Below are 72,089 nucleotides of genomic sequence, written 5' to 3' on the forward strand. Positions count from 1 at the left end.
CATTTAGGCACATTCCTATGTTCGTTTCCTTAGTGTAGACTGCAGTGTGGAAACCTCCGCTCTTTTCCATGACTGTTACATCTAGAAAGGGCAGCTTCCCATCCTTTTCCATCTCGTAAGTGAAACGCAGCACGGAACTCTGCTCAAATACCTCCTTCAGCTCCTGCAGATGTCTGACATCAGGTACCTGTGTAAAAATGTCGTCAGCATACCTGCAGTATATGGCCGGTTTCAAGTTCATGTCGACTAAGACTTTTCGCTCGATGGTACCCATGTAGAAGTTTGCAAACAGGACACCTAGGGGAGAACCCATGGCGACCCCATCTACTTGCTTATACATGTGCCCATCCGGGCTCAAGAAGGGTGCCTCTTTAGTACAAGCTTGGAGTAGTTTCCTCAGAATATTTTCTGGTATGTCAAGAGGAGTACAGGCTGGATCACGACACACTCTGTCGGCTATCATCCCGATTGTCTCGTCCACAGGTACGTTGGTAAACAGCGATTCTACGTCCAACGAGGCTCTTATCCTTGTGGCCCGTGTGCCCCGCAGTAAGTCAACAAATTCCTTTGGAGACTTCAGGCTGAAGGCGCAGGGAACATAAGGAGTCAGCAGGCCGTTGAGTCGCTTCGCCAGTCTGTAGGTGGGTGTAGGTATCTCGCTAATGATTGGCCGAAGTGGGTTTCCAGGCTTGTGTGTCTTGACATTTCCATACGCATATCCACACCTATACCCCCTATTAGACTATTTTACAGGAACTTCTTTTCCACAGCTCATAAAACGGAGGAAAGGGTCCTGAAAGATATTGTTAATAGAAACGTTATCCCTACAGATAAAAATCAGAGGATACAACTGACGATTTACTATAAAACCAGAAAAACGGCCAGCCTACTCATGAGAAACTCTCCAGACACAAAACAGAACGCTTTAAAAGAGACTAACGTCGTCTATGCCTTCAAATGCCCTCTTGGGGACTGTAAGCTCCAAAAAAAACAGTATATAGGCAAGACAACAACATCTCTTTCTAGGCGTTTAACGATGCATAAGCAACAGGGCTCCATTAAGGAACATATAATCTCTTCCCACAACCAAACCATCGCCAGAGAAATCCTAGTAAACAACACAGAAATCATCGATAGATACAGCGATAGCAGGCGGCATGACGTTTGCGAGGCACTACACATCAAGAAGTCAACACCAGCAATCAACAGCCAATTAATGCACAACTATATTCTACCCACCTCAAGACTCCGCTCCAATATAGAAGCATCAAGAAATATGGACCAATAGGCTTTCTACAAACACTTCTATTAAATACCCATTGTTTCGTGTTCTGTCTTGTGTTGATGAAATTAATACCCTATTAATGCCACCTCTTGTTCTGTCTTGTGTTGATGAAATTAATACCCTATTAATGCCACCTCACCCCATCCACCTCACTAAAATGTAGATATAAAATCGGAGATGCGTAAGTTCTATTCAGTTGTGTATTTGTAAACTAAAGTCTTTGAAAATGTAATAAGTTTTACGAAACGCGCTCGTGTCGCGTCAGACCAGAAATAAAAATGAATTTTGGAGAATTGATTTTTGAGTTACCTCCAACAGTGAAAAGAAATGTACGAAAGATTAAGAAAATTCGTGTTAGAATTATTAATCTTACTTTTTCGGTCATATTTAATAATATATATATATATATATATATATATATATATATATATATATATATATATATATATATATATATATATATATATATATATATATATATATATATATATAGCGGAGTGACACTCTCATTAGCTGGGTGACGCTGTCCTCAGGTGAGTGATGCTGTTTTTCAGCTGAGTGACTTTCCTCAAACGAGTGACGGTGTCTTCAATTGTATTGCTGAATATTAGTACACATTATATATATATATATATATATGTGTGTGTCGTACGTAATAGCCAGAACGCACTTCTCAGCCTACTATGCAAGGCCCGATTTGCCTAATAAGCCAAGTTTTCATGAATTAATTGTTTTTCGACTACCTAACCTACCTAACCTAACCTAATCTAACTTTTTCGGCTACCTAACCTAACCTATAAAGATAGGTTAAGTTAGGTTAGGTGGGGTTGGTTAGGTTCGGTCATATATATACGTTAGTTTTAACTCCAATAAAAAAATTAACCTCATACATAATGAAATGGGTAGCTTTATCATTTCATAAGAAAAAAAATTGAGAAAATATATCAATTCAGGAAAACTTGGCTTATTAGGCAAATCGGGCCTTGTATAGTAGGCTGAGAAGTGCGTTCTGGCTACTAGGTACGACATATATATATATATATATATATATATATATATATATATATATATATATATATATATATATATATATATATATAATGTGTACTAATATTCAGCAATACAATTGAAGACACCGTCACTCGTTTGAGGAAAGTCACTCAGCTGAAAAACAGCATCACTCACCTGAGGACAGCGTCACCCAGCTAATGAAAGTGTCACTCCGCTGAGGTCACCGTCCCCCAGCTCAGAAAAGCATCACACAGCTGAAGAGAACGTCATTCAGCTGCGGATAATAGAACCAGCCTACAACCAGCTGGAGAGTGATGTCAGTCCCCAGGGTTTCTCCTCAGGTTTCATTGACGGGTATACATCTCAAGCGTGTCCATCTGTCTCTTTTTCAAGCTTGTCCTTCAAGCTTGCCCAATCAAACGTTCTCTATTGAGCTTCGTCACTCAACTCTTATTATCCATGAGGCTTCTCCCCCTAGAGGTTCATTTTCAGGCTTCCCCTCGAGAGGTTTACCCTCATGCTTCCCCCTAGAGGTTTACCCTCAGGCTTCCCCCCTAGAGGTTTACCCTCAGGCTTCCCCCCTAGAGGTTTACTCTCACGCTTCCCCTCCTCAGTCATCCTCTCCTCAGGCTCACTGTCCTCAGGCTTTCCCTCCTCAGGCTTTCCCCTCCTCAGGCTTCCTCCTCCTCAGGCTTCCCCCTCCTCAGGCTTTCCCGTCCTCAGGCTTCCCCTCCTCAGACTTTCCCTTCAGGTTCCTCATCAAATTGGTCATCATCATCGTCGGCCTCCTGCACGCAGAGTGGGCTGCGTTCCTCCTGGCAACTCTGGTCGGTCATGTAGTAGTAGTGTTCGTAGGTCAAGGCGGAGCACCTGAGGACATCCCAAGGAACACCGTCAACCTTTTCTTCTTACACAAACAATTGGATCATATAAACAAAAGCATAAATTCCATCCAAGAAACTCTGAACATAAAAAAAACGCACGAAAGAACACAATAAAACAGGAAACTGCAGGAGTGATTATAGGTCCATGCAAGGCAGCTTCCAGAGTTCCCACGAAAAATATATGAGTGTATAGGGATTGTCAGTGGAAGTGGAGGGGGGCGAGGGGGGAGGGAAAGGATCTGGGTCACAAATGGACCCGACCATTAATACGAGTCCATAGGACCATGTACGTCTGGTCATCATAGAGAACCAGGTACGTCTGGTCATTACAGAGGACCAGGTACGTTTGGTCATCACAGAGGACCAGGTATATCTGGTCATCACAGAGGACCAGGTACGTCTGGTCATCACAGGGGACCAGGTATATCTGGTCATCACAGAGGACCAGGTATATCTGGTCATCACAGAGGACCAGGTACGTCTGGTCATCACAGAGGACCAGGTATATCTTGTCATCACAGTGGACCAGGTATATCTGGTCATCACAGAGGACCAGATACATCTGGTCATCACAGAGGACCAGGTACGTTTGGTCATCACAGAAGACCAGGTACGTCTGGTCATCACAGAGGACCAGGTACGTCTTGTCATTACAGAGGACCAGGTACGTCTGGTCATCACCGAAGACCAGGTACCTCTGGTAATCACAGAAGACCAGGTACGTCTAGTCATCAGCCCATCCTACCTGGAAGATCACTTAGTTCTACCTGGCTGACCAGTCTCGAGTTGTCACAAGGTCATTAAACTGATGTACTAAATTGCCAGAACCTAACCCAACCCAGGATCCACGAATGGTGAAAGTAACAGCCCGTCAATATAGCGAGCCGCTATGGTTTACAGTACATCTTATTTTGACTTTGGAGATTTATGCGTCGTCCAGGTTGAGAGGCCAGGTTGAGCACACATTAGGTCCATCAGCAGAAATTCCAAAATAGGTGCGTAAAGCAGTAGATCTAATAAATAATGATTAACTCATACTTTTGAATAGAATATTTTATGGATATTTATTGCCAATTTCTATTTACTAATTAATGTTAATAAAAAATTACAAATGTGTTTGCTCTTCATTGTTATAACTGGTTACAAATATTGTGAACATATTTGTTAAGATTTTATGTAAATATTTTTTTTTAATTTTTAACTAAAATTACATTTTATTTTATTGTTTTATAAGAAAGTTGACAATAATTCATTTCCAAAGAATAACATTAATTCTTGATGTCGCCTAATTGAATGTAAATATTAAATCACCACTTCCATAATAATGCTTGGCGAATATCTAGCCAAGCAACATTTTATAAATGCTGTTTCGTTTTATAAGCACGTCATATTAAAAATTTATCAATAAACCCCATTGTTCCACAGAACCCCTGCATGAGAGTCACTGTTATAGACAGTAAACCAAGTGGGTACACAAGCTTACCATTCCTATCGTCTGCACAATTGAACTAGAAAAAAAGTGAATCATTACCATCCCTCCTGACGATTGGCGGGCGCCTGGGTGTAGGAGAAGCAGGGGGCATCTGGTAGGGCAGCGGAGGGACTGCTGAAGGGGTCAGTGTGGGGCGGGGGGCGCGGCACACACGAGATGCTGTGCCTGCAACAGTAACACAAGTATATACTACGGTTAATCCCTCTCCAAACAGGTACTGGCACACAACAAACTCTCTCCAAGCAGGTACTGGCAAACGGTACACGTACTAACCTCACAGATCAGAAGGGTGACTCTAGGGGCACTAACCTCACAGATCAGTAGGGAGACCTTAGGGGCACTAACCTCACAGATCATTAGGGAGACCTTAGGGGCACTAACCTCACAGATCATTAGGGAGACCTTAGGGGCACTAACCTCACAGATCAGTAGGGAGACTTTAGGGGCACTAACCTCACAGATCAGTAGGGAGACCTTAGTGGCACTAGCCTCACAGATCAGTAGGGAGACCTTAAGGACACTAATCTCACAGATCAGTAGGAAGACCTTAGGGGCACTAGCCTTACAGATCACTAGGGAGACCTTAGGATCACTAACCTCACAGCCCAGTAGGAAGACCTTAGGGGCGCTAACCTCACAGCCCAGTAGGGAGACCTTAGGAGCACTAACCTCACAGCCCAGTAGAAAGACCTTAGGGACACTAACCTCACAGCCCAGTAGGAAGAACTTAGGGGCACTAACCTCACAGCCCAGTAGGGAGACCTTAGGAGCACTAACCTCACAGCCCAGTAGGGAGACCTTAGGGACACTAACCTCACAGCCCAGTAGGGAGTCCCTAAAGGTATGACAGATTCGTCCACGGTCCACGACCAAGCGTTGGTATCCAAGTCGAACCGGCCACCGACCCAGTAATCAGTCGTCAGCCCTGCAACACCATATACCAGCAATACTTATCGTGTATCGCTCTGTCATAAATGTGCAGTGATCTTTGTAATCTTCACTGAGCACAATGCACGGAATTGTGTTCCGTACTATGCTCCGAAAAAAAATCGCCAAAGAATGTGTTATGTTTACCATATTTCTCTGGGTTTGAGAATATGGTCAAGGCTTTTTGATATACGTGTATTGTTTAGCTACGAAAATACTGTTGGTAAACTATTAGTTAGAAACAACCCTCGTAGTGATAATTGTATCATTTATAAAATACCTTGTAAAGACTGTAATAGGTTCTATGTAGGGCAATCATCTAATGATTTGAAATGGGGAATTTCGCAACACAAATACTTTGTAAGACATGATCAATTGCCTAATGCTTTGTTTGTTCATTTGTCAGGAAATACTCACCAAATTGATTGGGAGATGGCTTCTTCAATAACAATTTTAAAATCACTTATAACAGGAACATAATTGAATCTGCTTTAATACAGATTACAAAAGAAAGTAATTTGAACATTAGCAGTGGTTTATATAACTTAGATCCATTTTTGATAGATCAATTAAAGGGCGATTTGAGTAGGATCATTGATACACATTTGTCTCACCAATTCATTGAAAATATTTACTATCTTATGCTATTATTATCCATGTGTGGGCCTATTGGTAAATAAAAATGGGAGCTGCATCGTATGGGCCAGTAGACCTTCTGCAGTTCTTATGCGGCTCATACTTGTATCCACCTAATTCCCATTCCTTTTTCATTGTACCTCACCTCACTTTACCTCTCTCTCCTGCCTATATATGTCCAATACTTGACCTGTAAATCATTCCTTCTGAAGATGTAATAATATACGAAAGTACTTAAGGAAATTCCTGCTTCAATTCTTCCTCTGTGGTCTGACACTGTCACATTTTTCATCACGTGTTAATTTTCGTGATTTACACACACACACATTATATATATTATATATAAATATATATATATATATATATATATATATATATATATATATATATATATATATATATATATATATATATATATATATATATATATATATATATATATATATATATATATATATATATGCAGAATAACCACATATGAAAAATAGAAAATGCTTAACGCGTTTTCGGCTAATTCGCCTTCATCAGAGCAAAGTAGAATCATTCTACTTTGCTCTGATGAAGGCGAATTAGCCGAAAACGCGTTAAGCAGTTTCTATTTTTCATATGTGGTTATTCTGCATACTTGGATCAGTGTTTTTGTGATCATTGTTGCATATATATATATATATATATATATATATATATATATATATATATATATATATATATATATATATATATATATATAAATATATATATATATATATATAAATATATATATATATATATATAAATATATATATATATATATATATATATACATATATATATATATATATATATATATATATATATATATATGTATATTTTGGTAGCAGTCTTTCCTGTAGACATATATTATTAAATATGACCGAAAAAGTAAGATTAATAATTCTAACACGAATTTTCTCTATCTTTCTTACGTTTCTTTTCACTGTTGATGGTAATTCAAAGATCAATTCTCCAAAATTCATTTTAATTTCTAGTCTGACGCGACACTTGAGCGCGTTTCGTAAAACTTATTCAAAGACTTTAGTTTACAAACACACAACTGAAACTGAATAGAGCTTGCACATCTTCGAGTTTATATCTACATTTGGGTGAGGTGGATGAGGTGAAAACAAACTTTCAACAATGGGTATTGAATGGGTATTAAATTCAAACACAAGACAGAAAACGAAACAATGGGTATTGAATGGAAGTAATTGTAGAAAGCCTATTGTCCATATTTCTTGATGCTTCTATATTGGAGCGGAGTCTTGAAGTGGGTAGAATATAGTTGTGCATTAATTGGCTGTTGATTGCTGGTGTTGACTTCTTGATGTGTAGTGCCTCGCAGACATCAAGCCGCCTGCTATTGCTGTATCTATCGATGATTTCTGTGTTGTTTGCTAAGATTTCTCTGGTGATGGTTTGTTTGTGGGAAGAAATTATATGTTCCTTAATGGAGCCTTGTTGCTTATGCATCGTTAAACGCCTGGAAAGAGATGTTGTTGTGTTGCCTATATACTGTTTTTTTTGAGGCTTACAATCCCCAAGAGGGCATTTGAAGGCATAGACGACGTTGGTCTCTTTCAAAGCGTTCTGCTTTGTGTCTGGAGAGTTTCTCATGAGTAGGCTGGCCGTTTTTCTGGTTTTATAGTAAATCGTCAGTTGTATCTTCTGATTTTTGTCTGTAGGGATAACGTTTCTACTGACAATATCTTTCAGGACCCTTTCCTCCGTTTTATGGGCTGTGGAAAAGAAGTTCCTGTAAAATCGTCTAATAGGGGGTATAGGTGTTGTGTTAGTTGTCGCTTCAGAGGTTGCATGGCGTTTCACTTTCCTTCTTATGATGTCTTCCACGAAACCATTGGAGAAGCCGTTGTTGACTAGGACCTGCCTTACCCTACAGAGTTCTTCGTCGACTTGCTTCCATTCTGAGATGTGGCTGAGGGCACGGTCGACATAAGCGTTAACAACACTCCTCTTGTACCTGTCCGGGCAGTCACTGTTGGCTTTCAGGCACATTCCTATGTTTGTTTCCTTAGTGTAGACTGCAGTGTGGAAAACTCCACTGCTTTCCATGACTGTTACATCTAGAAAGGGCAGCTTCCCATCCTTCTCCATCTCGTAAGTGAAACGCAACACAGAATTCTGCTCAAATGCCTCCTTCAGCTCCTGCAGATGTCTGACATCAGGTACCTGTGTAAAAATGTCGTCAACATACCTGCAGTATATGGCCGGTTTCAAGTTCATGTCGACTAGGACTTTTTGCTCGATGGTACCCATGTAGAAGTTTGCAAACAGGACACCTAGGGGAGAACCCATGGCGACCCCATCTACTTGCTTAGACATGTATCCATTCGGGCTCAAGAAGGGTGCCTCTTTAGTACAAGCTTGGAGTAGTTTCCTTAGACTGTTTTCTGGTATGTCAAGAGGAGTACAGGCCGGATCGCAAGTCAACAAATTCCTTTGGAGACTTCAGGCTGTAGGCGCAAGGGACATAAGGAGTCAGCAAGCCGTTGAGTCGTTTTGCCAGTCTGTATGTGGGTGTGGGTATCTGGCTGATGATTGGCCGAAGTGGGTTTCCAGGCTTGTGTGTCTTGACATTTCCATACGCATATCCAGGTTTATATTCCCCAATAATCTTTGGTAGGTGGAGTCCAGATTTCTTGGCGTTCACAGTTTCGATCAATTTGTTGACCTTTGCTTTCAGTTCGGCTGTAGTGTCCTTCGTTACCCTTAGGAATTTAGTTTGGTCAGAGAGTATGAGGTTCATTTTCGCCAGATATTCGTCTTTTTTAAGAATGACGTATATTGGCAACTTGTTGCCTCTCCTGACAATTATCTCCTTGTTCTCACGAAGGCTCTTAGCTGCCGCTTTGAGCTCGGGGGACAGTATGGTGCTTCTGTAGTTGCCTCGATTCTTTCCTCCTTCCGCAATAAGTTCTGCTTGTAAGGTATCTTTGGTGGTGACCTTTTTTTGTGCTTCGAGGTCGAATATGTCGTCCAATAGAATCTCCAACTCCACTTTCAGGGCCATCTCACTCAGTCTGGACACGTGACAGTTTATACCCAGATTTAGGAGAGTGACTTGGTCCTCAGTGAGGTTGATTCCTGCAAGGTTCAGGAAGCCATCTCTTGGTCGTGGAATTGCCATAGGTCCTCCATATAACGTTGTTAGTTTCTTGATTATCTTTGTTTCAGTGCTGAGGTGATGTCGGTCTGTGAGGATGTCGAGGTGTTGTTCAATGCGAGTACGGAGACTTTCGTCGATGTTGCTGTTTCTCCATTCGTTTGTAGCATGTTACGGCCCTCTCGGGACGCAACAGGGTTCTTACTCTGATGTAGTTAGAGGAAGATATATATCCGGCCCCAAGCCAGTAGAGGCTATCAAGGGATGCGATCCGTGACGCAAGTAACTTAAAGGGAGTAGGGAAAGAAAGGTAAGAACTTAATATAATATAATTTTCACCATCACCATTTGAATATATAGAAATAAAACGTACACAAGGGGGAGGGGTATTAACACTTTACAAAGGGGATCAACACTGTAGTCTTCTGCTGGAGACTATGGATCCTTGAAGCTAGGTGCTGAGTCCGCGGTGCTTTCTTCGTGGCCTCAAGACGTGTCCTCTGAGAACGCCGAGTCTACCCTGGCCACAGGTCAGCCACAACACAGGTCCACTGGGGGCACCGTCGTGGAGGCCGTCAACCACACGTCCAGCAGGTCTGCTGGCAGGTACTGAGCCACCAAGGCTGGTACGGCCACTCCACGAACGATAAAAGGGGTACGCCCTAGACAGGAGTCTCGTGTGATATCACCAATCACCCTCCTGTCCTCAATACCCCAGTGGATTATCGTCTCCAACCGTCGGTCCCGGGTAAATCCTTCCACTGCCACTCCACTGGCAGGCTTAACACACCACAGTGTTCTTCCGGGGGGACGACGTCACGACAGCTACAGCAAACTTCACTGTATGGAGACTGGCTGCCTCGGGTAGACTGACTCCACCTTCAACACAGTGGTCCCAGGTCGGCTCTGTAAGCAGACACGTCATTAATAACCGGGACACTAATACACCACACTCACAGGCTCAGATACAAACGCCCGACATATCCAGTCCATAGATGGCGCTGCCGTCGGAGCACCACCTCACCAGAGGTCAGGAGCGGCGGTGTTGAGTGCTGAACCAGACTGGAAACTGGTCCTCGAGGCCAGTACACGCTGTCCTCACTAGGTGTCGTCGTTCGTTTGGCGGGGGTTTCGGGAGCTGACCCACAGATGGCGTGTTTGTCACTGCTCCAGGCTCGGACGCTGAATCCGGGTTCGTAACACCTCCCCACCAAAAAGAATTTGGTTTGGGGTTCTATAAAAAAACACAAACCAAATTAGCAGGGCGACACAACTCCAAATGGACTTACTTATCCTATGAACTGGAGTGATGAGGCTGTCTCGTCCACAGAACTTTTCTACCGAGAAACTCTGGCACAAAGGGAGCTTGAAAATGGCAGGCGATGACCTGCCTGACTTAATCTTCCACACCTCCTCTGCGATGTCAAGCAGGGGCTTCATCTCACCTCTCTCGAGTACGGATTGGTTTCGACACGATCTGGGGTAACTCGACACTTCCCTATGTCGTGGCACCGATGATGGCTGTCCACAGACGGCATTTCTGGTGACGGTCCGATGGTCCTTCAGGGAGGCAGGAACCTGGAATACAGGGGTCTGATAATTCAGAGTGATAGCGACAATGGGCAAGTCAGTACTTACTATACACTCTTCTACTAGGCCCACACCTAGTTCCAACAGGGCTGCTTGCTCACCGAAGATGGCATTCGCTCTGCCCCCGTCAGGTCGACCAACGTTCCGTATAACGCTGTGTTGAGGCTCAGCAGTCACGCGGGGGGTGTCAACCTGTCGGAAACAGTCACTCATATTATCACATATCGTCCCTCCTGTATCATCTATTACCTCCCAGGTCCCTTCTTCAACTGCAACACTTGCAGTACAACTCTCCAATCCCTGGGACCTCTTCGCGATGTTCATGGGAGCCATCATTCGTCGGGTCGCCCACCGGTCCTCACCGAGAGCACTAACGAGAACACATAAGAGAATCAAACAAAGTATCGCTAAGAAACATGAGGCCAATTGAGGGATAAGCTTCCCGAGCCAGTCATGTCCATAGCCGGCCACATCCACACGCCTGGCTCGGACCGAAGAGGGCACTAGACCTTTTGAACACACCGCACCTACCTCTGACGTCTGGGGAATCTCTGGCTGGTTCACTACATGCTGTAACTTGCCATACCGCAAGCACACATCCGCTTTCGCTCCAGACTCGTTGGTATCCGTGGGTGCCCACACACAAGGCCTCTCTTCTTGCTCAGGTACCTCTGCCTTCTTAACTTCATGTTCCTCGTTGAGAGAATCAGGAGACACTGCTAGAATAACTGTCGATCTGCGGGGGAGAGGACAAATTAGACATGTTCAAATCCGTGTCTGTCTTTACCTGGACATTACCATTGCCTGTTACCTCAGACCGTGCTGTTCCGGTAGACTCGTCCGCAACCTTGGGAAGATTGATGCTCCAATCTGTCACCAAGTCGTTGGCTAGTACCACGTCAATCCCAGCCACAGGGAGGGTATCGACTACTGCCAACACACATGTGCCGCTGAAATAAGGCGTGTCAAGATGTACTGGCACTAAGGGGGCGATGTACTGCGTCCTAGGAAACCCAACCAGGATCACCTCTGGTCTCCCATCCACACTTACTCCCTCGGGTAACGAGCTCTTCACGATCAGGGACTGGGCTGCTCCACTATCTCTGAGCACTACAACTGATCTTCCAGTATGATCACTCGTTACATACCCGGTTGAAGTGTGAGGGGCCAACAAACTTGGTCCTTCCTGCGTCGTCGTAGACTGGTTTCCTACTGGTGATGTAACACAGCTCACCAACATCACCTCCCTTCGTGCGCTGCCACCTCTTCTACCTCGGCACCTAGCAGCTATGTGCCCTTTCTGCCCACAAGTCCAGCACACCATATTCCTCCTCGGGCTCCGGTGCGTCGGACTGCTAGGACTTTTTCTTCGGGGGCTACTTGGGGGCGTCTTCTTAGCACTTTGTGGGACGGGTCTTTCTTCTTCGTCGAGAGGTCTGTCAAACCGGCGCTGGTAATTCCTCGGGACATACTTAGCAGACGGCCTATGAGTCAGGATATACTCTTCAGCCATGGTGGCTGCTGCACTCAAGGTCTCCACCTGCTGCTCTTCTAAGTATGTCTTGAGGTCTCCAGACAAACAATCCTTGAAGTCTTCGAGCAGAATCAGCTGTTCGAGGTCTTCCTTGGTCTCCACCTTCCGAGAGGCACACCATTCTTGAAAAAGTCGCTCCTTGATCGTGGCGAACTCTGTGAAAGTGTGCTCTGAGGTCTTCTTCAGGTTTCTGAACTTTTGCCTATATGCCTCAGGTACCAATTGGTACGCCATGAGCACCACTTTCTTCACCTTGTCGTAGTCGCTGGAGTCGTCAAGGGACAACGTAGAGTAGGCGATTTGGGCCTTCCCAGTCAAGACTGACTGTATCATGATTGCCCAATTCTCCCTTGGCCACTCCAAAGAGGCAGCGACTTTCTCGAAGGCTGCAAAGAATTTTGACACTTCCTTCTCATGGAATTTGGGGACCATTTTGATGTTGCGTACCGGATCGAAGCTACTGGTGTCCGTTGTTTGCCTCCGACCACCACCTAATCGCAAAACTTCTAGTTCATGTTGTCTCTCTCTTTCCTCTTTGTCCTGTCGTTCTTGCCTGTCTCGTTCTTCTCTCTCTCTTTCTCGTTCTTCCCTCTCTCGTCTGTCTTCTCTTTCTCGCTCTTCTCTTTCTCGTTTCTCTTCTCTTTCTCGCTCTTCTCTTTCTCTGTCTCGTTCTTCTCGTTCTCGTTTCTCTTCTCTTTCTCGCTCTTCTTTCTCTCGTTCCTCTTCTCTTTCTCTCTCTGCTTTCCTTTCTTCTAATTCTAAACGTCTCATCTCTAATTCTTTATCTTGTCTCTCTCGTTTCTCTTCTCTTTCTAATTCTAAACGCCTCATCGCCAATTCTTTTTCTTTCATCTCCATTTCTTTATCTTTTAATTCTCGTTCCATTTCTAACTTCTTCCATTCAATTTCCCGATTAATTTCCAGGGCACGCATCTTGACTGTTAGGAAGCTGATATTAAGCTCACCTGCATCACTGTCAACGTCACTGCCCTTATCTTCCTTTTCCGTGGAAGCTATGTCTGCACTTTCCTTTGTACTAGGAGTCTCGCCTTCCTGTTTCTCTTCTGCCTTCAGGTGCCGGTGTACCTTGGACAAGATCTCCACACGGGAATCACTGGCACGGATCTTGATCTCCAGGTAGGCGCTCACTAGTACAAGCTCTGGTTTACTCAGATATTTTAATCTGGCAAGACAATCTTCTCTGTTCAGAAAAGCCTGAACCTCGTCCAGATCATCGATGGTAGCTTTGTCTGCCATTGTCACAGATGGAACACTTAACGAGCACTTAACACACCGTTTACACGTTAGCACTTAACGCACCGAGCACTGTTCTACGTCAATATTGCACTTTATCGCACCAAACACTGCACTTGCCAATATTGCACGTAATCACTTCGGGCACCGCACTACCCAATATTGCACTGAGTCCAAGCGAACACTTCGCTCTACAATATTGCACTAAATCACTGAGCACCGCACTAGTCAATATTGCACTTAATCGCTTAATCACAGCGAGCACCGCACTGCACAATATCGCGCTTAGTCACTGAGCACCGCACAGGACGTATAACGTCACAATCGTCACACAGGGGGAATTATATACAGGGATTACGCCACTTCACCACCCCTGTCAAACATACTTAACAAGGGGACGGATCCCGCTGGGGATGCCAATTATGTTACGGCCCTCTCGGGACGCAACAGGGTTCTTACTCTGATGTAGTTAGAGGAAGATATATATCCGGCCCCAAGCCAGTAGAGGCTATCAAGGGATACGATCCGTGACGCAAGTAACTTAAAGGGAGTAGGGAAAGAAAGGTAAGAACTTAATATAATATAATTTTCACCATCACCATTTGAATATATAGAAATAAAACGTACACAAGGGGGAGGGGTATTAACACTTTACAAAGGGGATCAACACTGTAGTCTTCTGCTGGAGACTATGGATCCTTGAAGCTAGGTGCTGAGTCCGCGGTGCTTTCTTCGTGGCCTCAAGACGTGTCCTCTGAGAACGCCGAGTCTACCCTGGCCACAGGTCAGCCACAACACAGGTCCACTGGGGGCACCGTCGTGGAGGCCGTCAACCACACGTCCAGCAGGTCTGCTGGCAGGTACTGAGCCACCAAGGCTGGTACGGCCACTCCACGAACGATAAAAGGGGTACGCCCTAGACAGGAGTCTCGTGTGATATCACCAATCACCCTCCTGTCCTCAATACCCCAGTGGATTATCGTCTCCAACCGTCGGTCCCGGGTAAATCCTTCCACTGCCACTCCACTGGCAGGCTTAACACACCACAGTGTTCTTCCGGGGGGACGACGTCACGACAGCTACAGCAAACTTCACTGTATGGAGACTGGCTGCCTCGGGTAGACTGACTCCACCTTCAACACAGTGGTCCCAGGTCGGCTCTGTAAGCAGACACGTCATTAATAACCGGGACACTAATACACCACACTCACAGGCTCAGATACAAACGCCCGACATATCCAGTCCATAGATGGCGCTGCCGTCGGAGCACCACCTCACCAGAGGTCAGGAGCGGCGGTGTTGAGTGCTGAACCAGACTGGAAACTGGTCCTCGAGGCCAGTACACGCTGTCCTCACTAGGTGTCGTCGTTCGTTTGGCGGGGGTTTCGGGAGCTGACCCACAGATGGCGTGTTTGTCACTGCTCCAGGCTCGGACGCTGAATCCGGGTTCGTAACACCATAGGTCCTCCATATAACGTTGTTAGTTTCTTGATTATCTTTGTTTCAGTGCTGAGGTGATGTCGGTCTGTGAGGATGTCGAGGTGTTGTTCAATGCGAGTACGGAGACTTTCGTCGATGTTGCTGTTTCTCCATTCGTTTGTAGCATGAAGTAGTTGCGCTTTGTTGTCTTTGATTTCATTTTCTGCCTTGTATATCTGATCACGAATCAGATCTTGGCGATATTTTATCGTGAAGGCTTGATTCCTTGCTGCTGGGTCGCGCGTTTTAATATTAGTATATTTTGGTAGCAGTCTTTCCTGTAGACATATATTATTAAATATGACCGAAAAAGTAAGATTAATAATTCTAACACGAATTTTCTCTATCTTTTTTACGTTTCTTTTCACTGTTGATGGTAATTCAAAGATCAATTCTCCAAAATTCATTTTAATTTCTAGTCTGACGCGACACTTGAGCGCGTTTCGTAAAACTTATTACATTTTCAAAGACTTTAGTTTACAAACACACAACTGAAACTGAATAGAGCTTGCACATCTTCGAGTTTATATCTACATTTGGGTGAAGTACATAGAAGCATCAAGAAATATGGACCAATAGGCTTTCTACAATTACTTCCATTCAATACCCATTGTTTCGTGTTCTGTCTTGTGTTTGAATTTAATACCCATTCAATACCCATTGTTGAAAGTTTGTTTTCACCTCATCCACCTCACCCAGAGAATGTATATGTGTTTAGGCGCCTTGAATGGACAAACAGGCCATCTGCAGTAGTCTATTCTTTTAACTATATAACTGGGAAAGAATATGGGAACAAGGAGATGGGATGGGATGAAGGAGCAGTGCCTAACTACCTCCACCATTTATCAAATAATAAGTTTGCTCTGTACAATTAAATACCATTTACTTAATACTTCTCATATTCAGTACAGTTTTGTAAAAAAAATTAATAAAATTATCATTCACTATTCTACATGCATGACATGTTTTTCAACATTGAATTTGAACGTAAATCTTCAGGAGAACTTATACGAGCTGTGAACTAGTTAAGAATAATTTTGTAATGACAAAACGTAACTAGAGACAACACTCAATAGAGTTCCTCATGTACAGCACAAGATGTCCGAAATCTGAAAAGCTATCAAACTTCACCAAGTCCCCATAGATGGACCGGCAGAACTGTCTCGCTTCTGGCCACGGCACCTGTGATGGAGAGGACACCATTGACATGGACACCTGTGGTGGTGGTGAGGAAGTGGACACTAGTAACCAGGACACCTGTGGTGGTGATGAGGGATTCGACACTAGTAACCAATCGCACCTGTCGTGGTGATAAAGGAGTGAACACTAACGATATCCACACCTATTGTGGTGCTGAGTAAGAGGACATTACTAGCCTATACATCGGCGAAGGTAATGGGGGGAAAAGATATTACTGAACTGAACATCTTTGCTGGTGGTTGTGAAGGGGGGGGGGCAGTGGACAGTAATGACAGGGAACACTTGCGGTGGTGGTAGAGGGAGGGGAGTGGACAATGCATGCGTTCTGAATCTTCACAGAATTGTGAATATCATTAGATAGTTTATGCTCTAATTTATAATATAAAATATTTTAATACAGCGAAGCAAAATAGCTATGTAAACTCCATTAGGTTAAATATGTTGCTTAAGTTATTAATTATAATTAAAAAGGCTGAGAGCGGGTCATCTCCAACCCTAAACACTAACGATAAGTGACCTTTGACTGACCTTAGCCGGGGAGAAGAGGGCCAGGCAGAGCTGGCCGACCCGGGTGTACAACATCGGACAGTCCCGCTTCTGGTTCTTCAGCGAGGTGTTGACGGCCGTCGTGAGCACTGCCACAATCCCACTGGCTGGAGGCAGGAAGGTTGTGTTATGGTGGTCATCGGGGAGGGTCCCATGTTGCTGAGGGGCAGGAAGGTTAAGTTATGGTGGTCATGGTGGAGGGGCCCATGTTGCTGGGGGCAGGAAGGTTGTGTTATGGTGGTCATGGGGGAGGGTCCCATGTTGCTGGGGGGCGGGAATGTTGTGTTATGGTGGTCATGGAGGAGGGCCCCATGTTGCTGGGGGACAGGAAGGTTGTGTTATGGTGGTCATGGTGGAGGGCCCATGTTGCTGGGGGGCAGGAAGGTTGTGTTATGGTGGTCATGGGGGAGGGCCCATGTTGCTGGGGGGCAGGAAGGTTGTGTTATGGTGGTCATGGTGGAGGGCCCCATTTTGCTGGGGGGCAGGAAGGTTGTGTTATGGTGGTCATGGTGGAGGGCCCATGTTGCTGGGGGCAGGAAGGTTGTGTTATGGTGGTCATGGTGGAGGGCCCATGTTGCTGGGGGCAGGAAGGTTGTGTTATGGTGGTCATGGTGGAGGGCCCATGTTGCTGGGGGCAGGATGGTTGTGTTATGGTGGTCATGGTGGAGGGCCCCATGTTGCTGGGGGACAGGAAGGTTGTGTTATGGTAGTCATGGTGGACGGCCCCATGTTGCTGGGGGCAGGAAGGTTGTGTTATGGTGGTCATGGTGGAGGGCCCCATGTTGCTGGGGGCAGGAAGGTTGTGTTATGGTGGTCATGCTGGAGGGCCCCATGTTGCTGGGGCAGGAAGGTTGTGTTATGGTGGTCATGGGGGAGGGCCCCATGTTGCTGGGGGCAGGAAGGTTGTGTTAAGATGGGCAACGAATTATGTAACGGTTAGTTATCCTGCACCACAAACACCTTTCACTAACAACAATCGTGGGTTAGTATCCTGCACCACAAACATCACTAACAACAATCGTGGGTTAGTATCCTGCACCACAAACATCACTAACAATAATCGTGGGTTAGTATTCTGCGCCACAATCATCACTAACAACTCACTCATGTTCATCCCCTCTGGTGGTTTCTTCGGCAGGTTCAGCTTACCCGCTCTCACCATCTGTAAAGGTACAAGGTGTGTGAAGCATTGTGCTGCACTGTGTAATTACCTAAGTGTAATTACCTAAATGTAGTTACAGGATGAGAACTACGCTCGTGGTGTCCCGTCTTCCCACGTGTGTGTGTGAGTGTGTGTACTCACTTTGTTGTGCTTGTGGGGGTTGAGCTCTGGCTCTCTGGTCCCGCCTCTCAACAGTTAATCAACTAGATTACAGATTCCTGAGCCTACTGGGCTCTATCAGATCTTTCTTTCTATTTGACTCTTGCAGGATTTCACCTCTCAGATGATACCTTGTGTTCAGCCTCCTGCTCCTTTCGCCTAATTTCATTACCTTACACTTTCCTGAGTTGAACTTTAGCAGCCATTTTCTAGACCATTCCTCCGGTTTGTCCAGGTCATCCTGTAGCCTCTATCTTCATCCGTCTTGATTCTTTTCATATTTTTTGCATCATCAGCAAACATTGATAGGAACGAGTCTATACCCACCGGAAGATCGTTTACATATATTAGAAACAGGATGGGTCCAAGTACTGAGCCCTGTGGAACACCGCTGGTGACATCTCGCCACTCTGATGTCTCCCCCCTCACCGTTACTAGCTGATTCCTGTTGCATAACTACTCCCTTATCCACTGGAGCACCTTCCCTTTTACTCCTGCCTCTTGCTCCAATTTTTTTAACAGCCTTTTATGGGGTACTGTGTCAAAGGCTTTCTGGCAGTCCAGGAAAATGCAATCGGCCCACCCTTCTCTTTCCTGTCTAATATTTGTTGCCTGGTCATAGAATTCTATTAAACCTGTGAGGCACGATTTACCATCCCTGAACCCATGTTGGTGGTGGTGCGTTACAAAGTTATTTCCCTCCAGATGCTCTACGAGCCTTTTCCTCACGATTTTCTCCATCACCTTGCATGGTATACAAGTTAGGGAAACTGGCCTGTAGTTCAGTGCCTTTGGTCTCTTATCACCTTATCCCATTTCCATAACTTTACATTTGTTTGTGTTGAACTCCAGTTGCCATTTCTCTGACCATCTCTGCAACCTGTTCAGGTCCTCTTGGAGGATCCTACAATCCTCATTTGACACAACTCTTCTCATTAAATTTGCATCATCCGCGAACATCGACATGTAGGATTCAACTCCTGAAAGCATGTTATTTACGTAAACTAGAAATTCAATTGATCCCAGCACCGATCCTTGAGGTACTCCACTCGTTATAGTTCGCCAGTCCTGCTTCTCGCCCCTTACCATTACTCTCTGGCTCCTTCCTGTTAGGTAGTTCGTTACCCATAGCCTGTGTGGTACTGTGTCAAAGGCCTTTTGGCAATCTAGAAAAATCTGTGTGTGTGTACTAACACATTTTTGTGAGTACACAAATTTGTGCTTGCGGGGGTTGAGATTTGGCTCTTTTGGTCCCGCCTCTCAACCGTCAATCAACTGGTGTACAGATTCCTGAGCCTACTGGGATCTATCGTATCTACATTTAAAACTGTGTATGGAGTCAGCCTCCACCACATCTCTGCCTAATGTATTCCACCTGTTAACTACCCTGACACTGAACAAAAATTTCTAACGTTCCTGTGGCTCATTTGGGTACTCAGTTTCCACCTGTGTCCCCTTGTTCGCGTACCACCAGTGTTGAATAGTTTATCCTTGTCTACCCTGTCAATTTCCCTGAGGATTTTGTAGGTAGTGATCATGTCTCCTCTTACTGTTCTGTCTTCCAGTGTCGTAAGGTGCCATTCCCGCAGCCTTTCCTCGTAACTCATGCCTTTTAGTTCTGGGACTAGTCTAGTGGCATACCTCTGAACTTTTTCCAGCTTCATCTTGTGCTTGACAAGGTACGGGCTCCATGCTGGGGCCGCATACTCTAGGATTGATCTTACATATGTGGTATACAAGGCTCTGAATGATTCCTTACACAGGTTCCTGAAGGCTGTTCTGATGTTAGCCAGCCTCGCATATGCCGCTGGCGTAATTCTTTTTATGTGGGCTTCAGGAGACGGGTTTGGTGTGATATCAACTCCTAGATCTTTCTCTCTATCTGTTTCATGAAGTACTTCATCTCCTATTCTGTATCTGTGTCTGGCCTCCTATTTCCATCGCCTAGTTTCATTACTTTGCATTTACTCGGGTTGAAATTTAGCATCCATGTGTTGAACCATTCATTCAGTCTCTGAATGAATGGTCCTCTCTTTCTTGCCTGATTTTTGTTGCCTGGTCGTAGAATTCAATTAACCATGTGAGGCAGGACTTGCCATCTCTGAACCCATGTTGATGCTGTGTTACAAAGTTCATTCACTCCAGATGTTCCACTAGCTTTCTTCGCACAATCTTCTCTATCAGCTTGCATGGTATGCAGGTTAGGGACACTGGCCTGTAGTTCAGTGCCTCCTGTCTATCCCCTTTCTTGTATATCGGGACCATATGAGCTGCTTTCCAAATTTCTGGCAGTTCCCCTGTTGCCGGTGATTTGTCATACACTATGGAGAGTGGCAGGCACAGTGCTTCTGCTCTTTCCTTTAGTATCCAAGGGGAGATCCCATCTGGGCCTATAGCCTTTGTCACATCCAACTCTAGTAAAAGTAAGAATGTAATTATCAAAAGAAGGCACCAAACCAGGAAGGCTATAACTCTAGTAAAAGCTTCCTTACTTCCCCACTGGTAATCTCAAACTCTTCTAGTGGTTCCTGGTTAACTATTCCCTCTCTTATCTTTGGAATTTCTCCTTGCTCTAAGATGAAGACCTCCTGGAATTTCTTATTCAGTTCCTCACACACTTCCATTTCGTTTGTTGTGAATCCTTGTGCCCCTAACCTTAATTTCATTACCTGTTCTTTTAATGTTGTTTTTCTCCTGATGTGGCTGTGCACCAATTTAGGTTGAGTCTTTGCCTTGCTTGCGATGTCATTTTCGTATTGTCTTTCTGCTTCTCTTCTCATCCTGACATATTCATTCTTGGCACTCTGGTATCTTTCTCTGCTCTCAATTGTAATGTTATTCCTATAATTTCTCCATGCCCTTTTACTTTGCTGCTTAGCTAGCATACATCTCTGAATAAACCATGGGTTTCTCATCTTCATTTCATTGTTTTCCTTTTGGACTGGGACAAACTTGTTTGTTGCTTTCTTGCACTTCTGCGTGATGTAGTCTATCATGTCTTGGGCCATCTTTCCCCTGAGATCTGTTTCCCATATTTTATCTGTTAGGAATTTTCTTATCTCCTCATAGTTTCCCTTTTGGAATGCGAGCCTTTTGTTTTCAGTACCCCTCCTCGAGTTCAATAACCCTTCTTCAACCAGATACTCAAACACCAGTGCACTGTGGTCGCTCATTCCTACTGGGGCTTTGAAACCGATTTCCCTTATGTTGGAGTCGTTCAGAGTGAAGACTAGGTCGAGTCTTGCTAATTCATCGTTTCCTCTCATCCTAGTGGGTTCCCTGACATACTGGCTTAGAAAGTTTCTTGTCGCCACCACCATTAGTTTGAGTCTCCATGCATCCTCTCCTCCATGTGTTTCCTTGTTCTCCCAGTCTATGCTTCTGTGATTGAAGTCCCTCATGATGAGCAGATGAGATCTATTTCTACTGGCAGCAGAGGCTGCCCTCTCAATTATAGTGTTAATTGCCATGTTGTTGTTGTTGTCATACTCTTGACTTGGTCTTCTCTCATTTGGTGGAGGGTTATATATCACTGCTACTACTACTTTTGGTCCTTTCCGTTCATTCACTAAAACTCCATTCCTTTTTCATTAGTAAGGCCACTCCACCTCCTCCCCTTCCTTCCCTCTCTTTCCTTATTACAGTGTAGTCCTGGGGAAACACCACATTCATTATTATTCCTGAGAATTTTATTTCTGTGAGTCCGATTACAACTGGGTTCACTTCTTGTACTCTTTCCCTTAGTTCACTTGCCTTGCTTGTGATCCCATCTATGTTCAAGTACATAACCCTGAAACTGACTCTCTTCTGTCCTTTCTCAGATCCTATTGCTTCCCCTGAAGCAGGGAAACAGGAAGGGACCGGGATGGGAGGGCCTGTGAAGGGGAACCTAGGGAATCTGGGGTGTGCGTGGGCTCAACTCATTCCTGGTTCTCTGGTATCTCTCTCTGCTTTCTGGTGTTCTGTTAATTCGGAAGTTACTCCGCGCCCTTTTGTTCAGTACCTTTGCTTCTATACATGCCTTGTTAAACCATGGATTCTCCTTTTGCTTCTCGGATTTTTCCCTTTGGGCCGGGATGTATCTGCTTACTGCCTCCTGACACTTTTGGGTGATATAGTCAATCATATCACGTACAGACTTAGCTCTGAGGTCTGTGTCCCAAGGTATTTCCCTTAGGAAGCTTCTCATCTCCTCATAATTTCCCTTTCGGTATGCCAGCCTTTTGTTTCCTAGTTCTTTTTTGGGGGAGATAATTCCTAGCTCTACCACACACTACTGTGTGTGTGTGTGTGTGTGTGTGTGTGTGTGTGTGTGTGTTTTCGCGCGCACGCACGTGTGATTGCGTGAATGGTGAGAATGAGTAGACATGGCGTATTATAAAATATTGAAGTAATGTGGTGGGAATGAATTCTGGTCTCTGAGTTCCAAGACACACTCACGGTGGAAGAACAGGCTAACGATCCCTACTACATACACACAACACCTTCAGTGTAATGACAGTATTATGCGTAGAATGAAGAGAATCTGGTAATATGTATAATATAACTTGGGCTAACTAGCGAGGAGGTACCGGCTATGTAATGTAAAAACAAACACGATAAAATTCATAGAACGAAACCTTAACTGAACAAAATTCTCACTAAATACAATACACACTGAATATAAATCTCACTGAATACAATGCAAACAGTGAATAGAAACACCACTAAGTATATACACCTCACTGATTACAAACTTCACTAAATGAAAGACTCACTGAGTAAAAACTTTGCTGAATGAAAAACTCACTGGAAATATAACTCACTGAATGAAAACCTTTAATAAATCTCATTGAGTGGAAATCTGAGAGTAAAATCTCTAAATGAATCCTTTTTTAATATTTAGTAAGAACATATGAGCATAAGAACGAAGGTAATTGCAAAAGGCCAATTCGCCCATACGACGCCGCTCCTGTTTATATCCACCCAATATCATTCATATATATGTCTTACCTAAGCTTGAAACAATCAAGGGATCCTACTTCTATTATGTTACGCGGTAATTGGTTCTACAAATCAACAACCCTGTTACCGAACCAGAATGAATACACCGCCATAAACCTCTGACTAAATACCTTAATGAAATATTTACCGAAAGGAAACTGTGTAAACTTCACTAATGTTGACATTGGCCTAATTGAATCTTAATGTGTGTTTGAATGCATATTTAAATATGCTGGTATTTAAATCCATGAAATTACAAGGTGAGGTGATATGATAAAATGCTATGCCCAAGATTACAATCCGAGTGCCGGCGGGGAAATACTGTAATTTCGACATTTTTAAATAATTGTAACATACTTAAAGTTTTTAGTTTGATTATAAATTGAATTAAACATGCAAACGATATATAACCTGAAATTTGTCAGAATAGTATTTCTCACATTATATATATATATATATATATATATATATATATGTCGTACCTAGTAGCCAGAACGCACTTCTCAGCCTACTATGCAAGGCCCGATTTGCCTAATAAGCCAAGTTTTCCTGAAAAAATATATTTTCTCTAATTTGTTTCTTATGAAATCATAAAGCTACCCATTTCATTATGTATGAAGTCAATTTTTTTTTTATTGGAGTTAAAATTAACGTAGAAATCAGACCGAACCTAACCAACCCTACCTAACCTAACCTAACCTATCTTTATAGGTTAGCTAAGGTTAGGTAGCCGAAAATGTTAGGTTAGGTTAGGTTAGGTAGGTTAGGTAGTCGAAAAAGCATTAGTTCTTGAAAACTTGGCTTATTAGGCAAATCGGGCCTTGCATATTAGGCTGAGAAGTGCGTTCTGGCTACTAGGTACGACATATGTCTATATATATATATATATATATATATATATATATATAAATATATATATATATATATATATATATATATATATATATATATATATATATATATATATATATATATATATACGTGATTAAGAATGAGTATATGTATATATGAATATATACGTGATTAAGATTAAGATTAAACACGTGATTAAGAATGTGACAATGTCAGACCACGGATATATATATATATATATATATATATATATATATATATATATATATATATATATATATATATATATATATATATATATATATATATATATACATACATATATATATATATATATATATATATATATATATATATATATATATATATATATATATATATATATATATATATATATATATATATACGTGATTAAGAATGAGTATATATATATATGAATATATACGTGATTAAGATTAAGATTAAACACGTGATTAAGAATGTGACAATGTCAGACCACGGAGGAGGATGAAACGGGAGTTTCCTTAGGTGCTTTCGTATATTAAATACATCTTCCTTCTGAAGATGTATTTAATATACGAAAGTGCTTGGGGAGGTTCCTGTTTTATTTTTCCTCCGTGGTCTGACATTGTCATATATATATATATATATATATATATATATATATATATATATATATATATATATATATATATATATATATATATATATATGCGAACAAGCCTGAATGGTCCCCAGGACTATATGCGAATGAAAACTCACACCCCAGAAGTGACTCGAACCCATACTCAGGCTTGTTCGCATTTGTGTTCCTCACGTGTGCCCCAAAGAATGAGGTGATTTGGTGAAATGCTATGCCCAAGATTACCATCCGAGTTGCCGTCGGGGAAGTGGCTCAAATAGCCTCGGCTATCACTTCCTTTTGACGGCCGTGATGGTCAAGCGGATTAAGGCGCCCTGTAGTTACCAGTTGCGTTGCTTCTGGGAGTATGGGTTCGAGTCACTTCTGGGGTGTGAGTTTTCATTCATATATATATATATATATATATATATGTATATATATATATATATATATATATATATATATATATATATATATATATATATATATATATATATATATATATATATACAATCACCCTCCTCCTCATTCTTGCCACAGTTGCTAGTGATGACCACGAAAGACCTCTAATGGAATAATACAGTAATTGGGCCCAATTACAGGTATATATATATATATATATATATATATATATATATATATATATATATATATATATATATATATATATGTGTGTGTATATCACGAAAATAAACACGTGATTAAAAATGTGACAATGTCAGACCACGGAGGAAAAAATGAAACAGGAATTTCCTTAAGTACTTTCGTATATTAAATACATCTTCAGAAGGAGTGAATGAGTGACTTCACTCCTTCTGAAGATGTATTTAATATACGAAAGTACTTAAGGAAATTCCTGTTTCATTTTTTCCTCCGTGGTCTGACATTGTTATATATATATACATATATATATATATATATATATATATATATATATATATATATATATATATATATATATATATATATATATATATTTATATATATATATATATATATATATATATATATGTCGTATATATATATATATATATATATATATATATATATATATATATATATATATATATATATATATATATATATATATATATATATACATATGTCGTACCTAGTAGCCAGAACGCACTTCTCTGCCTACTATGCAAGGCCCAATTTGCCTAATAAGCCAAGTTTTCATGAATTAATGTTTTTTCGACTACCTAACCTACCTAACCTAACCTAACCTAACTTTTTCGGCTACCTAACCTATAAAGATAGGTTAGGTTAGGTTAGGTAGGGTTGGTTAGGTTCGGTCATATATCTACGTTAATTTTAACTCCAATAAAAAAAATTGACCTCATACGTAATGAAATGGGTAGCTTTATTATTTCATAAGCAAAAAATTAGAGAAAATATATTAATTCAGGAAAACTTGGCTTATTAGGCAAATCGGGCCTTGCATAGTAGACCAAGAAGTGCATTCTGGCTACTAGGTACGACACATATATATATATATATATATATATATATATATATATATATATATATATATATATATATATATATATATATATATATATATATATATATGTCGTACCTAGTAGCCAGAACGCACTTCTCAGCCTACTATGCAAGGCTCGTTTTGCCTAATAGGCCGAGTTTTCCTGAATTAATATATTTTCTCTAATTTTTTTCTTTTGAAATGATAAAGCTACCCATTTCATTATGTATGAGGTCAATTTTTTTTTATTGGAGTTAAAAATAACGTAGTTATATGACCAAACCTAACCAACCCTACCTAACCAACCCTACCCTAATGAAATGGGTAGCTTTATCATTTCAAAAGAAAAAAATTAGAGAAAATATATTAATTCAGGAAAACTCGGCCTATTAGGCAAAACGAGCCTTGCATAGTAGGCTGAGAAGTGCGTTCTGGCTACTAGGTACGACATATATATATATATATATATATATATATATATATATATATATATATATATATATATATATATATATATATATATATATATATATGTCGTACCTAGTAGCCAGAACTCACTTCTCAGCCTACTATGCGAGGCCCAATTTGCCTAATAAGCCAAGTTTTACTGAATTAATATATTTTCTCTAATTTTTTTCTTATGAAATGATAAAGCTACCCATTTCATTATGTATGAGGTCAATTTTTTTTATTGGAGTTAAAATTAACGTAGATATATGACCGAACCTAACCAACCCTACCTAACCTAACCTAACCTATCTTTATAGGTTAGGTTAGGTTAGGTAGCCGAAAACGTTAGGTTAGGTTAGGTTAGGTAGGTTAGGTTGTCGAAAAAACATTAATTCATGAAAACTAGGCTTATTAGGCAAATCAGGCCTTGCATAGTAGGCTGAGAAGTGAGTTCTGGCTACTAGGTACGACATATATATATATATATATATATATATATATATATATATATATATATATATATATATATATATATATATATATATATATATATATATATATGTGTGTGTCGTACCTAGTAGCCAGAATGCACTTCTTGGTCTACTATGCAAGGCCCGATTTGCCTAATAGGCCAAGTTTTCCTGAATTAATATATTTTCTCTAATTTTTTGCTTATGAAATAATAAAGCTACCCATTTCATTACGTATGAGGTCAATTTTTTTTATTGGAGTTAAAATTAACGTAGATATATAACCGAACCTAACCAACCCTACCTAACCTAACCTAACCTATCTTTATAGGTTAGGTAGCCGAAAAAGTTAGGTTAGGTTAGGTACCTAACCTAACCTAACCTATCTTTATATTTTAGGTTAGGTTAGGTAGCCGAAAAAGTTAGGTTAGGTTAGGTTAGGTAGGTTAGGTAGTCGAAAAACAATTATTTCATGAAAACTTGGCTTATTAGGCAAATCGGGCCTTGCATAGTAGGCTGAGAAGTGCATTCTGGCTACTAGGTACGACATATATATATATATATATATATATATATATATATATATATATATATATATATATATATATATATATATATATATGTATATATATATATATATATATATATATATATATATATATATATATATATATATATATATATATATATATATATATATATATATATATATATATATATATATATACATATATATATATATATATATATATATATATATATATATATATATATATATATATATATATATATATATATGTCGTACCTAGTAGCCAGAACGCATTTTTCAGCCTACTATGCAAGGGCCGATTTGCCTAATAAGCCAAGTTTTCATGAAATAATTGTTTTTCGATTACCTAACCTACCTAACCTAACCTAAGCTAACTTTTACAGCTACCCAACCTAACCTAACCTATAACGACAGGTTAGGTAGGGTTGGTTTGGTTCAGTCAAATATCTACGTTAATTTTAACTTCAAAAAAAAAAATTGACCACATACATAATGAAATGGGTAGCTTTATCATTTCATAAGAAAAAAAATAGAGAAAATAAATTAATTCATGAAAACTTGGCTTATTAGGCAAATCAGGCCTTGCGTAGTAGGCAGAGAAGGCGTTCTGGCTACTAGGTACGACATATATATATATATATATATATATATATATATATATATATATATATATATATATATATATATATATATATATATATATATATATATATAAATATATATATATATATATATATATATATATATATATATATATATATAAATATATATATATATAAATATATATATATTTTTTTTTTTTTTTTTTTTTTTTTTCTAAGTAAAAAAGAGTACCACCTCTAGCTGGAAGAAGGGGGACCCATAGCCTCGGAGGAAACCACGCATAACGCATTAGAGGGAATGTTTAGATCCCCTCCAATACAGTTTCTGTGTGCTTTTCTCCTACCACCCCCTTCCTTGAATATTTTTTGTGCTTTATTATGCATTTGATGGTTACAAGATATACATGGGTTGATACAAAAATAATAATGCAAAAAGGTGCTTAAAGGTTATGGATCTCTTGAAGAACACAACAATGGGAAACATTGATGAATGTCACAGACGGGTTCGATCATTGTTGCAAGTCAAACACTTCTTCGAATTCCTCTGAAGTTGGACTAGTGCCCAAGACGCAACAGGCATTTCCCCTCTGAATCGCAACACTGAGGCGCTGGAACAAGAAACTTTTTGCTCTCTGGTCTTTTGTAGCGCTGATCAATTTGTCCCCCAATTCCTTCAGGAACTTCAATGCACATTTTCCCCACGAACCGAGGGTCTCCGAGCCGATCGGAACAAAGCTGTAGCAGTGTGCTAGACCTCTGTATTTAATAATTTTCTGCGATTCCCTGAAAGAAGCAGCACCACCGCTTTCACGTGTGCTGTAGTGGAGGTAGGTACTGGCCAGTGTGGCAGCGCATGTGTAGTCCCATACCACTTGCTTACCATCCTTCCAAGGTAGCAAGGTGACCCCATCAGGGCGCTTCTGAGGGTCGTTAGGTCTGGATAAGTGTGGTTCTCTTTGTGCCGGGCAGCGGGCTGTGGCGAGGCTCCTCTTGATGATGTCGTTGACTTCTTCATGTCTTGCAATTTTACCCTGTGATTTACGACATATCAGACCATGACGACCATATTGGTCTGCCATCGCAGTTCCGCAGATGCACCTATGTTCGGTGAGGATGGGGGCGGCAAGGCGAAGGGCAACTCCAATGCGGAGAGCGTCATGACTGAGGCGAGTTCCCAGGGCTGCATTGGGCACAGCAAATAAAAAATCCCCGGCGTGGGGTGCTGTTACCGCTAGGAGGCGGGCTTTGTTTTCAGCATCAGCGTTGTCAATCATTGCTGTGACAGTCTTTTCCATTATGGGGCCATCCCAGTGGGCCTGCTTGTGGTCTTTTGGGACTTGTGGTCGGGGTTGAGGGTGTGCAATGGTGTCCCATTGTCTGGCTGCTTCGATGAACGTTTGATCATGAGTTCCCGCTGTCTCTCTCATACGCTCTGGTAGGATCTGCCCTACCAATTCGTTGGCTGCTGTACATGAGGACAAGAATGCTGGAAGTGCTACCTCAGTTGCCTTTCGTATGCCTATCCCTCCAAATCTCACTGGTAGTGTTGCTTGGTCCCACTGACTGTCATCTAAATCTAGGTTGAGCGCCTTCCTGAATATTGACCTGAGGAGCTCATCATATTGATTTAGAAGTGGGTTGCCAAAAGTTGGTGCACACCTTAAGAAGTATGTTAGCCTGGGCAGGGTAAGGCACTTTGTGAGAAGGTAGAGGGCATCGTGGGAGTCCAAGTCCCCAATTCTCTCTTCCATCCTCTTTAGGTCTCTAAACTTTTCGTCAAGGACTGCAGCAATGGCATTGTGGCCCAGAGGTGCTCCGAGTAGTGTGCTGTCGGTAGGTTTAACGACTGAGGCTTCTGGTAGAACTGATTTCACTGCTCTAATGATTACTTCACTAGATGCAATAATTTCGCACTTGGAGGGGCTAAGAACGAGACCCATGGACTCCCCCCGTGTCTTCACCAGCTGTAAGTCTTCTAGCAGGGAATCTTGTGTGCCTGCCAGAGTGCCATCATCCAGGAACCAGATGTTGAGCTCGCTGGACAGTCTGGTTGTAATTTCTCGAACCGCTATGCAAAAGAGGAACGGTGCAAGTGGGTCACCCTGTTGAATTCCCTCTGCTGAGGTGACTTCATGTTTGCCAAACAGGAGGGTTGAGTCTTTGCTGTAGCCTGCTGACACAAACGGGAGAATGCTTGGGCAATGTTCCTGGACTGCAGTGAGGATTGCTTCCCTTTTGACCGAGTTGAAAGCGTTTTTAAAATCTAATTTTACTACTGCCTGGTCTTCAGTAAGAGAGCTAATGTAGGCTCGTGCAGCATGAGCCGCTGCTTCACAGCCTTGGGGGACTCCAAACCCCAGCTGGTTGGGTTGCAGCATGGTGGCTGCTTCCGTTCGGATACTTCTGACAGCAGCCCTTGCAACTAGGCGGCGAAGGGTATTACCAACGGCAATGGGTCTGATTCCTCCCCCCTTCTTTTTGAGGGCACATAGAGATGCACCAAAGAAGAATGGTTTGATTTCATCAGGGATTAACCCGGCGAGGCAGTTGTTGACAAACGTTGTGATTTCTGTCAGGAGCGCTTCTGCAGCTGGGCCAAGAACAGGGTTCACCATTTCCTTCACATGTTGAGGTCTTACCCCTGTGTAGCCTCCTGAGGAGCCCGGGGGAAATGAAACGATAGCTTTATAAACCTCTGACTCCCGGAGGACGTGTATAATACATGTATAATAGTACATGTATAATACATGTATACATACATGTATACATACATGTATACATACATGTATACATACATGTATAATACATGTATAATAGTACATGTATAATATATATATATATATATATATATATATATATATATATATATAAATATATATATATATATATATATATATATATATATATATATATATATATATATATATATATATATATATATATATATATATATATATAAAATGAAAAAAAATGAAAAAAAATGGAAAAAATGAAACAGGAATTTCCTTAAGTACTTTCGTATATTAAATACATCTTCAGAAGGAGTGAAGGAGTGACTTCACTCCTTCTGAAGATGTATTTAATATACGAAAGTACTTAAGGAAATTCCTGTTTCATTTTTTCCTCCGTGGTCTGCCATTGTCATATATATATATATATATATATATATATATATATATATATATATATATATATGTATATATATATATATATATATATATATATATATATATATATATATATGTATATAACTGAAAACTCACACCCCAGAAGTGACTCGAACCCCTACTCCCAGAAGCAACGCAACTGGTATGTACAAGACGCCTTAATCCACTTGACCATCACGACCGGACATAATGAGGTGATAGCCGAGGCTATTTGAACCACCCCACCGCCGGCACTCGGATAGTAATCTTGGGCATAGCATTTTACCAAATCACCTCATTCTTTTGGGGCACACGTGAGGAACACTAATGCGAACAAGCCTGAATGGTCCCCAGGACAATATGCAACTGAAAACTCACACCCCAGAAGTGACTCGAACCCATACTCCCAGAAGCAACGCAACTGGTATGTACAAGACGCCTTAATCCACTTGACCATCACTACCGGACATAATGAGGTGATAGCCGAGGCTATTTGAACCACCCCACCGCCGGCACTTGGATAGTTATCTTATGTCTTGTACATACCAGTTGCGTTGCTTCTGGGAGTATGGGTTCGAGTCACTTCTGGGGTGTGAGTTTTCAGTTGCATATTGTTCAGGGGACCATTCTGGCTTGTTCGCATTTGTGTTCCTCACGTGTGCCCCTAAGAATGAGGTGATTTGGTAAAATGCTATGCCCAAGATAACTATCCGAGTGCCGGCGGTGGGGTGGTTCAAATAGCCTCGGCTATCACCTCATTATGTCCGGTCGTGATGGTCAAGTGGATTAAGGCGTCTTGTACATACCAGTTGCGTTGCTTCTGGGAGTATGGGTTCGAGTCACTTCTGGGGTGTGAGTTTTCAGTTATATATATATATATATATATATATATATATATATATATATATATATATATATATATATATATATATATATATATATATATATATATACATATATATATATATATGGTCGTACCTAGTAGCCAGAACGGTAGCTTAAAAAGTTAGGTTAGGTTAGGTTAGGTAGTCGAAAAAACATTAATTCATGGAAACTTGGCTTATTAGGCAAATCGGGCCTTGCATAGTAGGCTGAGAAGTGCATTCTGGCTACTAGGTACGACATATATATATATATATATATATATATATATATATATATATATATATATATATATATATATATATATATATATATATATATATATATATATATATATATATATATATATATATATATATATATATATATAGTGAAAAATTAAATAATTCATATTTCATATAAATTTAGAACACTCGTTATAGATTGATGTAAACCCAAATTGACCCAAGAATTATAACCCTCATTAAATTAATCTCACTCTTATAGGAACACAAGATACTGAGCCAGCACTCACCTCACACATACGAGGATTTAACAGGCGGCGACAGTCTGCACTGGTACATGCATCAGGTATGCTGCGACAGTTGAAGCCACAGTGCATAAGTCCGACGCCGCCACAATTTTGGTTCCTTCTCGTCCAGGTCTATAACGCACATACACAAGAGGTCATTATTATAACTTATCACAACAGCTGATAGTTGAGGGGAGCTGTTCAAGCAACTTTAATGAATCCAAATCCCCGCCACCTATACCCAAGTACCCCCCCCCCCAGTGTCCTTGTTAGTGCATACCCAGGCATGCCAGTACCCTTGTTAATGCATACCCAGGTATGCCAGTGTCCTTGTTAGTGCATACCCAGGTATGCCAGTGTCCTTGTTAGTGCATACCCAGGTATGCCAGTGTCCTTGTTAGTGCATACCCAGGTATGCCAGTATCCCTGTTAGTGCATACCCAGGTATGCCAGTGTCCTTGTTAGTGCATACCCAGGTATGCCAGTGTCCTTCTTAGTGCATACCCGGGTATGCCAGTGCCCTTGTTAGTGCATGCCCAGGTATGCCAGTGCCCTTGTTAGTGCATGCCCAGGTATGCCAGTGTTCTTGTTAGTGCATACCCAGTTAAGCCAGTGCTCTTGTTAGTGCATGCCCAGGTATGCCAGTGCCCTTGTTAGTGCATGCCCAGGTATGCCAGTGTTCTTGTTAGTGCATACCCAGGTATGCCAGTGTTCTTGTTAGTGCATACACAGGTATGCCAGTGTTCTTGTTAGTGCATACCCAGGTATGCCAGTGTTCTTGTTAGTGCATACCCAGGTATGCCAGTGTTCTTGTTAGTGCATACCCAGGTATGCCAGTGTTCTTAATAGTGCATGCCCAGGTATGCCAGTGTTCTTGTTAGTGCATACCCAGGTACGCCAGTGTCCTTGTTAGGCATACCTAGGTATGCCAGTGTCCTTGTTAGTGCATACCAAGTACGCAAGTAGTCTTGTTAATGTATAATAAGGTACACCAGAGCCCTTGTTAATGTATACCCACATACACTATTGCACTTGATATTACATACTTAAGTACACCAGTGCCCTTTTTGTAAACATATACCCAGTTCACATGTATCCTTCTCAACACAAACTCACGATCTTACCTAGTATTCACCTAGTTGTATTTGCGGGGGATGAGGCAAGGCTCTTAGGCTCTCATACACCTCATTCACCACGGTTCATACACCTTCGTTAAAGTGCGCACACACACACACACACACACACACACACACACACACACACACACACACACACACACACACACACACACACACACACACACACACTCACACACACACACACACACACACACACACACACACACACACACACCCACACACACACACAAACGGGGCCTCGTAGCCTGGTGGATAGCGCGCAGGACTCGTAATTCTGTGGCGCGGGTTCGATTCCCGCACGAGGCAGAAACAAATGGGCAAAGTTTCTTTCACCCTAAGTGCCCCTGTTACCTAGCAGTAAATAGGTACCTGGGAGTTAGTCAGCTGTCACGGGCTGCTTCCTGGTGTGTGTGTGTGTGTGTGTGGTGTGGAGAAAAAAAAATAGTAGTTAGTAAACAGTTGATTGACAGTTGAGAGGCGGGCCGAAAGAGCAAAGCTCAACCCCCGCAAAAACACAACTAGTAAACACAACTAGTAAACACACATACACACACACAGACACACACACACACACACGCACACAGGGTGCAAAAGCACTAAGTGTGCCACTCTCTATGGTGTATAACAGGTCACTGGAAACAGGAGACCTATCGGAAAGCTGGAAGACAGCTAATGTAGTCCCAATATCAAAAAGGGTGACAGGCCAGAGGTTCTGAACTACAGGCCAGTTTCCCTAACATGTATACCATACAAGGTGATGGAGAAGGTCGTGAGGAATAGACTCGTAGAGCATCTGGAGAAAAATAGCTTTGTAGCACACCACCACCAGCAAGGGTTCAGAGATGGTAAATCGTGCCTTACGGGTTTAACAGAAATCTATGACAAACATTAGGCAAGAAAAAGAAGGGTGGGCAGACTGTATTTTGTTAGACTGTCAGAAAGCCTTTGACATAGTATCCCATACGAGAATGTTAGAAAAATGGGAGAAACAGGCAGGAATAACATGTAAGGTGTATCATTGAATAAGATAGTATCTAATCAACATAAAACCACTGAGGTTTTTCTAGGAACCTGAAGTCCCTGGAAGACAGAAGACTTAGGGGGAGACATGATCACCACCTACAAAATTCTCAGAGGAATTGACAGGGTGGACAAAGACAAACTATTTAGCATCAATGGAACACAAAGGGGCACAGATGGAAACTGAGTACTTAAAAGAGCCACAGAGACATTAGAAACAATTTTGTCAGTGTCAGGGTAGTTAACAGATGGCAGTGATGTGGTGGAGGCAGACTCCATGCACAGATTCAAATGTAAATATGATAGAGCCCAAGAAGCTAAGGAACCTGGACACCAGTTGATTGACAATTGAGAGGCGGGAACAAAGCCGAAGCTTAACCCCTGCAATCACAACAAGGTGAGTACCTCTCAACACTTTATCAACTGGTGTAAAACTTCAAGAGTCTATTGGGTTCTGTCATATCTACATATAAAACTGAGTATGGAGTCTGCCTCCTAGTCTCCATATCACTCCCTAGTTCATCCCATTTATTAATTACTATGACACTAAAACAATTCTTTAAAATGTTTCTGTGGCTCATCTGAGTACTTAGTTTCCATGTGTGTCCCCTTGTTCGTGTTCTACTCCTGCTAAATAATCTGTCCTTTTCTGCCCTGTCTATTATTCTAAACTCTAAAGATTTTGTGTGTGGTAATAATGTCTCGCCTGTTTCTTCTATCTTCCAGCGAGGTAAAGTTTGACACCTGTAGTCTTTCCTCGAATCGGATACCTCTCAACTCTGGGACTAGTCTGCTGACAAACCTTTTTGTGTGGCATAAACATAAAGGTCTTCATTTTGTGTTGAACAAGATAAGGACTCCAAGCTGATGTTCCATATTCCAGAACTGGTCTGACATTAACGATATAAAAGATTCTGAACGACTCTTTGTTCAGATTCCTAAAGGTAGTTTTTATTTTGGCCAACCTTCCGTATGCAGCCGATGCTATTCTTTTGATGTATATTTTATATGTATTCTTCTGATGGCAGGTTGGGTAATATCAGCCACCAAGTTTTTTCTTTGTCCGATTACAATAGGATTTCCTCTCCCGTGTTGATCATATTTAAAATCTTATTATATATCCCCTTTGTTGTGCCCTTTTATCTGGTTATATATGAATGATATCACCCCCCCCCCTCACTCTGGCCATCCACTTGGGCTGGACGGTAGAAAGGCAGTCTCGTTTCATGCAGGTCGGCGTTCAATCGCCGACCGTTGAGCACCATTCATTTCCCCCGTCCCATCCCAAATCGTTATCCTGACCACTTCCCAGTGCTATATAATCGTAATGGCTTGGCGCTTTTCCCTGATAATTCCCTCCCCTCCCTCACTTGTTACATATCATAGGAAGTGGCCAGCACAAGACTTCTTCTCATTCTCTTAGTATCCATGGTGAGATCATGTATGGTCCCACAGCCTTAGTCGGGTCCTGCTCCAACAGGTAATTTTTTCCTTCATATCTAGTTATCTCAAAGTCTTTAAGTGTTGCTTGGTTTGGCTCCATCCCCCTTAACTCAGGTACTTCTCCTTGTTCTATTATGAAGGCCTCCTGGAACCTCTGGTTGAACTCTTCACACACTTCTGTGAATGTTAGTGAATTGGTGAATTGTTAGTGAATTGGTCTTCCCTATACTCACTTGCTCGTCCCTTAGCTGTTGTTTTCTTTATGATGTGGTTATGAAGTAACTTGGGTTGGTTCTTTGCTTTGGCTCCAGTTTCCTTTTAAACGGCTTTTTTGCTTCCATTTTTACTCTGAGGTTCTCATTCTCATTCTTGACTCTCTGGTACTCCTTTTTGTTGTTCTCTTGTTCTTGTAGTTTTTCCAAGCCTTCGTGCTTATGCGCCTTGCTTTCTTACGTTTAAGATTAAACAGTGGACTTGCCCTCTGTCTTTCATTGTTCTCCCTCTGGAGAGTGACAAATTTTCCATCTGCCTTCCAGCATTTATCGTTGAAGATGTCCATCGTTTCCTGTGGAGACTTCCTCCCTGAGTTCTATTTCCCATTATTAGGAGCTATTAGGAGGACGGGTTCTTTACCTAAAGTCAAAACCTGTCGTACAAGAAAACGGGAGCGGCTCGCGAAATTGACATACTGTCCCGTTTTCTATTCGACGGTCCTCTGGAGTAGTAGGGAGGAAGAGCCAGCGGCCCTTTTTTTTTTTTTGGAGAGAGGACCCCTGTGGACTGTAAGAGCCAGCGGCCCTTTTTTTTTTCTGGGAAAAAAAGTGCCTGTGCGCCCCAAGGGTTTCAGGTAAATTTAGAATATCCCCTGTGCGCCCCAAGGGTTTCAGGTAAATTTAGAAAATCGTGTATAGCGCTTGGGGGTTTTCAGGTAAATTTTGTCAGTCGCAGATTTTAGAAGTAAGGATTTCTTATGAGAAAAATAATTTCCGAGACTTAGAAGTTTGTTAAAGCCTTATGGGAGAAATTCAAATAACGTGTGTAGCACTTTAGGGCTTCCAGGAGAACTCTACGGACATATTTTACATGTTTTCAACTTACAAAATCGTCTATGTAAGCCTTAGTTATTCATATAAATTTAGAAAATCACCTGTGTAAGTCAGGGTTTTCAAGTCTCGTACATCACACCCCCCTCCCTCCCCCCTTACCTCGCAATCTGTCGCGTCGCCTTTATTTACTTTGCGCCCAGCCAGCCAGTCGGCTCTTAATCTTATCTTATCTTATCCGTAATATCTGGACCGTCCCTCCTCTCTCTCTCTCTCTCTCCTTTCATTCAGTTCAGTTCAACTATTTTCCAACATCGTATGTTTTCTCCTTTTCATTAAGCAAGTCAGTTTTACACAAATAAATCATGTTAGTAAGCAAGTTCTAGCTCACGTTCCCCCACCTTAGTCCCCTGTCATATAATGAATACTATCATTCCAATCCCTCTAAAATTTAAAAATAATCATATTTCAAACGTAGTTCAATACAGTAATTTAGTTACCAAGCTCCAGCGCTTGTCCTCCGCCTTAGCTCTCTCTCGTATCTTCGTTAGTATCAGACCAATTTCCCTGAAATTTTCACCCTCTGTATTTCAGGCACCATAAATAAGATCAAAACAGTTACCAAGCTCCAGCGCTTGTCCTCCGCCTTTGCTCTCTCTCGTATCTTCGTTAGTATCAGACCAATTTCCCTGAAATTTTCACCCTCTGTATTTCAGACACCATAAATAAGATCAAGTCAGTTACTGAGCTCCAGCGCTTGTCCTCCGCCTTAGCTCTCTCTCGTATCTTCGTTAGTAACAGTCCAATTTCCCTGAAATTTTTACCCTCTGTATTTCAGGTTCCGTAAATAAGATCAAAACAGTTACCAAGCTCCAGCGCTTGTCCTCCGCCTTAGCTCTCTCTCGTATCTTCGTTAGTAACAGTCCAATTTCCCTGAAATTTTTACCCTCTGTATTTCAGGTTCCGTAAATAAGATCAAAACAGTTATCAAGCTCCAGCGCTTGTCCCCCACCTTAGTTCGTTTATACAAGATCGTTAGTAACAGTCCAATTTCCCTGAAATTTTTACCCTCTGTATTTCAGACACCGTAAATAAAATCAAGTCAGTTATCGAGCTCCAGCTCTCGTCTCCGCCTTAGTTCTCCTTCATATCTTTGTAAATAACCCATCATTTTCCCTAAAATTAAAAGCAGACATACTTCAAAGTTAGTAAATAAGATCATGGCAGTTACTGAGCTCCAGCTCTCGTCCCCCGCCCTCTTCCACCCTCAAGTCTTTGTAAATAAACCATCAATTTCCCCGAAATTTTTTACCCTCTGTATTTCAGACATAGTAAATATGAAGTAAACAATTATAAAACTCTAGCTCTTGTCCTTTGTCCAAGCTCACTTTTGTAAATTCATTACTCTCAGTCCAAATCACCCAACTACATTTTCAGACATAGTAAATAAAAACCAGTTCAGTTATCAAGTTACAACTCTTGTTCCCCAGCTTAGTTCATTTGTGCAAGTTCTTTATTTTCCAACTAAATCACCCTGAGATTTAAGATCACCTTATTTTCTAACGTAGTAAAATTAATCTGGACATTAGCCTTAGATCATCAGACATAAATATATTCGATCAAGTCCGTCTCCAGCTTATCTCTTATCCGAGTATACACATAACCCCAACCTGTTTAATTATCTTTCACCCCCTCCCACCTTCCTCCATCTCATCCAAGTCTCATAAATTTAAATGTAGCTGTTAATTTGCGTTCTTTCCCGTTCATAGCATATTCTCTGTAAGTTCAGATCTGTACTTAGTCTTACATATTCTCTACTTCTTTCCCATTTTATACATGACTTAAACAACTATTACCGTCTCCTCTATCTTATTTAAACATAAGTCATATGTAAATATACCCGACTCTTTCCATCCATTACAAGTCCTAGCTTGTTCACCACCCAACTCACTACGCTATTTCTACTCTACATGTTATAGCATGTTTTCCGCTCATCTTGGTACCAACCCTTACAATCTCTCTCTCATTCCTTTACATGTCTCAGCATGTCTCAGCATGTTCGCCTCGCATCTTACTACGCTGTCTACTTTACATGTTGTAGCGTGTATTACTGTGTCCCATATCTTATTTAAACATGAGTCATATGTAAATATACCCGACTCCTTCCATCCATTACAAGTCCTAGCTTGTTCACCGCCCAACTCACTACACTGTCTACTTTACACGTTGTAGCATGTTTTCCGCACATCTTGATACCATCCCTTACAATCTCTCAATCCTTTACACATCCCAACTTTCAACCCTTTCTTACAATTTTCCTCCATCCCTCCGCTACATGTTCTTACCCGTTCATTACAGTCCACTACATATTCTCTAATCATCTCTGTACTAATTCTCAAAACTAGTTGTTTCTGTCATTTTAGTAAGTAAGTAAGTAGATCATCGTTACTAACAACAACAACAACAACAACAGTAACATTACTAATTCACAGTAAGTTACTACTGAGCATTTAGCAGTTATCCATTTTCAAATAAGGTCAATATAAATCATTCTAAGACATCTTCGTACAATTAAAGATACTTGCCTGTGCACTAAGTCATTACTTACAGTAGCATCTTAAGGCATTGTTTTCGTAACTCAGTTTTATTAAACATACACCTTCATTAGTCAAAGGAAAACTTTTCAAGACATTGTATTCAATATTCCCGTTAAACTTACTACATCATGTCATTATTCGGTTTCATAATTAAGTACTTGTTTCAGTCCTCCAATGTAATAAGCAAATTATTCTATTAAGGATAAAGAAATCTTATTTAGAAGAGACATTAAGTTTATTACAACATTTAACGCATACAAGTGTTTTTAGTAGTTTTACAAGTGTTCAAGAAAATCATATACAGTTATTCTTAGTAGTTATACAGGTATTCATAAGTGTTCAAGAAGCAAACATATACAGTTATTCTTAGTAGTTATACAAGTGTTCAAGAAAATCATATACAAGTGTTCAAGAAGCAATTGGATTTATTATATATAAAATATTTCCTCTACAAATTGGACAGCATTTCAGAGCTAAAAGACAACCACTGCATGTCACCATATGTTTACATGGTAGTATTACAATATTTATATTTTTATCCATACAAACTCTGCATAAAATATCTTCTTCCCAAGATTGTTCTATACAGTCCTTGTTTTCAACAGTGTTAGTACAAGTCTCCGGTAAAGTTTTCAATCCCAGATCTTCAAGCGTAGCTTCTTGTTCCTCTTTATCATCAACTGCCTCATAAATTAAGTCCCGTACCCGTAAATAAATATCTGTACCCTCTTGCATATACCTCAACACGATTTCTAGACATCTACTTTGTATAATAAAAGGTAACAAATCTCTGGATTCCTTAAGATACTCACTTAAAGCATATCTTATACTCTCCACAGGTAATAATTTTTGATGAATCAGATGTTTGAACTTATCCATACCCTCCATTAAGATATTAATTAAATCATTGTCTATAGGTTTTATAGGTAATGGCATTGTCAATCTAGCATTCTTAACAAATTCCTTGCCCCTTGCAAGAATAATGTAAGCACATTCTGGACTACATCTCGCATGTAAAGTCCAAGGATCATCTTCTGGTCTCCAATTTCGTATTCCACAGGCGCAGTGATAGCAGCAGACGTGGTCACTTATACCTGAAAACCATAAAACAATCCAGCATTATCTCGTTACTATCTTTTAACTAATATTCATTATTTCTTTACTTATAACTCTATTAAGTTAAAAATAGTTAAAACACTTCATACCACAGTAAAAAAAAAAACCAGCTTCTGCCAGCTCATGAGAAGTTTGCTTGACGCTTCCAGGCCATGTCATATCAAATGTCTCTAGGCGAGATTTATAAGTTACCAATCCTGGATTCAGCGATTTCCTAAATTTTATCAATCCCAGATCTTCCTTAGGAGGAGCACCACCTAAAAAATATAACGTAGTTACGTAAATTATTCTTTAGAAGAATAAGAAGTATCTATTTAAGCAATCAAGTTTTGTACAGAGTATATAAGACTGGTATAAGAATACATCATAAGAATATATACTTACTACTACCACTTATTTTCTTATTTCCCAGTTCTATTTTATGGGAAACAAATTCCAGTCCATATTTGAAAGCTATCTCAGACACCTCTAAAGAAACATTGTCACTCCTCTTGCCTCTAATAAAGGCACAGTCTTGATTAATGATCTTATGACGTCTTCTGGGGGTATCACCAACAATCCATGCACCTACTATACAATAACAAAATGCACACAAACAGTAATCACTATTGCGAAGGTAATAGAACCCATCTTCAACTAAGTCAATAGGGTTTAACCACTTAATGGGCCAATCCACAAATGTTTGTAGTCTAACTCCTGCACATTTAAGGCTTTCTATACTGTAAAACTTCCTGGCACACAAAGGATCCATCGTGTGAAGGCAGCACTAACTATTAGAGTAGGATAAGCAAGTATATATATCCCTAAAATAAGTATCGTACATCGCTACATATTTAACAGTTTCCTCATTTATAATAGGCAGTAATCTCCTCTAAATACTTCTCTATTAAAAATCCTTAAAGTTTCATAATTAAATAAAGCTCTTATATAAATACTTAGTAAACTACTTTCATTATTTATTAGACTTATTAGAAAAAATACATCACTTTGGCAATCTCGCTAAAGTATACTGTTACGTCATTATTCGTAGCTGCCGTACATAATGATAGATATATATATATATATAATTTAGTAGTAAATTCTTATTTAATCTAATTAAAATATATGCTTAAAGCATCTATATCCTAAAATGAAATATACTATTAGTTATAATGTCATATATAATATCACTCTAAGGTAACAAAAATCCTTATTAATATATTCAAATAAGTGGTAACTTTTACATTTCCCCCAATATAAGAGCGCGGACCTCACATTAGGGATATTATTACGACTATCTGGATCGTATCTACTACCTTACGAGGAAGAAAATTCACCATGGATACTGTTCTGACAACTTGTCAGGGTTATTTAACCGACGATTCATTTTGTAATAGTGAAACCTGTATTGTGTACGGAGTGAACTGTATATCCTGTGTTCCCAGAGGAATGGCCCTAGACTTAGCCAAGAAATATTCTCATGCTGACGCTTATAATGTTCGCCGACCCTTGTACAGTCTTAAGAGATGTATCCCTGAAGATCGTCCAGTACCAGGAACAATTCATATCTCTAAAGGAGAAAATCTTCCGTATATTGTTGCTATAGCCACTCAATACGGTATTGGATTACCTATAGAAAGTAATAACATTGCTCAGGGAATTATAGAAAACTCAAAAGACAGAAACATGCTCTCTGGATTAAACGAAGATACATCCATTAATCGTCTCGTCTACTTCAAGAATGGTATGAAAGATTTATTTAACTTTATCAAGGGCTCTCCTCAAATTATGAGAGTTATAATACCAACAGGAATTGGGATTACATGTGTTCGAAGAGATAAAGTTTGGGAAAATACTTATCTTCCTGTTATTGAAGATATGTATAAACAGTTAAAACCCTACGGAGTGGAAGTTAAATTACTGTTTAACGAGGAGATTATGCAGAGGAAGAGCAAGTAACACTTGGCAACCTTTTGTGTGCGCAGTGTTTCTACGCGCAGCCTAAAGATGTATATATGCTTCCCCGGAGTGATCTCTTACGGTGTCCTCCTCTTCTTGGATGTCAGAATCTACTTCAAGCTTGGATATTCAAGGCTATGGAGATCAAGACTATTATTGGAGACTTTGCCTCCCTGTCCGTCTACAATAATCACGACTGTTTATTGTACGATCTTGATGCTACGAGTGTACAAATGTGTAAAATTGTGCAAGGATTGTGGGATCGTTACCCATATGCGAGATTACATCGTGAAAACTTTCCTTACAAAAACAGGGCTGTTGTATCTTATCGCAGTAACCCTGGCAGTATACATATTGGAGAACCACCTGAATTTAACAACAGGATGGATGAAGATCCCCCTCTACCCCTTATTATTGGTTTAGTGACTCAGTTTGCTAGTAGACCTGCAACTTTACCAGCATATGAAAATCCTCCGTGTGAAGTACGAAGTTTAGATGAACATTTTTACGATGGACTTGAAAAAGATACAGAATATCAGAGATGGCGCTGGTTTGAAAATGCTCTGAAGGAAGCCCTTGTTTTCATTCTTAAAAGATGTGTTAAGAGAATTATTATTCCATATGGGTTTGGCATGTCAAGTTATTTGGACAACTGCGCAGTATGGGAAAGTAAATATTTGCCTATACTTGAGAAAATAGGACAAAAACTACGAAAACGAGGTATTGTACTCTTCATAGTACGTCCCGAAAACATCGTTCCTCCTCAGTCATCCACCCACGGCATCTTTGAAAATAAGATTCCATACATTGCTGTTCTTCAAAATGGATCCACAACTAATGCTACTGATGCTGCTAGGACACCTGAAGATGATGCTACGCCTGCTACCGCTGATGCTAGTTCACCTTCTATCAACACTAAGTTGTCTGATACAATTAATTCAACACCTGTTAATGTTACTACGTCTGTTGATACTAATGTTACAATGTGTGTTAGTAGTAGTTTTACAAATTTAGAAGAGAAGATGGATTGGGAATAATAATGTCTGTAAATAATTTATACTTTGTACATTTTTACAAATTAAATACATTGTACATTTTTACACATTAAATACATTGTACATTTTTACACATTAAATAACAAAATAGAAACTCGTGTGTTTATTTTCTCCCTTTTTTAATGTCTAAATGTCAACTCTACTTTTCTGAGTATATAGGAAGAGGTACGAAACTTTTTCTGTCTTACTTCAAGATGGATTGTTCTATGTACATGCAAGTGAAGCTTAAGCGTTTGAATAAGTGTATTATAGATGCTGATTTTACTAGTGATGAAATTCTAAAACCTGGAGACTGTCTTGTCTACGATTCTCATAATTTATCTGGTGGATTTGCACAACTGTTATGGGAAAAATATCCTTACAGTAAAGTTTCCGAGTGTGAAGTGGTACAGAATAATATAACTCCTGGTGGTATAGTACTTGCTTTATCTCCAGAACCAGAAATAAAACCTCATATTATAGGACTTCAATACAGTAGCTCTAATGAAGATCTAGGATTACAGAAAGATATTATTAAACGTTGGAGTTTTAAATCTGCAATAAGACAAATTTGTTGTCAGGCAAGAAATAATAATTTAATCCAGCGTATAATTATTCCATATGGTATTGGGTTTAATGACGGAATAGGATGGAGTAAAGAAGAACAAGAAGAATGGGAGACACACTATTTTCCAGGACTAGCCCATTTAGCTTATGTTTTAAAGAATAATAAAAAAGAATTATTAATGGTTCGTATACCTCTTGGAGAAGATGTTACGGGGACTGGGAGAGAGAAGAAACAAGTAGAGGAGGGATCTAATAAACGGAAGAGAATATCATAGTTAAAACTAGTAGATCTAAAATAATACATATAACTAATTTGGAAACTACAGCTAAGAGAGAGGGGCGGAGCGTAACAATCTCCGATGTGATAAGCTAGGTCGGGATATATCTTGCCATAAACTCCCCATCTCGGTCCAGCAGTGACAAGACATACTCGGATCGATGGCTGCTGTATACAGTAAGTGATTATTGTATGATGTACTTACAGTACTCGTTATATTTGTTGTGATATAATTTTGCTTATTATTGAATATCTTTTAGTTTTGAAATATTATGATTATTTAATAGTCCCTGTGTTAAATATTGTATTTTTCTTTGTTTAAAGATCTACCCCATGTGATGGATGTGAAGAGTCTACCAGGGTTTGGAAGCATGCCTGATCTTGTGTCAGAAACTATATGGCAAAGTCCAGCTTCGACTGTTTTGTGGAAGAATATGCCCCTGGCGGAAAAACAGACTTATAAAGTGATGACACATACTGATAAATGTACGCATGAGAACATTGTTCCAGCTCTAGCAAAGTTTATTAGCAAAAGTGAAAATGTTTTAATGATACTGATCGGTCATGATTTTATAAAGTTGAAAGAAGAACTTCCAATGATAAAATGTGATATAGTCTTATTTAGCTTTAAAGAGAGTGTTACAGATGTACTCAAGAAACATGAGAATTGTCAAGTGTTGTTGCTGACGAAAACTCCTAGTAAGGCCGAGATGAAGAAAATTTCTTTGTTATTTAAAGGCGATAAAATAATTTGCACTTTTAGACCTAAACCCCGTTTTAAATACATATTTCCAGAATTTGAAGAAGTACCTATAGGATGTAACTTAAAGGATAAATTTTTTATAAGAAAATTTGTGGATGAAATTGGTTCTCCAAATGCTGCAAACTGGTTTATTAATAAGTTGAGTTCTGAAGAACGAGAAGTGTATACTATAATGAGCCAGGATGAACTGCAACAGCAGGTAAATAGTAAGACTGTGAAAGAGCTTAGTATTATTCACCCTAAAACAGAAGAAGATGAACATTGGAGTTTAATTGATCATATGGAGGAGAGCTTTCCATCTTTTCCGTTAAATTTAATAAAGATGAGACCAGAAATAGGATATCATACCCCCCAAAAGATAGAAATAGAGGCAGTGATGAGATTTATAGGACAGGATCCTGTACTTGGTGTTTTCTCTGGTATGGCCTTTATTGAAAATCTTATTAGGATAAGACACACTAATGTGGTACGAGCTACAGATAATTACTCGAATATGGGTGAGAGTAAGTGGATGGAGGTTGAACAAATGGATGCTGTAGAAGCAGTTAGGACTTATTGTAATGACAGAGAAGTACTTCTAATGTCCTGGCCTGAATTGATTCGTGATGATAATGTTTATAGCGATGCTTTCTATGTTTTAAAGGAATTTAAGGGACAAAAACTAATCTATTTTGGAGAAGGGGAAGGGGGATGCTGTGCATGTGATGGATTTTTTAACTTGCTGGATAGTGAGTTTCATTGTGTGAAATCAAATACATGTTTTACTTATAATTCTTTTATAAATTCAAATGTTTATTTCTATATAAGACTATAGTGTTTATGATTTCTTGAACACTTGTATAACTACTAAGAATAACTGTATATGATTTTCTTGAACACTTGTAAAACTACTAAAAACACTTGTATGCGTTAAATGTTGTAATAAACTTAATGTCTCTTCTAAATAAGATTTCTTTATCCTTAATAGAATAATTTGCTTATTACATTGGAGGACTGAAACAAGTACTTAATTATGAAACCGAATAATGACATGATGTAGTAAGTTTAACGGGAATATTGAATACAATGTCTTGAAAAGTTTTCCTTTGACTAATGAAGGTGTATGTTTAATAAAACTGAGTTACGAAAACAATGCCTTAAGATGCTACTGTAAGTAATGACTTAGTGCACAGGCAAGTATCTTTAATTGTACGAAGATGTCTTAGAATGATTTATATTGACCTTATTTGAAAATGGATAACTGCTAAATGCTCAGTAGTAACTTACTGTGAATTAGTAATGTTACTGTTGTTGTTGTTGTTGTTGTTAGTAACGATGATCTACTTACTTACTTACTAAAATGACAGAAACAACTAGTTTTGAGAATTAGTACAGAGATGATTAGAGAATATGTAGTGGACTGTAATGAACGGGTAAGAACATGTAGCGGAGGGATGGAGGAAAATTGTAAGAAAGGGTTGAAAGTTGGGATGTGTAAAGGATTGAGAGATTGTAAGGGATGGTATCAAGATGTGCGGAAAACATGCTACAACGTGTAAAGTAGACAGTGTAGTGAGTTGGGCGGTGAACAAGCTAGGACTTGTAATGGATGGAAGGAGTCGGGTATATTTACATATGACTCATGTTTAAATAAGATATGGGACACAGTAATACACGCTACAACATGTAAAGTAGACAGCGTAGTAAGATGCGAGGCGAACATGCTGAGACATGCTGAGACATGTAAAGGAATGAGAGAGAGATTGTAAGGGTTGGTACCAAGATGAGCGGAAAACATGCTATAACATGTAGAGTAGAAATAGCGTAGTGAGTTGGGTGGTGAACAAGCTAGGACTTGTAATGGATGGAAAGAGTCGGGTATATTTACATATGACTTATGTTTAAATAAGATAGAGGAGACGGTAATAGTTGTTTAAGTCATGTATAAAATGGGAAAGAAGTAGAGAATATGTAAGACTAAGTACAGATCTGAACTTACAGAGAATATGCTATGAACGGGAAAGAACGCAAATTAACAGCTACATTTAAATTTATGAGACTTGGATGAGATGGAGGAAGGTGGGAGGGGGTGAAAGATAATTAAACAGGTTGGGGTTATGTGTATACTCGGATAAGAGATAAGCTGGAGACGGACTTGATCGAATATATTTATGTCTGATGATCTAAGGCTAATGTCCAGATTAATTTTACTACGTTAGAAAATAAGGTGATCTTAAATCTCAGGGTGATTTAGTTGGAAAATAAAGAACTTGCACAAATGAACTAAGCTGGGGAACAAGAGTTGTAACTTGATAACTGAACTGGTTTTTATTTACTATGTCTGAAAATGTAGTTGGGTGATTTGGACTGAGAGTAATGAATTTACAAAAGTGAGCTTGGACAAAGGACAAGAGCTAGAGTTTTATAATTGTTTACTTCATATTTACTATGTCTGAAATACAGAGGGTAAAAAATTTCGGGGAAATTGATGGTTTATTTACAAAGACTTGAGGGTGGAAGAGGGCGGGGGACGAGAGCTGGAGCTCAGTAACTGCCATGATCTTATTTACTAACTTTGAAGTCTGTCTGCTTTTAATTTTTGGGAAAATGATGGGTTATTTACAAAGATATGAAGGAGAACTAAGGCGGAGACGAGAGCTGGAGCTCGATAACTGACTTGATTTTATTTACGGTGTCTGAAATACAGAGGGTAAAAATTTCAGGGAAATTGGACTGTTACTAACGATCTTGTATAAACGAACTAAGGTGGGGGACAAGCGCTGGAGCTTGATAACTGTTTTGATCTTATTTACGGAACCTGAAATACAGAGGGTAAAAATTTCAGGGAAATTGGACTGTTACTAACGAAGATACGAGAGAGAGCTAAGGCGGAGGACAAGCGCTGGAGCTTGGTAACTGTTTTGATCTTATTTACGGAACCTGAAATACAGAGGGTAAAAATTTCAGGGAAATTGGACTGTTACTAACGAAGATACGAGAGAGAGCTAAGGCGGAGGACAAGCGCTGGAGCTCAGTAACTGACTTGATCTTATTTATGGTGTCTGAAATACAGAGGGTGAAAATTTCAGGGAAATTGGTCTGATACTAACGAAGATACGAGAGAGAGCAAAGGCGGAGGACAAGCGCTGGAGCTTGGTAACTGTTTTGATCTTATTTATGGTGCCTGAAATACAGAGGGTGAAAATTTCAGGGAAATTGGTCTGATACTAACGAAGATACGAGAGAGAGCTAAGGCGGAGGACAAGCGCTGGAGCTTGGTAACTAAATTACTGTATTGAACTACGTTTGAAATATGATTATTTTTAAATTTTAGAGGGATTGGAATGATAGTATTCATTATATGACAGGGGACTAAGGTGGGGGAACGTGAGCTAGAACTTGCTTACTAACATGATTTATTTGTGTAAAACTGACTTGCTTAATGAAAAGGAGAAAACATACGATGTTGGAAAATAGTTGAACTGAACTGAATGAAAGGAGAGAGAGAGAGAGAGAGGAGGGACGGTCCAGATATTACGGATAAGATAAGATAAGATTAAGAGCCGACTGGCTGGCTGGGCGCAAAGTAAATAAAGGCGACGCGACAGATTGCGAGGTAAGGGGGGAGGGAGGGGGGTGTGATGTACGAGACTTGAAAACCCTGACTTACACAGGTGATTTTCTAAATTTATATGAATAACTAAGGCTTACATAGACGATTTTGTAAGTTGAAAACATGTAAAATATGTCCGTAGAGTTCTCCTGGAAGCCCTAAAGTGCTACACACGTTATTTGAATTTCTCCCATAAGGCTTTAACAAACTTCTAAGTCTCGGAAATTATTTTTCTCATAAGAAATCCTTACTTCTAAAATCTGCGACTGACAAAATTTACCTGAAAACCCCCAAGCGCTATACACGATTTTCTAAATTTACCTGAAACCCTTGGGGCGCACAGGGGATATTCTAAATTTACCTGAAACCCTTGGGGCGCACAGGCACTTTTTTTCCCAGAAAAAAAAAAGGGCCGCTGGCTCTTACAGTCCACAGGGGTCCTCTCTCCAAAAAAAAAAAAAGGGCCGCTGGCTCTTCCTCCCTACTACTCTCTGGTAGGTTTGGATAGGTCACTTTAGCATAACAGTTTCCAGACATTGGGAACGCTGGCAAGAACGAGATGAACCTTCATGGTAACCTCATATCCTCGTAACCTCAACCTCGTAACAATGTATTCTGGACAACTAGAGAGGTTGTTATGATTTGTGTGACCAGGTGGACGTCTGTCCTGTGACTACTTATAAGAGGCGTCCACTCCCAAGTAACTGAATGTCAACCTGTATGGTTACTGAAACGTCCAGTGGGAGCTCCAGGAGTGGACCTAAGCAAAATAATAAATATACTCTAACAATCACAAAGATCTTCATGTCATGTCGTTTAAGGTGTAATGATTAAATTATTAAAATAAATCATTAGTCCCCCTGGCATTACAGTAGTCATCTTGGCTTGAACGTTTTTTTTTCAAAAAAATTAATAAATCACAAATCCTTATGACATTTCTAAGGTAATAAATACTTCAAACTTCGTTAGAACAACAATACAATAAGTCATGACATCAATAACAAATTCTGCAAAGTCATTTACTTTAGTTTCTATTAAATACAAAGTATTCCTAAATCTTTCTGAGAGCGTCGTCGTCCCTATAGTTAACTAAACACAACCAGACCCTAGCCAGTCCTAAGACACTCTGCCCGTCGCTGACTGACCCGGCCACACACAATCTTCGGCAAGTTATATCGTGCTCTGGGCAATTCACAATTGTATTCGTGAAGTAATTTAGTAACCTCTTGCTCTGACCTAGTCGTATTTTAGATACTTTAATAACCTCTTGTTCTGTCCATGTCGATCGGACTTGGAGGGACAGAAATTTGTAAAGCAACACAAGTGACACTACGGACATTTTTCTCTTCATGTATCAGCAACGCTTGAAAATGCATCTGAAACGAATAAAGTCCCTTGCTTTACTGTAAAAGCTCCTTATGATGGGAATCTGATATTTGCTTTTTATAACTACACCGTCGGAACTCACCTCATCCATTACTCTTACCTATATTGGTGAATAAGCCCTTCACCTTGCTGCCCCTATCCACAGTGAACGCTGGTGTAGCTGTGCCAGTGCATCGGTAACCTGTACGCCCACAAAAGTCTTATATATTGTAAATCACAGCGGAAGATTGTACGACATGCAGATGTCAATTATTCCATCAAAGTAATCGCTGCCGGAGATCGCTGCCTGATCTCCGTCAGAAGAGAATCACACGCACTAATTTAGATTAGTTTTATGCTGCATATTTGAGCCAATTGTCATGAGACAGGAAAATTATTGATGTGAATTTCAAATGAAATGAATATCCAGTGAAAAGAGTACAGTGACCAGAGAAGGAGTTGGCTTTTTAAACAATAATAAAAAGAACACGTTGAATAGAGCACAAACCGCCCCACACCACTGACTGACCAAGGTACAGCTATACTAGATGAACTAACAAACAATAATGGTGGTTGTGGCTCTCACATTTGGACCAGAAACGCTGGCAAACAATGCAGGGAGGTATGGATCTCACAGACGGAGCAGAATCCCTAGCAAACAAGGAAGGAGGCACAATACCTCCCAGACGGAGCAGAAGCACTAACAAGGAAGGGGAGGCATAGTGCCTCATAGGTGCAGCAGAAACACTAACAAACAGGGAAGGGGGGGGGATACAGTACCACACAGACGGAACAAAACACTAACAAACAGGGAAAGGGGGGGAGGCACAGTACCACACAGACGGAGCAAAATACTAACAAACAGGGAAAGGGGGAAGCACAGTACCTTACAGATCGAGCAGAAGCACTAACAAATAAGGAAGGGGGGTGGGGCACAGTACCTCACAGACGGAGTAGAAACACTAGTAAACAAGGAAAGGGGGGCCACAGTACCTAACAGATGGAGTAGAAGCACTAATAAACAAGGAAAGGGGGGCCACAGTACCTCACAGACGGAGTAGAAGCACTAACAAACAAGGAAGGGAGGAACCACAGTACCTCACAGACGGAGTAGAAGCACTAATAAACAAGGAAAGGGGGGGCCACAGTACCTCACAGACGGAGCAGATGCACTAACAAACAAGGAAGGGAGGAACCACAGTACCTCACAGACGTAGGGGTCCTCGTCGGAGCCGTCGCTACACTGTTTTGCGGAGTCACACACAGAGGTGATGGCGATGCACTGACTGTCCCTGTGACACTCAATCTCTGAAGTGGAGCTGCACCTTGCCTCAGTTCCTGCCGGGAGAAAAAGATAAGCATCCTTAAAACATCCTCACTACAATGCTTTAAATCATGTATATACTTACCTAGATGATTTGTCGTGTTAACTCCAGCTCTTATGAAACGCTTCCCATACTTCGGTCGATAAGTAAACAGGTTCTAGAACCTTTGGGGGATGTCATGTCTACCTATGAAAATGTGATTGTGAATTTCCTCCTCTAACCCTAAAGCAATACCTTACATCAATGTGCATGTAATTCAATCAAGATCTTTGGTTACTTCCGTATTCATCTTATGTTAAACAGCCTGCCTCTGCCCGGCTTTTACATACTTTCCTAAATATTTTCTGTCGTAATTATAGTAATCGTGTATCTTCACTAATGCCTCTCAGCTCTGGGACATATCTGGTGGCATAACTCTGGGTTTTCAATAGTATCTGACAGAAAATGGTCTGTACGCTAATGCCATGAATTTCCTAACTGGTCTTATATGTATGGTTCTTGGCGGGGGAATCCGGTTGAACCCGGGTCTTCCCCATCCCATATTCCAGTCCTTATCTCACTTCTCGTTACTTAACACCCCCCCCCCCAACTTACCTGACCCCCATCCAACCCTCTCCTCTCTTACCCTCTCATTTTATCTCTACAAATATCCGCTCTGTTGCCAGGATTTTCTTCTTTCTCTGGAAATATATTATACCGAAGCACTAAAATTGATAAATAAGTGTACTTCATAAAAAAATCTCAAGGGTAAAGAGGGTCTAGATGCCGATATTTCATAAAGTGTGGCAGTGAGGCCGACCTCGACTGCCATTAACACGCATACCCTGGGTCTTCATGTGTGAAACCCCTCTCTCACCTCTCTTCCCATCTTCTTTGTTGGTAATGCCTATGAACAGCTACTGGTAACATCCCAGCACACTGATGATTTTTGCTTCACTCTGTATTCTATTGCCAAGGTCCTTCACAGAACACCGTAGCACCTTGCACTTCACTCTACCCTGCCTCTGCGTTAGCAGCACTAGTGTGGGAGACAATAATGATCTGCGGAGACTATGCTGTATTAAGGGAGTACTTTGGGATATTATGAAGAACTAAGTTGTACTTTATGATATTATTAAGAACTAAGGGGTACTTTATGATATTATGAAGAACTAGGAAGTACTTTGGGATATTATGTAGAACTAAGGGATACTTTAGGATATTATGAAGAACTAAGGGATACTTTTGGATATTATGAAGAATTAAGGGGTACTTTGGGATATTATGAACGACTAAGAGGTACTTTGGGATATTATGAAGAACTATGGGATACTTTGGGATACTATGAAAAACTAAGGGGTACTTTGATGTATTATGAAGAAGAATAAGGGATACGTCTGGATATTATGACGAACTAAGGGGTACTTGGGAATATTTTGAAGAACCAAGGGGGTGCTTTGGGATATTATAAAGAACTAAAGGGTACTTTTGGATATAATGAAGAACTAAGGGGTACTTTGGGATATAATGTAGAACTAAGGGGTACTTTGGGACACACTTTCGCGCTCCCAGCAAACGATACAAAAAAACTTTTCCCTTGTACGCGCCGCGTTTCGGGCTCTGGAGCGGCAACACCGAAAAGTGTATACTCTTTTCACTGTCCTGACAATAATTTTTGATGTACGTATTTCATTTTTGTACCAATGTGTTCGCAATAGAATGTTCTAGAAGAACACATGTATAAAATGTCACCAAAGCATGAGTTACACCAGCACCAAATAAAGAACTACGTCGATCACTAGCCGTGAGCTCCTAACAGCGACGAAATGTTTCTATTCTTTCAGGGTAGTCAACTCCACACTTGTCCTACAGCGTTAAATTTGGTATCACTGAGATCGCAATAAAATTCCCTACACGGACATATGCAAGTTTGGCCACTAGCTAAGGTCGGCTTCACCTCGACAGCGTTTTGATCAGTGTGGCTTTGGGTGCAGGGAGAGGACATCATCTCCAGGGGAGATCGGCCGTAACATCGGCTGAAGTGTTTAAAGATATTACGGTAAAGTGCTTTATTGAGTTTTAAGTGTATTTGTGTATTCCCGATTCCTTGCCTCTAGCATAATTTAGGAACATTAGATAGGAAATGTTACTAAACTGTTCCTAAGGATTAGTTTGGGATAATATAGTGAACTACGGGGAACTTTAGTACCATATGATTACCTAAAAGGTCCTTTTGGAGAGAATGATAAACTAAGAGGTACTTAAATACACTAGGATCGACTACAGGGTTCTCTGGAGACGTTGATAAATTAGGTGGTATTTTGAGATTGGTGATCTACTAGGCACTTTGGAATACTATAAATATCTACTAGGTACTTTTGGATACTATAATGAGGTACTTTGGGAAATTATGATGACCTTAAGTGTATTATGATAGACCATGATAGACTATGATGGACTAAGAGGTACTATGGTAGACTATGATGGACTAGAAGCTACTATGGAACACATTGATGAACTACTAAAAAAATTTATATCCTATGATTAACTTAAATGTATTTGGGATATTATAATGAACTAAAGAATACTTTGGCAAACTTCAATTACCGTAAGGATACTTAGTGATTCTATGATGAGCTACCTGGAACTTTTGGCTAGAAATTCCTGGAAGTACTCTCGACAATTTATACTACGCTCACTTTGAACGTGTCAACCAATGGACAACTGAAAACGATGCCTCCCTTCATAGCACCCCTCTGATAGACCTGACAACCCTAGAAGACGACCACCCTCTAACAAGACCCATAACTATGTTAGAGATGAGAGGAGTCATCAAAAGCATCAGAGATAAGGCCCCAGGACCATCAGGGATCAAAGCGTTGCAGATCAAACTTCTACCAGGCAATCTTCTGCAATCCATACTCAACCTATTCAACGCTATGCTGGCATCAGGTCACATTCCTGTAGCATTCAAGTCAGCCAAGATGATATTCATTCCCAAACCCAAGAAAGACCCCCACCAACCTGGCAACTACTGTCCAATCTCCCTCTTAGACACAATAGGCAAGTGCTTTGAAAAAATCATGTCAAACCGTCTTAACTACTACATGGAATACAACAACCTCTTCACAGAAAAGCAGTTTGGCTTTCGAGGACATAGATCAACCCAGCACGCAATAAACATCATCTACGACGCCGTAAGCTCAATTCACAAGCAAAAACAGGTAGCTTTGATTGCGACGAGGGACGTACACAAGGCCTTCGACAGCCTGTGGCACGATGGTCTTGTGTACAAATTAGCAGACTTACCAGCGCAAAACTGGACCCTCCTCTGGCTGATCAGAAATTTCCTTAAGAATAGGCAAGTTACCCCCAGCTTCAAGGCAAAAGAGGCCGCAGCCTTCACCCCAACAGCTGGAGTCCCCCAAGGATCATGCTTGAGCCCGGTTCTCTTCAACATCTTTGTAAACGACCTGCCCCAACCAGAGTATAGGGACACCATTATCGTGCAATTTGCGGACGACGTAACACACGTAATAACATCTAACCCTAGCAGCCAAGCATGCAACTGTAACTCGTAAAGCAAACGTAGAACTTTATATCTCTCAAACTAGCCAGGACTGCTAACTGGGAAAGGAAATGGAGGATCACCACTAACCCAGAAAAGATCCAATTAAGCACTGTCGGCTGTATGGCCTTCTCAATCGAAAATGACGGGGGAATAAGAATCAGGGGTGAACCCATAGCCATCTCAAACTCCAACACAGTGCTCGGTTACAACTTCAACAGGCTACTCAACTCCTCCCAGTACGTATTCCAGAAGACAGCGATGGCCCGGGGTTCACTGGCGAGGTTCTTCCGTTTAAAGCAAGCCCCATCCCACATCAAGCTCCACATGTACAGAATGATCATAAGGCCTAGCTTGGAATACCCTTACGTTCCCCGGAACCTCACCAACAAATCCAACATGCTGAAGATCCAACGAGTACAAAACAAAGCACTTCGCTTTGCGGAGGGCCTGACTCTGATGGACAGGGTAAGAACTGACCAAATCCATGAGACGCTCAACATGAAGTCAATGAACATCAGGCTCAGCTACCTGGCCAGAAGACAGCTGTACCGCATGAAGAACATGTATGTCCCAGACCCCGAAGATCCCTACGTAGCAGAAAACACCACCAGCGACCACGAGATCCACGAACCACCACACAGAACCAGAAGAATCACTCTCCAACAAAAAGTGATCAGAGACATCCATGATGAGGCCTTCCCAAGACCTCAAATACTAAGCGGCCTGCCAGACTATCCAGATGAGTGGCCGATCCCGGACCCATCTACACCAAATGAAGAATAAAGAAGAAAAAAAATAAATAAAAAAATAAATAAATAAATAAATAAATATATAAATAAATAAATAAATAAATAAAAAAATAAATAAATAAAAATAATAAATAAATAAATAAAACTCCTACAAAAAAATATACAACCAAAAAACCATTTGTCGTGGCACCAGAAGTGTAACTACCCTGATGTTGCTAAGATAAGCCTCCTTCAGCCAACTCCATCGGCTCTAGTGCTTTAGGACACCAACAAGGTCACAAACACTAACCCCCCAAGCCAATGTACTGACAGCCCAACATAACACATACGCAAACAAACAACACATACAAAAATGTCAACCCATGGTGGACAGGCCACCGAACTTTCAAACCTTCTCTCTCTCTACACCCGCATCCTCTTCCTGAATTTCATCTCCCCATCCCTCTACCTCCCCCATCCTTTCCATTCCCTATGGACATCAAAGCTAAAGCTCTCGACAATAGTGTCCTAACGCAGCCTTCTGCTCATCATTGGCTCAAAATGTACCATGTAACTCAACACAGTTTCGCAATGTAGCACATAGTTATCATGCTATCCCCAAGTACTCCTTAGCTCATCATAGTACCTCAAAGTTCAATTTAACTTACAATAGTCTTTCAAAGTACGCCGTAGTTCATCATGGTATTCAAAACTACCATTTGTTCATCGTAGTATTAAAAAAATCCAGAAATTCATTACAGTATCCCAAAGTACTCCATAATTCATCAGTACCCAAAATAGTTCATCACTGTATCTAAAATTACTATTTTGAGAATCATAGTCAAAGTACCCAGTACGCCATGATAGTATTTCCAAAAACAACCTAGCTAATCATAGTACCCCAAAGTGCCTTGGTATTCATCACAGTATCCCAAAGTACATTGTAATTCATCATAATATCTTATAATAATATTGAGGGATATTATTATTAAAGGGTTCTTGGGAATACTATTTTGAATTAAAGGTACTATTAGATATTATTATTAACTACGGGTACTTTGGAAGATTGTATTGAACTATGAGGTACTTTAGGCTACTGTGATGAAATATGGAATACTTTGGTAAACTATGATAAACAAAAATGTTTTTTGGGGTAGTATGATCAACGAAGGGATACGATACTGAAATAGGGGTACTTTGGAAAATTACTGTAAACTGAGGGGGGAGTATCCATTTGTGAGATTATGATAAACTAAAGGGTAATTCTGGAGACCAAGATGAACTTGGGGTACTTTAAGATTCTATGGTAAACTGAAGAGTATTATAAGAGATTAAATGAAGTAAGGGATTGTGACCTTATGATGAACTAAAGTATACCTTGGGAGACTGTGATGTAATATGGGGTGACGGGAGACTATGATGAAACATGGAATACTCTAAGATACTTTGATTAAGGACAGAATACTTTAGGAGACCAAAGAATTAAAGAGTACTTTCGGGTACCATGATGAACTCCTGGGTACCTGGAGAGACTAAGATGAACTACAGGGTGTTTTCAGATACTATGATGAACAAGGTGGTACTTTTGGATATTAGAATAAATGAAGGGTAATCTGTGAGATTAAATATTTACAACGTACTTTGAGATGCAGTGATGAACTAAGGGGTACTTTGAGATGCTGTAATGAACTGAGGAGTACTTTGTGATATTCTGATATACTATGGAGATCTAAAAGAGACTATGATGAACTCTGAAGTATTCTACGAGACTATGATGAACAATGGAGCACGTTTTTTTTCTTTACATATACAAGAGTTCTTACATTCTATTACAGCCACTTGCAAATGTAGCATTTCGGGCAAGTCTTTAATCCTAATTTTCACAAATACACATAATCAGGAAGTAGCCCGTAGCAGCTGTCCAACTCCCAAGTACCTATTTACGGCTAGGTGAACACGGGCATCAGGGGGTTTGCCATTTGTTTCCGCCTCCGCCAGGGATCAAACCCGGACCCTTAAGTCTACGAGCCCCGAGCGCTGTCCACTCAGCCGTCAGGCCCCATGATATTGGTTGAACTACAAGGAACTTCTGAATAAAAGGATGAAATACTAATAATAGGATGGATGATTCAACTCGAAGACAAAATGAGAGCATCAAAAAATAGATATAGCAACGAGCTTTACATCAGAGAATATATAAGTAGAATAACATCTCCGGCATATGTGACGCTAATATGATTTGTTCCACCACATACAAGAGACCACCATTAGAGAATGAAACTCTAGTGTTGAGTTGTTGCTAAAACACGTATAAAGCTACAGCTTGACCCTCAGGTAAAACTGGGGCAAGTATAACGGAAGGTCCCAAGAGCTACAGTTCGACCCTCAGATACAACTGGGCGAGTGCAACAGCAGGGTCCAGGAGCTAGATCTCAGCCCTCAGGAACAACTGGGCGAGTAGGAATCAACACATTATGCCTCACATTAACAAATGTAAACAAATTTAAACCAACAATTGATAAAACACTAAAGTCTTACGAGTATATTACCCCATTATAAAGCCTTAGGAGTATACTCCCCCCCTTTACAAAGCCTTAGAAGTACACTACCCCATTACAAATCCTTAAGAGTATACTACCACATAAAAAGCTTTAAGAGTATTCTACCCCATTACAAAGCCTTAAGAGTATACTACCCCATTACAAAGCCTTAAGAGTATTCTACCCCATTACGAAGCCTTAAGAGTATACTACCCTTACAAAGCCTTAAGAGTATTCTACCCCATTACAAAGCCTTAAGAGTATACTACCCCATTACAAAGCATTAAGAGTATACTACTCCATTAAACACTGAGAGAAGGGAAACAATGTAGGTAACTTACCTGCCAGGAACATGGCCGTAAGCCCCAGCAGTGAGAGAAGTTCCACGTGAACCATGTCTGCGTCCTCTGCTGCTGTGGGAGGAAAAGGTCAGCACTGCTGCTGTGGTGGGCGGCAGAGGTCACTGTTGCTGTGGATGGAAGAGGTCGCTGTATTTTATTATTGCTAAACACTAAACATATGTACAAAATCTTGCACACGCCCTAATAAAATTAATTAAATTGAAAGCTGTCACAAGACAGTATGGTATACGCGCACCTACAACAGAGACAATGTCCCAGCGCGAGGGAACACTTTACACAACAACGCTCAACAGTTCAGTAAAAGCTCGTCCCTCGAACGGTGCTTAATGTGAGGCTCACTTAACTACGTTATGGTGATGGTTATATCTTGAGGTTATCTTGAGATGATTTCGGGGCTTTTTAGTGTCCCCGCGGCCCGGTCCTCGACCAGGCCTCCACCCCCAGGAAGCAGCCCGTGACAGCTGACTAACACCCAGGTACCTATTTACTGCTAGGTAACAGGGGCACTCAGGGTGAAAGAAACTTTGCCCATTTGTTTCTGCCTCGTGCGGGAATCGAACCCGCGCCACAGAATCACGAGTCCTGCGCGCTATCCACCAGGCTACGAGGCACCCATAGCCTGATGAGCACAAAGATCACTATGATGGGTGGATGATGATGAAGCACCAATATCATTATCAATGGTGGATGATGATGAAGCACCAAGATCACTATCATTGGTGGATGATGATGAAGCACCAAGATCACTATCATTGGTGGATGATGATGTAGCACCAAGATCACTATTATTGGTGGATGATGATGAAGCACCAAGATCACTATCATTGGTGGATGATGATGTAGCACCAAGATCACTATTAATGGTGGATGATGATGAAGCACCAATATCACTATCATTGGTGGATGATGATGAAGTACCAAGATCACTATCATTGGTGGATGATGATGAAGCACCAAATCACTATTATTGGTGGATGATGATGAAGCACCAAGATCACTATCATTGGTGGATGATGATGTAGCACCAAGATCACTATTATTGGTGGATGATGATGAAGCACCAATATCACTATCATTGGTGGATGATGATGAAGCACCAAGATCACTATCATTGGTGGTTGCTGATGAAGCACCAAGATCACTATGATGGGTGGGTAGTGATGAAGCACCATGATCATTATGATGGGTGGATAATGATGAAACACCCCAGACAACTATGATGGGTGGATGGTGATGAAGCACCCAGACAACTATGATGGGCAGATGATAAGGAAGCACCAAAACAAAGTGTATTCACCGATCACCTAACAAACCTGGCGTGGGTATTGTCGTCTGGGGCGCTGGGTGCTGATTGTGATGCGGTGCCCTGGCGTGTGTGTGGCGTGGTGCCCCGTCAGCGTGTGTGGCGTGGTGCCCCGTCGGGGTGTGGAGTAGGGCTCTGCTGTGATTACCCCCAACAGCCACGCCCACTCTGCCTCCAAACCCCGCCCTTTCCTATCTTCAATTTCACTGATTGGTTGTAGCTGCCTTCAGCATTAGGCTATTATACAACACTTACTCATCCTGTGAACCCTAGCGATAGAGGAATACAGTTATCCTCAAATACATATTTATCGAGGACGTACTTAAATGAGAAAGTGCTAAAAATTGACTTTTTGAAGTTTGTCCCAATTTCACCATAAATTCCAATGATGAACTTATGATTCTTGAACACCACTCAAATGATTTGTAACTGATTATGTTCGAAAATATTGTCGAAAAGTGTTTTCTCACTTCGTGTGTTCGAAGTGAACGTTTCAAAAATATTTAATATTTCACTCCCGAAGATTTTGAATTAAAATCTGGGCAGGCTTCGTCTTGAGGCAAAAGCAATGCCTTAAGCCAAACTGATATCCTAGCACTTCCTCTCTAAAATCATATACACCGATGGTTCTGTTCACCACCCATTTCCCCCCAAACGATGCTGCTGGAACTACAGTTGTCTTAGCAGCTGCAGTTCTTTAATTGCGCTTAACTTCTTAAGGCAAAATTGTATCATGCTTGTGACTGAATATGTAAATAGATACAATAATTATCACTAGCCATTCCATTTATCATTATTCAATCATGCAAAAAGTCACATATCAGTAGATTATTCAATAAAATTAACAAACTCCCAGATGTAGCTACTTCTCGGTTTTGGCTCAGTTATAAGTATACGTGGAAGTCTGCACCATCTGCGGATGCATATTTTGCCTAATGTAAACTCTGACTAGAAAATATTTCGCACACTGCAGCACTGTCCGGGATTACGAATAAATTAAAGAAATTTCAGAACTTGATGAGTTATGAATGCATTATTGATAAATACACTATATATATATATATATATATATATATATATATATATATATATATATATATATATATATATATATATATGTGTGTGTGTGTGTGTGTGTGTGTGTGTGTGAGAAAGCTGCATAAACGCGCAAGCCATATATCACTAAGAACTCTTTGACCCGGCCAGGATTCGAACCCATGCCGTCCAGGATCACCCCTAAACGTACACAGTACCGTGACTACCGCACCAATTATCGTCTATAAGGATTGGTCAGTCTTGGCGCTTATTAACTAAGCTCCCTGACTGACCAACCCCCGACGACACTCATGCATCCTTTTGGGTACAGTTTTTCATCAAATTCTGGCGCATGCACGGGCCGCACTGAGTCTAACATGTGTGAGAAAGCTGCATGAACGCACAAGCCATATATCACTAAGAACTCTTTGGCCCGGCCAGGATTCGAACCCATGCCGTCCAGGATCATCCCTAAACGTACACAGTACCGTGACCACCGCATCAATGATCGTCTATAAGGATTGGTCAGTCTTGGCGCTTATTAACTAAGCACCCTGACTGACCAACTCCCGACGACACTCATGGATCCATTTGGGAACAGTTTTTCATCAAATTCTGGCGCATGCACGGGCCGCACTGAGTCTAACATGTGTGAGAAAGCTGCATGAACGCGCAAGTCATATATCACTAAGAACTCTTTGACCCGGCCAGGATTCGAACCCATGCCGTCCAGGATCACCCCTAAACGTACACAGTACCGTGACCACCGCACCAATGATCGTCTATAAGGATTGGTCAGTATTGGCGCTTATTAACTAAGCTCCCTGACTGACCATCCCCCGAGGACACTCATGGATCCATTTGGGTAGAGTTTTTCATCAAATTCTGGCGCATGCACGGGCCGCACTGAGTCTAGCATGTGTGAGAAAGCTGCATGAACGCGCAAGCCATATATCACTAAGAACTCTTTTACCCGGCCAGGATTCGAACCCACGCCGTCCAGGATCACCCCTAAACGTACACAGTAATGTGACCACCGCACCAATGATCGTCTATAAGGATTGGTCAGTCTTGGCGCTTATTAACTAAGCTCCCTGACTGACAAACCCCCGACGACACTCATGGATCCATTTGGGTACAGTTTTTCATCAAATTCTGGTGCATGCCCGGCCGCACTGAGTCTAACATGTGTGAGAAAGCTGCATGAAAGCGCAAGCCATATATCACTAAGAACTCTTTGACCCGGCCAGGATTCGAACCCATGCCGTCCAGGATCACCCCTAAACGTACACAGTACCGTGACCACCGCATCAATGATCGTCTATAAGGATTGGTCAGTCTTGGCGCTTATTAACTAAGCACCCTGACTGACCAACTCCCGACGACACTCATGGATCCATTTGGGAACAGTTTTTCATCAAATTCTGGCGCATGCACGGGCCGCACTGAGTCTAACATGTGTGAGAAAGCTGCATGAACGCGCAAGTCATATATCACTAAGAACTCTTTGACCCGGCCAGAATTCGAACCCATGCCGTCCAGGATCACCCGTAAACGTACACAGTACCGTGACCACCGCACCAATGATCGTCTATAAGGATTGGTCAGTATTGGCGCTTATTAACTAAACTCCCTGACTGACCATCCCCCGACGACACTCATGGATCCATTTGGGTAGAGTTTTTCATCAAATTCTGGCGAATGCACGGGCCGCACTGAGTCTAGCATGTGTGAGAAAGCTGCATGAACGCGCAAGCCATATATCACTAAGAACTCTTTGACCCGGCCAGGATTCGAACCCATGCCGTCCAGGATCACCCCTAAACGTACACAGTACCGTGACCACCGCACCATTGATCGTCTATAAGGATTGGTCAGTCTTGGCGCTTATTAACTAAGCTCCCTGACTGACCAACCCCCGACGACACTCATGGTTCCATTTGGGTACAGTTTTTCATCAAATTTTGGCGAATGCACGGGCCGCACTGAGTCTAACATGTGTGAGAAAGCTGCATGAACGCGCAAGCCATATATCACTAAGAACTCTTTGACCCGGCCAGGATTCGAACCCATGCCGTCCAGGATCACCCCTAAACGTACACAGTACCGTGACCACCGCATCAATGATCGTCTATAAGGATTGGTCAGTCTTGGTGCTTATTAACTAAGCTCCCTGACTGACCAACTCCCGACGACACTCATGGATCCATTTGGGAACAGTTTTTCATCAAATTCTGGCGCATGCACGGGCCGCACTGAGTCTAACATGTGTGAGAAAGCTGCATGAACGCGCAAGCCATATATCACTAAGAACTCTTTGACCTGGCCAGGATTCGAACCCATGCCGTCCAGGATCACCCCTAAACGTACACAGTACAGTGACCACCGCACCAATGATCGTCTATAAGGATTGGTCAGTCTTGGCGCTTATTAGCTAAGCTCCCTGACTGACCAACCCCCGACGACACTTATGGATCCATTTGGGTAGAGTTTTTCATCAAATTCTGGCGCATACACGGGCCGCACTGAGTCTAATATGTGTGAGAAAACTGCATGAACGCGCAAGCCATATATCACTAAGAACTCTTTGACCCGGCCAGGATTCGAACCCATGCCGTCCAGGATCACCCCTAAACGTACACAGTACCGTGACCACCGCACCAATGTTCGTCTATAAGGATTGGTCAGTCTTGGCGCTTATTAACTAAGCTCCCTGACTGACCAACCCCCGACGACACTCATGGATCCATTTGGGTACAGTTTTTCATCAAATTCTGGCGCATGCACGGGCCGCACTGAGTCTAACATGTGTGTGAAAGCTGCATGAACGCGCAAGCCATATATCACTAAGAACTCTTTGACCCGGACAGGATTCGACCCATGCCGTCCAGGATCACCCCTAAACGTACACAGTACCGTGACCACCGCACCAATGATCGTCTATAAGGATCGGTCAGTCTTGGCGCTTATTAACTAAGCTCCCTGACTGACCATCCGCCGACGACACTCATGGATCCATTTGGGTACAGTTTTTCATCAAATTCTGGCGCATGCCCGGCCGCACTGAGTCTAACATGTGTGAGAAAGCTGCATGAAAGCGCAAGCCATATATCACTAAGAACTCTTTGACCCGGTCAGGATTCGAACCCATGCCGTCCAGGATCACCCCTAAACGTACACAGTACCGTGACCACCGCATCAATGATCGTCTATAAGGATTGGTCAGTCTTGGCGCTTATTAACTAAGCTCCCTGACTGACCAACTCCCGACGACACTCATGGATCCATTTGGGAACAGTTTTTCATCAAATTCAGGCGCATGCACTGGCCGCACTGAGTCTAACATGTGTGAGAAAGCTGCATGAACGCGCAAGCCATATATCACTAAGAACTCTTTGACCCGGCCAGGATTCGAACCCATGCCGTCCAGGATCACCCCTAAACGTACACAGTACAGTGACCACCGCACCAATGATCGTCTATAAGGATTGGTCAGTCTTGGCGCTTATTAGCTAAGCTCCCTGACTGACCAACCCCCGACGACACTTATGGATCCATTTGGGTAGAGTTTTTCATCAAATTCTGGCGCATACACGGGCCGCACTGAGTCTAATATGTGTGAGAAAGCTGCATGAACGCGCAAGCCATATATCACTAAGAACTCTTTGACCCGGCCAGGATTCGAACCCATGCCGTCCAGGATCACCCCTAAACGTACACAGTACCGTGACCACCGCACCAATGTTCGTCTATAAGGATTGGTCAGTCTTGGCGCTTATTAACTAAGCTCCCTGACTGACCAACCCCCGACGACACTCATGCATCCATTTGGGAACAGTTTTTCATCAAATTCTGGCGCATGCACGGGCCGCACTGAGTCTAACATGTGTGAGAAAGCTGCATGAACACGCAAGCCATATATCACTAAGAACTCTTTGACCCGGCCAGGATTCGAACCCACGCCGTCCAGGATCACCCCTAAACGTACACAGTACCGTGACCACCGCACCAATGATCGTCTTTAAGGATTGGTCAGTCTTGGCGCTTATTAACTAAGCTCCCTGACTGACAAACCCCCGACGACACTCATGGATCCATTTGGGTACAGTTTTTCATCAAATTCTGGTGCATGCACGGGCCGCACTGAGTCTAACATGTGTGAGAAAGCTGCATGAACGCGCAAGCCATATATCACTAAGAATTCTTTGACCCGGCCAGGATTCGAACCCATGCCGTTCAGGATTACCCCTAAACGTACACAGTACCGTGACCACTGCACCAATGATCGTCTATAAGGGTTGGTCAGTATTGGCGCTTATTAACTAAGCTCCCTGACTGACCAACCCCCGACGACACTCATGCATCCATTTGGGTACAGTTTTTCATCAAATTCTGGCGCATGCACGGGCCGCACTGAGTCTAACATGTGTGAGAAAGCTGCATGAACGCGCAAGCCATATATCACTAAGAACTCTTTGACCCGGCCAGGATTCGAACCCATGCCGTCCAGGATCACCCCTAAACGTACACAGTACCGTGACCACCGCACCAATGATCGTCTATAAGGATTGGTCAGTCTTGGCGCTTATTAACTAAGCTCCCTGACTGACCAACCCCCGACGACACTCATGGCATCCATTTGGGTACAGTTTTTCATCAAATTCTGGCGCATGCACGGGCCGCACTGAGTCTAACATGTGTGAGAAAGCTGCATGAACGCGCAAGCCATATATCACTAAGAACTCTTTGACCCGGCCAGGATTCGAACCCATGCCGTCCAGGATCACCCCTAAACGTACACAGTACCGTGACCACCGCACCAATGTTCGTCTATAAGGATTGGTCAGTCTTGGCGCTTATTAACTAAGCTCCCTGACTGACCAACCCCCGACGACACTCATGCATCCATTTGGGTACAGTTTTTCATCAAATTCTGGCGCATGCACGGGCCGCACTGAGTCTAACATGTGTGAGAAAGCTGCATGAACGCACAAGCCATATATCACTAAGAACTCTTTGGCCCGGCCAGGATTCGAACCCATGCCGTCCAGGATCACCCCTAAACGTACACAGTACCGTGACCACCGCACCAATGATCGTCTATAAGGATTGGTCAGTCTTGGCGCTTATTAACTAAGCTCCCTGACTGACCAACCCCCGACGACACTCATGCATCCATTTGGGTACAGTTTTTCATCAAATTCTGGCGCATGCACGGGCCGCACTGAGTCTAACATGTGTGAGAAAGCTGCATGAACGCGCAAGCCATATATCACTAAGAACTCTTTGACCCGGCCAGGATTCGAACCCATGCCGTCCAGGATCACCCCTAAACGTACACAGTACCGTGACCACCGCACCAATGATCGTCTATAAGGATTGGTCAGTCTTGGCGCTTATTAACTAAGCTCCCTGACTGACCAACCCCCGACGACACTCATGGATCCATTTGGGTAGAGTTTTTCATCAAATTCTGGCGCATGCACGGGCCGCACTGAGTCTAACATGTGTGAGAAAGCTGCATGAACGCGCAAGCCATATATCACTAAGAACTCTTTGACCCGGCCAGGATTCGAACCCATGCCGTCCAGGATCACCCCTAAACGTACACAGTACCGTGACCACCGCACCAATGATCGTCTATAAGGATTGGTCAGTCTTGGCGCTTATTAACTAAGCTCCCTGACTGACCAACCCCCGACGACACTCATGGATCCATTTGGGTACAGTTTTTCATCAAATTCTGGCGCATGCACGGGCCGCACTGAGTCTAACATGTGTGAGAAAGCTGCATGAACGCGCAAGCCATATATCACTAAGAACTCTTTGACCCGGCCAGGATTCGAACCCATGCCGTCCAGGATCACCCCTAAACGTACACAGTACCGTGACCACCGCACCAATGATCGTCTATAAGGATTGGTCAGTCTTGGCGCTTATTAACTAAGCTCCCTGACTGACCAACCCCCGACGACACTCATGATCCATTTGGGTACAGTTTTTCATCAAATTCTGGCGCATGCACGGGCCGCACTGAGTCTAACATGTGTGAGAAAGCTGCATGAACGCGCAAGCCATATATCACTAAGAACTCTTTGACCCGGCCAGGATTCGAACCCATGCCGTCCAGGATCACCCCTAAACGTACACAGTACCGTGACCACCGCACCAATGATCGTCTATAAGGATTGGTCAGTCTTGGCGCTTATTAACTAAGCTCCCTGACTGACCAACCCCCGACGACACTCATGGATCCATTTGGGTACAGTTTTTCATCAAATTCTGGCGCATGCACGGGCCGCACTGAGTCTAACATGTGTGAGAAAGCTGCATGAACGCGCAAGCCATATATCACTAAGAACTCTTTGACCCGGCCAGGATTCGAACCCATGCCGTCCAGGATCACCCCTAAACGTACACAGTACCGTGACCACCGCACCAATGATCGTCTATAAGGATTGGTCAGTCTTGGCGCTTATTAACTAAGCTCCCTGACTGACCAACCCCCGACGACACTCATGGATCCATTTGGGTACAGTTTTTCATCAAATTCTGGCGCATGCACGGGCCGCACTGAGTCTAACATGTGTGAGAAAGCTGCATGAACGCGCAAGCCATATATCACTAAGAACTCTTTGACCCGGCCAGGATTCGAACCCATGCCGTCCAGGATCACCCCTAAACGTACACAGTACCGTGACCACCGCACCAATGATCGTCTATAAGGATTGGTCAGTCTTGGCGCTTATTAACTAAGCTCCCTGACTGACCAACCCCCGACGACACTCATGGATCCATTTGGGTACAGTTTTTCATCAAATTCTGGCGCATGCACGGGCCGCACTGAGTCTAACATGTGTGAGAAAGCTGCATGAACGCGCAAGCCATATATCACTAAGAACTCTTTGACCCGGCCAGGATTCGAACCCATGCCGTCCAGGATCACCCCTAAACGTACACAGTACCGTGACCACCGCACCAATGATCGTCTATAAGGATTGGTCAGTCTTGGCGCTTATTAACTAAGCTCCCTGACTGACCAACCCCCGACGACACTCATGGATCCATTTGGGTAACAGTTTTTCATCAAATTCTGGCGCATGCACGGGCCGCACTGAGTCTAACATGTGTGAGAAAGCTGCATGAACGCGCAAGCCATATATCACTAAGAACTCTTTGACCCGGCCAGGATTCGAACCCATGCCGTCCAGGATCACCCCTAAACGTACACAGTACCGTGACCACCGCACCAATGATCGTCTATAAGGATTGGTCAGTCTTGGCGCTTATTAACTAAGCTCCCTGACTGACCAACCCCCGACGACACTCATGGATCCATTTGGGTAACAGTTTTTCATCAAATTCTGGCGCATGCACGGGCCGCACTGAGTCTAACATGTGTGAGAAAGCTGCATGAACGCGCAAGCCATATATCACTAAGAACTCTTTGACCCGGCCAGGATTCGAACCCATGCCGTCCAGGATCACCCCTAAACGTACACAGTACCGTGACCACCGCACCAATGATCGTCTATAAGGATTGGTCAGTCTTGGCGCTTATTAACTAAGCTCCCTGACTGACCAACCCCCGACGACACTCATGGATCCATTTGGGTAACAGTTTTTCATCAAATTCTGGCGCATGCACGGGCCGCACTGAGTCTAACATGTGTGAGAAAGCTGCATGAACGCGCAAGCCATATATCACTAAGAACTCTTTGACCCGGCCAGGATTCGAACCCATGCCGTCCAGGATCACCCCTAAACGTACACAGTACCGTGACCACCGCACCAATGATCGTCTATAAGGATTGGTCAGTCTTGGCGCTTATTAACTAAGCTCCCTGACTGACCAACCCCCGACGACACTCATGGATCCATTTGGGTACAGTTTTTCATCAAATTCTGGCGCATGCACGGGCCGCACTGAGTCTAACATGTGTGAGAAAGCTGCATGAACGCGCAAGCCATATATCACTAAGAACTCTTTGACCCGGCCAGGATTCGAACCCATGCCGTCCAGGATCACCCCTAAACGTACACAGTACCGTGACCACCGCACCAATGATCGTCTATAAGGATTGGTCAGTCTTGGCGCTTATTAACTAAGCTCCCTGACTGACCAACCCCCGACGACACTCATGGATCCATTTGGGTACAGTTTTTCATCAAATTCTGGCGCATGCACGGGCCGCACTGAGTCTAACATGTGTGAGAAAGCTGCATGAACGCGCAAGCCATATATCACTAAGAACTCTTTGACCCGGCCAGGATTCGAACCCATGCCGTCCAGGATCACCCCTAAACGTACACAGTACCGTGACCACCGCACCAATGATCGTCTATAAGGATTGGTCAGTCTTGGCGCTTATTAACTAAGCTCCCTGACTGACCAACCCCCGACGACACTCATGGATCCATTTGGGTACAGTTTTTCATCAAATTCTGGCGCATGCACGGGCCGCACTGAGTCTAACATGTGTGAGAAAGCTGCATGAACGCGCAAGCCATATATCACTAAGAACTCTTTGACCCGGCCAGGATTCGAACCCATGCCGTCCAGGATCACCCCTAAACGTACACAGTACCGTGACCACCGCACCAATGATCGTCTATAAGGATTGGTCAGTCTTGGCGCTTATTAACTAAGCTCCCTGACTGACCAACCCCCGACGACACTCATGGATCCATTTGGGTACAGTTTTTCATCAAATTCTGGCGCATGCACGGGCCGCACTGAGTCTAACATGTGTGAGAAAGCTGCATGAACGCGCAAGCCATATATCACTAAGAACTCTTTGACCCGGCCAGGATTCGAACCCATGCCGTCCAGGATCACCCCTAAACGTACACAGTACCGTGACCACCGCACCAATGATCGTCTATAAGGATTGGTCAGTCTTGGCGCTTATTAACTAAGCTCCCTGACTGACCAACCCCCGACGACACTCATGGATCCATTTGGGTACAGTTTTTCATCAAATTCTGGCGCATGCACGGGCCGCACTGAGTCTAACATGTGTGAGAAAGCTGCATGAACGCGCAAGCCATATATCACTAAGAACTCTTTGACCCGGCCAGGATTCGAACCCATGCCGTCCAGGATCACCCCTAAACGTACACAGTACCGTGACCACCGCACCAATGATCGTCTATAAGGATTGGTCAGTCTTGGCGCTTATTAACTAAGCTCCCTGACTGACCAACCCCCGACGACACTCATGGATCCATTTGGGTACAGTTTTTCATCAAATTCTGGCGCATGCACGGGCCGCACTGAGTCTAACATGTGTGAGAAAGCTGCATGAACGCGCAAGCCATATATCACTAAGAACTCTTTGACCCGGCCAGGATTCGAACCCATGCCGTCCAGGATCACCCCTAAACGTACACAGTACCGTGACCACCGCACCAATGATCGTCTATAAGGATTGGTCAGTCTTGGCGCTTATTAACTAAGCTCCCTGACTGACCAACCCCCGACGACACTCATGGATCCATTTGGGTACAGTTTTTCATCAAATTCTGGCGCATGCACGGGCCGCACTGAGTCTAACATGTGTGAGAAAGCTGCATGAACGCGCAAGCCATATATCACTAAGAACTCTTTGACCCGGCCAGGATTCGAACCCATGCCGTCCAGGATCACCCCTAAACGTACACAGTACCGTGACCACCGCACCAATGATCGTCTATAAGGATTGGTCAGTCTTGGCGCTTATTAACTAAGCTCCCTGACTGACCAACCCCCGACGACACTCATGGATCCATTTGGGTACAGTTTTTCATCAAATTCTGGCGCATGCACGGGCCGCACTGAGTCTAACATGTGTGAGAAAGCTGCATGAACGCGCAAGCCATATATCACTAAGAACTCTTTGACCCGGCCAGGATTCGAACCCATGCCGTCCAGGATCACCCCTAAACGTACACAGTACCGTGACCACCGCACCAATGATCGTCTATAAGGATTGGTCAGTCTTGGCGCTTATTAACTAAGCTCCCTGACTGACCAACCCCGACGACACTCATGGATCCATTTGGGTACAGTTTTTCATCAAATTCTGGCGCATGCACGGGCCGCACTGAGTCTAACATGTGTGAGAAAGCTGCATGAACGCGCAAGCCATATATCACTAAGAACTCTTTGACCCGGCCAGGATTCGAACCCATGCCGTCCAGGATCACCCCTAAACGTACACAGTACCGTGACCACCGCACCAATGATCGTCTATAAGGATTGGTCAGTCTTGGCGCTTATTAACTAAGCTCCCTGACTGACCAACCCCCGACGACACTCATGGATCCATTTGGGTACAGTTTTTCATCAAATTCTGGCGCATGCACGGGCCGCACTGAGTCTAACATGTGTGAGAAAGCTGCATGAACGCGCAAGCCATATATCACTAAGAACTCTTTGACCCGGCCAGGATTCGAACCCATGCCGTCCAGGATCACCCCTAAACGTACACAGTACCGTGACCACCGCACCAATGATCGTCT

The 72,089-nt window shown here is 41.9% G+C and overlaps 2 protein-coding genes and 2 long non-coding RNA genes across 4 annotated transcripts; all 4 read right to left on the bottom strand.

Moving 5' to 3' along the window:
* Positions 1–2,318: 2,318 nt before the first annotated feature.
* LOC138352780 (uncharacterized) lies at positions 2,319–8,593 on the bottom strand. Its single transcript, XM_069305370.1, has 4 exons — positions 8,524–8,593; positions 5,486–5,597; positions 4,712–4,837; positions 2,319–3,166 (listed from the first exon to the last, which is right to left on the bottom strand). Exons 1-4 carry the CDS (start codon positions 8,591–8,593, stop codon positions 3,031–3,033), a joined length of 444 nt encoding a protein of 147 aa, XP_069161471.1. The 3' UTR covers positions 2,319–3,030.
* Positions 8,594–16,191: 7,598 nt separating this feature from the next.
* On the bottom strand, positions 16,192–37,010 carry LOC138352781 (uncharacterized). Its single transcript, XM_069305371.1, has 5 exons — positions 36,930–37,010; positions 32,853–32,981; positions 18,082–18,139; positions 16,960–17,084; positions 16,192–16,413 (listed from the first exon to the last, which is right to left on the bottom strand). Exons 1-5 carry the CDS (start codon positions 37,008–37,010, stop codon positions 16,288–16,290), a joined length of 519 nt encoding a protein of 172 aa, XP_069161472.1. The 3' UTR covers positions 16,192–16,287.
* A 3,404-nt stretch (positions 37,011–40,414) lies between these two features.
* LOC138352656 (uncharacterized) lies at positions 40,415–41,957 on the bottom strand. Its single transcript, XR_011222863.1, has 3 exons — positions 41,592–41,957; positions 41,297–41,464; positions 40,415–41,185 (listed from the first exon to the last, which is right to left on the bottom strand). It is a non-coding gene; the product is annotated as an uncharacterized lncRNA (long non-coding RNA).
* Positions 41,958–51,927: 9,970 nt separating this feature from the next.
* On the bottom strand, positions 51,928–60,656 carry LOC138352655 (uncharacterized). The gene is made up of 3 exons (XR_011222862.1): positions 60,562–60,656; positions 59,228–59,355; positions 51,928–52,081 (listed from the first exon to the last, which is right to left on the bottom strand). It is a non-coding gene; the product is annotated as an uncharacterized lncRNA (long non-coding RNA).
* Positions 60,657–72,089: the final 11,433 nt, after the last annotated feature.

Source organism: Procambarus clarkii, chromosome 54 (genome assembly GCF_040958095.1).
Source record: "Procambarus clarkii isolate CNS0578487 chromosome 54, FALCON_Pclarkii_2.0, whole genome shotgun sequence".
NCBI classification, from domain to species: Eukaryota; Metazoa; Arthropoda; class Malacostraca; order Decapoda; family Cambaridae; genus Procambarus; species Procambarus clarkii.

What these genes read in the sequence shown, in the direction of transcription:
- LOC138352780 (XM_069305370.1), bottom strand. Translation starts at nt 8,593, where the DNA reads ATGTCTAAGCAAGTAGATGGGGTCGCCATGGGTTCTCCCCTAGGTGTC. An exon ending in GTTTGCAAACTTCTACATGG is followed by an intron (nt 5,598 to 8,523) that starts GTACCATCGAGC and finishes ATGGTGTTGCAG; the next exon opens with GGCTGACGACTGATTACTGG. An exon ending in ACTCCCTACTGGGCTGTGAG is followed by an intron (nt 4,838 to 5,485) that starts GTTAGTGTCCCT and finishes TTACTGTTGCAG; the next exon opens with GCACAGCATCTCGTGTGTGC.
- LOC138352781 (XM_069305371.1), bottom strand. Translation starts at nt 37,010, where the DNA reads ATGGACATCTTCAACGATAAATGCTGGAAGGCAGATGGAAAATTTGTC. An exon ending in ACCAGAGGGGATGAACATGA is followed by an intron (nt 17,085 to 18,081) that starts GTGAGTTGTTAG and finishes TCCTGCCTCCAG; the next exon opens with CCAGTGGGATTGTGGCAGTG. An exon ending in CCCTCTTCTCCCCGGCTAAG is followed by an intron (nt 16,414 to 16,959) that starts GTCAGTCAAAGG and finishes TCTCCATCACAG; the next exon opens with GTGCCGTGGCCAGAAGCGAG.